At 41.0% G+C, this 72,089-nt stretch overlaps 3 protein-coding genes and 1 pseudogene across 4 annotated transcripts; 2 read left to right on the top strand and 2 right to left on the bottom strand.

The window, feature by feature from the left end:
• Positions 1-28,064: 28,064 nt before the first annotated feature.
• Positions 28,065-33,622, top strand: LOC308256125 (gastrokine-3-like; the record flags this gene model as incomplete). The annotated part of the gene is given in 7 exon segments (XM_080684122.1): positions 28,065-28,082; positions 28,085-28,099; positions 29,363-29,416; positions 29,598-29,732; positions 31,301-31,408; positions 32,390-32,531; positions 33,528-33,622. Coding segments are annotated over 7 exon segments (567 nt in total).
• An 853-nt stretch (positions 33,623-34,475) lies between these two features.
• Positions 34,476-40,840, bottom strand: GKN2 (gastrokine 2; the record flags this gene model as incomplete). Its single annotated transcript, XM_080684954.1, has 6 exons — positions 34,476-34,558; positions 35,839-35,995; positions 36,640-36,750; positions 38,542-38,679; positions 39,111-39,232; positions 40,825-40,840. The coding sequence occupies 6 exons, from the start codon at positions 40,838-40,840 to the stop codon at positions 34,476-34,478; spliced, it is 627 nt and encodes a 208-aa protein (XP_080541080.1).
• A 7,290-nt stretch (positions 40,841-48,130) lies between these two features.
• LOC308256682 (small ribosomal subunit protein eS6-like) lies at positions 48,131-55,198 on the bottom strand (annotated as a pseudogene). The gene is made up of 2 exons: positions 54,462-55,198; positions 48,131-48,191 (listed from the first exon to the last, which is right to left on the bottom strand). The product of its transcript is annotated as a small ribosomal subunit protein eS6-like (transcript).
• A 669-nt stretch (positions 55,199-55,867) lies between these two features.
• GKN1 (gastrokine 1) lies at positions 55,868-61,103 on the top strand (the record flags this gene model as incomplete). Its single annotated transcript, XM_080684953.1, has 6 exons — positions 55,868-55,879; positions 57,950-58,003; positions 58,090-58,224; positions 59,165-59,275; positions 60,202-60,349; positions 61,009-61,103. 6 exons carry the CDS (start codon positions 55,868-55,870, stop codon positions 61,101-61,103), a joined length of 555 nt encoding a protein of 184 aa, XP_080541079.1.
• Between the last annotated feature and the right edge of the window lie 10,986 nt (positions 61,104-72,089).

Genomic DNA, 72,089 nt, shown 5'->3' with positions numbered 1-72,089 from the left:
TACAGTTGTGTTTTTTTTAAATATATTTTTTATTTATTTCAGAGAGGAAGGGAGAGGGAGAGATAGAAACATCAATGATGAGAGAGAACCATTGATTGGCTGCCTCTTGCATGCCCCCAAGAACTGAACCATAACCACCTGATTCATAGGTCCATGCTCAACCACTGAGCCATGGACTGGGCATGTGTGTTTTTTTTTTTTTTTCTTATCTGGGTTGAGACAAGGACACTGCTTCTGCCCTTGGGTTCTAAACTTTGAACCTGCTTATGGCCAAAATAAAAGTGTTCCTCTGCCTGGTCCAGTCTGGCTCATCAGGAGACTACATTAGGTTTTGGAGAAAATCCTCATAGAAATAAAATTATTCTGCCTGGAGCGTCCCCCTGCTACATAAATGTTGCTCTCTGGAACTTGTGGTGGTGATATCAGGCAGCTCTTTGAGAAATCAAGAATCTTGAGCCCCAGCCAGAGGCAACTTATCATGGCTAATAATTCATCATTCACCACCACCACTAGAACAAATGTTTATTAAGCACCTACACTGTGTAATGCACAGTGGAACTAGGCTGCAAAGACAGGCACTGCTCTGGCAACTCCAACAGATATAACAATAACAATAAAAAGCTACCATTTATTCAGATCATACTTTGTGCCAGGTACCGAGCCCCATGATTTCTGGTTATTGTCTCATCTAATTCTCTTCCAAGCCCTATGACCTAGGTGCTATCATCATCTCCATTCCACAGATGAGGATGCTAGACAGAGAGCCAGGACGAAGATCCAAGATTGACAATTCCAAAGTCAGTCATTCACTTCAACACTATCGCACATTCCCAAGAGGAGTTGATTTGATGAAATAAGGGGGTGGCAGAGAGACCACAGCTGGGAGGAGAAGAAAAAGGAATACAAAAGGGAACACCTTTGTCTATAATGAAGGGAGAACGGAAAAGATGGGTGGAAATACAGCCATAGTTGAGGTGGTAGGAGAAGTTGAGGAATTTCATAACTAATAGCCTCAATTTCCTCTGGGAAGTAAAAGGCAAAATCATCTGATGTGTAAAATGAGAACAAGAATAAGGTAGAAGTAATAATAATAATGATAATCCTATCAAATAAAGAGGGAATATGCTAATTGACCCTCACACCATCACGAAGATGGCGGCGTCCACAGCCAATAAGGAGGGAATATGCTAATTGACTGTCCCACCCTCAAAGATGGTGGCACCCACAGCCAATAAGGAGGAAATACTAATTGATGGCCATGCCCTCAAAGATGGCAGCACCCACAGCCACAAGTTGGCGGTGCCCAGTCTCCTCAGCCCCGCCAGGGTGGCAGGCATGTGGCAAGGCTGGGCCCTCCCCCAGGTCCGCCTGCCTCCAAAGTCCCCCAGTCCCTTCAGCCCCCCAGCCACCCAGGGCCAGCCCGAGTCACAGGCAAGCCTTAGATGGCAGCTGCCCAGCCGCCCAGGGCCGCCCGAGGCTCAGGTAACCAGGGCTGGCCAAGGCTTGTGCTGCCAGCAGTGGCAGCAGCAGAGGTGTGATGGGGCGTTGCCTTCCCCTGATCACCAGGTCGCCTCCCGCCCCTGAGGGCTCCTGTAAGAGGGGGCAGGCCAGGCTGAGGGACCCCCCCCCCCCCCAGCCCACTTCCAGTGCATTCATGCACTGGGCCTCTAGTAATAATTATAACAGCAAATACTGAGTACTCTCTTTGAGTGACAATGCAGTACTTTATTTACAGGAGTGATCCCTTTTAATTCTCACAATTCCATAAGGTAGGCACTATTTTGCACTTTAGGAAACTGGGGTTCAAAAAAGTGAAATAATATGCCTATTGTAGATTATGTAATAAGTAGTAGAACTAAAATTTAAACCCAGGAATTCTAACTCCAGAGCCCAAGCAGCTGAGAGAAGTGAGATGACTGGTCAGGAACATATTTAAAAATAACTTTTCACTTAAAATATAAAAAATTGGAAAATTGGTGGTCTTAGAGGTGGTTTGTATTTTTAGTTTAGCACACTTGAACTGAAAAGGGAACAGCAAAATCAACATGTCAGGGAAATAGCTGAAAATGCTGAAACTGAAGTTCAGGAGAGAAATTATGTGTAGTGTTGTTGTTGTTTTTAAACAACCATGTTTTGTTGACTTCTTTAAAGAGAGAAGAAGGGAGGAGAGAGAGAGAGAGAGAAATATTGATGTGAGAAAGATCAGTGGCTGCCTCCTGCACAACCCCTATGGAGGATCAAGCCCACAAGGCAGCATGTGCCCTGACTGGGAATCAAACCTGTGACCTTACTGTGCACAGGATAATGCTCAACCAACTGATCCATCCTGGCCAGGGCATGCGTAGCGTTTTAATAGCAACAATATATTATTTAGGTATGATACATTCTAGGTTCCAAAATTTTGACTTAGTGAGCGATACAACTCAATCCATATGTCCCAGCACCAATAAATGTCACTAAAACATATCATTTTCCCTCCATAAAGTTTGGCAAAATATAACAAATTTTAGGCAACCTCTAGAGAACCCTAACCAGTCAATACAAGTAGGACTAAAGCCATTTCCATAATTATTAAAGTGAATTCTACTTGGAATTTCAGCAATATTGAAGTAATATTGCAAACTTCAGTCGTAAAGTCAGCTGGGTCCACAGAACCACAGGGCTGATGACAAATACTGAGGGCTGCTCTGAGACACTACATGAACTAAGCATCTGGTAAAGAAAATGAATAGATGGTACCAGAAGCAGTCGCCTTACCACAGGACGAGGTCCTCAGTAGAAATAGTGAGTTCAGCAGTGAGAAGAGGAGGGAGACAGCTGTGAAGGAGGCTGCCAAGGACCAGAGGGAGAGGGCCTTGCAGAAATAGGGGGTTTCCCAGGGAGAAGATAAAGAACAGCTTCTGCTTTATTTCCTTTGCTACTTTGCTATTCTTTTCTTGGTACAAAACCAGTGAGAGGTCAGTTTTTTCCAGAGAAAGAAGTTCTTCTTTTGTTGCTGAATTTCTGCTATTAAAGGTGTCAGGTTCCAGTGTCACTCACTCAAGTGTTTTACTAAATTAATGAATGTCCCAAGTAACTTGATAAAAGTCCGTAACACCATCTTTACCTTTTTTGTTTTGTTTTTGTTTTTTACCAGCATGGCCAATGTTTCTCAGACTTTTTCTACCCATTCCTTCCCACAACCCTCAATCGACTCTTTCCCATCACCCTCAGCCAAGCCCACACACTCTCTTGCTCTGTGCACACGTGGCTCGTTTGTTTCCATGCTCTGCAGAAGGAAACTTCTGCAGGGACCTCACCCCACAGGGCTTTCAGCAAGCAGTCAACGTTAGGGGATTGTCCTTTACAGTATCTACGATGTGCATTACCCTGCAGCAAAGTGATGCTCCCACCTCAGCTGTGAATTAAATCTGTAGATAAACTTCTATTCTTTTGATTCCTGTGAAATTAAAATACGTTGCATACTTTATTTTCACTTTCACGGCTTGAGAATAGAACTCAAACACATAGCCCAGAATCAGACACAGTCCATCCTAGGGTTTCCTGTGGCTCAGAGTGTGACCTGTGGTCAGGGAGCCTTGCTACTTGCTTTGATTAGGCAGTTTTCTTAACCCCCCAAAGGCCTTACTTTTACCATCTACAAAGCAGGGATAACGGTGCTTGATGTAATGAGGCTTTGTTCTAATAATTGTTACCATGTAATGAGGCTTTGTTCTCATATTCATTACCATGGATTTAGAGATCTATTTAGCTCCAGACTTTAAAACTATTTATTCTTCCTTTTAGGTAAAGTCTTCACATAAATCTTCAACATCAGTGACATCACTCAAGCTACTTTTCAAGTCATTTAGCACGGCTTCCAGATCTTATCATCCACTTCTAAGACGGCTACAATATCAGCATTTCCTAGAAAACTGATCCCAAGCACAGACATGCACTTGGAAAACATTAGCTGTTAGTTTTTCCAGTTGTCCTGAGGTGTATTTTTATGACCTGTCCAGGGTAAACACCTATTTTACTGCCTTTAGGGCCCCTTTTTCTTCTTCTATCATTCAGTGGTAGCTATTGGAAGCATACTTCCAAAAAAACTTACAAAATATGGGTTACATTTCTTTGCTTTTTTTTATTTTGTCAGTTCAAACAGACAGACCTCAGTAAATATTGAACTAAGGTTATTAGATTGATGTTTTCTCCAAGTAGTACTTCATTCGTCAACAGAAAGTAATTGAGACAGTAATTGTAGGATGAGACTTTGTAAGGCTTCCCATTTAAGGTGACCTCTTCTCTGAAGGAGAACTTTGGGGGAAATCCTTGCCTTTCACTTGGGCCTATACAACAGCTGGTCTCTGAAGGGCTCTGTGCTGAGACTCTGGGAGAGGCTTTCATTTGCCTACTGACAGTCCAACCTCTGACTGGGGGATGGGGCTGCCTACAGGCAGCACTGGGAAGACTGAGAAGTGCACGCTGGTCAACATGGAGATCTGTTATTGGGGTGAGGTATCAACCTGCAACTATGTGCTGGTATTTTATGAGCTATCACTTTACAAGGCCATAAATGAGGCCTTTCATCAATATATGACCATGGCTGTCTCCCTGGCTGCTTTTCTGGCAGAGTGATAAGATTCCACAGAGTATCTGTTTGAAATGTTATACATTCATTCATCATCAGAATTTCAGTAGCTTTTTCAGAGCAGTTGACATTTAGACCTCTGAATGGCGAGTATTTCAGAATGGACCATGTATGGGGAAAACTGTGGATAATGACAGCCATTCCAGAGAAGGCAGAAAGGAGGATCTCAGATTGGAAACTAATTTTAGTTATCCTGCACATGCTCACCCTGTCACACTCCTCTGTATCTCTCCTCTCACCGAACGGTTTGCTCATGTGGCAGGCAGTGCCTGATAGCATTTATGGCCATCTTCTTGATGCTCTTCCCAGAATGCTTTGGAAGAATTTAGCATTGCCCTTTGGTACCAATGACTTATGAGAACGACTTGTATCATTCCATTGCCCAAAAAGCATCAATGAATGTCAAGGATTCTGAAATAGCTGTGTAAGCAGTTGCCAGCACACAGTTTGCAAAAGAAAAGCCTTATAGAGTGGTGGATTGCAATGACAGAATTTTGGGAAAGCGAATTCATCACAAGATGGAGTCAAGTGGTTCACACATTGGTGTTTTATCAGTTGTTGATTGTTGTTAGCAAACTCAGAGGTATCCTACCAGACAGATTACTTCTGCCCAAAGACTACCTGAATCATAGATGCAATAGAATTCTGCTGGAATGTATTAGGAGAGGACCCATTCATAGTTTGTATATCTCTTCTATTGATTGTTCCTATCACTATTAATTTTTATGAGTATATATCATATCTCTTAACTTATTTATGGTTGCATTACTGGGAGTGTTTGAGGCTCCGTTGGAAGAGAAGAGCTTAATGTGAAAATGAAGTTTTTTTTGGCCAACAGGTTGAAGATTTCTGATAGTCATCAGATTACCGACTAAAGGAGAATTGTGTGAAGCCTCCATTTTTCAGAACCTCTGAAAATAAAATCAGATGGATATGGGACTCATTGGGACACATTTTACATCTTGAGGGGAGTTGTTCTGTAGCTTTCAGAATATAAAAGAAGGATATGGAAAGAATTTCATACTTTAGCTTTCTTATTAACAGTGATCATGTTCTCTGCCTTCTAAATTTATTAAGCAAACATTATATCCTAGACACTTGGATAAAAACTTCTCCATAGTTTCTCCTTTCTCTCCAATTCCTTTAATGTTTTATTTAATATAGTTTTATTTAAGAGCATGGTCTTTTTGTGTCATGCAGACCTTTCTGGGGATCATACAGTAAGACCACTTATTGACCATATGAACTTGAACTGATTACTGAATCTTTCTGATACTTTTTCTCATCTATAAAATGGAGATCAACGTACTATCTTCTTCATGGGGTTGTTGTGAGACTAAAATGAGATAATGCCTATAAAATTTTAAATCCAATTCAGGTAAACTTTAAGCATTCATTGTCATTATTTAGTGCAAATTTTTCTCTTTCTATTAGATTGAGCTATTTGAAATTGCTCATTGTATTCTACATTGTATATAAAAAATGTAGACTATTAGTAACTTCATATGGTTCAACTTAATGTATGCTGTGTTTTCTAGATGGGCTTATGTTGGTTGCTATCGGAGTTAAGGAGACTGACTTCCTTAATAGTGTAAATAAGGAAAAAAACATGGTATTCAAAAACTGGGGTTGCAGGCATACAAATTATAAGTTTACTTAAGTCAGGATTATGCTTTCTTATATAACTGAGCACTTAATTAGGGGCTCTCTACATAGGAGATGATTAATAAATATTGGAGAAATGAATTTATATATATGAAATATCTGAACTTTAGGAAATGAGCAACTAGCTACTTTTTAAAAAATCACCCTATTTCCCTGAGTTGTAAAATCCCTTTTCTGATACCTAAGATCAAGTTGACACAATCATTTCAAAAACATAAATAGCAAATATGTATGACTTGAGTTGACCTGGTTGAATTTGAGAACTAGATCTATGCTCTAGAAACCATTTCACTTCAAGCCAGTGATTCTTGATGAAAAATAAGACTGTGCAAACCATAGCATGGAAATGGGTATTAAGTTAAAGGTGGGGGTTTCAGGCATATCTCTGCCCCTCTCCAAACAATAAAAAGAGATCCCAGATGCAAGAAACTACAAGTTACAAAGCTCTTTCTCCAGGATAAGAGCACCATGAAAAGTCAAAGGAAGCTTGGGATCTTCAGATCTCACCTTACATGCTAAGCAGCATTACTGCTGGGTCTAAACCACCTCTAATAACAGATGCAACTTTGGTCCCTGGTTTCAGTCCAGAGGATCCACTTAAGTGATGGTAGTTTTGATGCATGATCATTCAGGGGACATCCACTGAAAAGCAGATTTAATACATATAAAAGTGTATTTAAAACATAAACCAGCGGGCATTTGCAAATCTATAGAGACAAAAGTTGATTAGTGGTTGCAAAGGAATGGTGTGGGGGACTCAGGGGTGATGGCTAAGGAATGTGAATTTTCTTTTTGTGGTGTTGAAAAAGTTCTAAAATTGTGGTGACAATTGCACAACTCTGTGAATATACTAGAACAGTGATCGGCAAACTCATTAGTCAACAGAGCCAAATATCAACAGTATAACGATTGAAATTTCTTTTGAGAGCCAAATTTTTTAAACTTAAACTTCTTCTAACGCCACTTCTTCAAAATAGACTCCCCCAGGCCGTGGTATTTTGTGGAAGAGCCACACTCAAGGGGCCAAAGAGCCGCATGTGGCTTTCAAGCCACAGTTTGCCGACCACGGTACTAGAAGTAATTGAATTACACACCTTAAGTGTGAGTTATAAATATGTAAATTATATCTCATTTAAACTTTTATAAATAATAAAAGGAAAAAAGAGAGAAGAAATCCTATATAATAAAAGGCTAATATGCAAATTGTCCCCTTGACCAGGAGTTCGACCAGGAGTTCAACCAGGGGACAGGACCAGCCAACCACCCGCAGCCCCTCCCCACTGGCTGGCCTGGCTGGATCAGCCCCAATCAGGGCGGGCCAGCTGGACCCCACCCATGCATGAATTCATGCACTGGGCCTCTAGTGTAGTTTATAAACCTTTAATCCTACTGTGAAGATATATAGCCTCTGTAAGTATTTTGGGGAATAAGCGTTCTGGACTTTTCTCCATTATATGAGAGCTGTAATCTACCTTTTTATTTTTTATTAAAATTTTTTTTAATGTTTTTATTGCTTTCAGAGAGAGGAAAGGAGAGGGAGAGAGAGAAACATCAACGATGAGAGAATTATTGATCAGCTGCCTCCTGCATACCCCTTACTGGGGATCGAGCCTGCAACCCCCTGGCATGTGCCCTGACTAGGAATCAAATCCATGATCTCCTGGTTCATGGGTCAATGCTCAACCACTGAGCCACACCGGTTGGGCATCTACCTTTTTAAATTTAACAGTGTAACTTGAATATCTTTTTATGCCAAGGTACATTTATATAATCTTTATTAAATGGCTACATAAAACTCCATTTGCATATATCTACATTTGTTTAGCCAATCTCTTATTAACTATTTATATTGTTTCCTCTTCTTTTTACTATTTAAATACTTCTTTGTACCTAAAAAAAAAAAATTAATAGGGGGAATCTTTGATAAGCAGACTGGGATTTGAACACAGTCAGTGGTACAAGCAGAGGAGTTGACTTTTTCCTTGCACTAAAATGAAGGCTTGCACTGTATAAATCTGTCTCTATCATACATAAGCACCTACTGCATGCCAGGCACTGTGCTTTGTACTGGGGATTCTACAAATGACACTAATTAATAGTCCTTAGTTCAGGCCAGAATTACCACTTCAGAGGAAATACTCCTAATTCTTTTTAGGAAATAATTCATGATAATTGTACATCATATACCAGACAGTGGTTTGTTTTCTAAGGTACTATCACAACCTAACCCACAGTTAGTGCCTGCAGATCCTCTGTTGAAGCCCTCCATCATTATTCTACAGATATGAAACTTAGGCCTGAAGATGTTTAAAAGACTTTTCCCAGATGACGTAGTCTCTAAAAGAACTGGGATTTGAACACAGCTCTCTATGAATCCAGAGCATTCCCATCACTTTACATTAACATTCCACAGCTAATCCCTTCTCCACCTGCCCTGGAACTGCCCAGCTCTAAAGCTCTTCACCCCATCAACTGGTGCTGTGAGAGTAGGAACAAAATTCTCTTTTTTTCCACTGCTAATTATAGTTAGGGATTAGGAGAATGCTATCTGCTAACAGAATTAACACTAAGAAGTGGATGCCAGTAGGTTTCATCCTCCAGGAAATATGTGTGTTTGAAAAGAAGGAAAGTCCCCAATCATACTTGGTGCCTATTTGTAGCTGTTGGCCTTTTCCGCAGCACTTTCATATTGGAGCTGCCGAAGCGTGTGGTGTTTATTGTACAGATGGAGAATGTGAGGCTCAGGAGTCCACCTTCCTTTCTCTGGGGGAGGGTGACACCCAGGTCTTCCCTCACTTAATCCAGGGCTCTTTCCACTAACAGATAATCCTAATGAATGGGTGAGATGCCTGCCAGGGGGTTAAACAATGTAGGAATTCCTCCTTCATTCCCTTCTTAATCACCTAGCTCTTCTGAAAATGTGCCTCCTCCCTGGCCACTCTAAACTGAAAAATCTGGGATCCTTAGAGGGCAAACTAAGATGATGGACCATTTCCTGGTCTCCAGAGGGAGGGTGCTCTTTACAAAGTTCATGAATGAGCACAAGAGGCACCGCTAACTTTAATTCATTTAAAACCCAGTTTTCGGAGAGGCAAGGTTACAAGATTAAAGGGAAACAGGATAGATTTTCTGTTTCTTTAAAAAATTAGGCCCAGGGAGGCAAGACCTCCTAGCCCTCTCTACATTCTTCCCTGCGACCCCGCTGTCCCCACTTGCTGCCCACATGAGGTTCATGCCCTTTTCATCAGGACGCATCCGCCCTGACACGTCCTGGGCTCTGCTTCTCCTTCCAGCCTTTCAGCAGAAAGGACTGGACACACATTCCTTTAGAGGCTGCAGCTGCTGCTGCCTCCAGTGTCCGGCCAAGTGCCTGCGCAGTGCAGTCCACGAGAGTCGGGGAACGGGTTATCACAGATCAAATTCCTGCGGCAGTCACTTCCTCCCCTTATCAGGGAATCGGGGCTTTTTATGAGGGCCTGGGTGGGGTGGATGTAAGTCCCTGCAGGGCACCAGCTGTCCTAATAAGCATGACTCCTCTCCCGGCAATGCGATCTGGAGTGAGCTCTCAGCTGTGCGAACAGAGGATGCTTCCAAAGAGGGGACCTGCCGCCTGGGGCGATTGGGTCCTGCACTCACTCACCCACAAGGCCTGGCACCAAGGGTGGGGGTGGAGGGGCAGTGGAGGGATAAGGACACATATGTAATACCTTAATCAATAAAGAAAAAATAGATATAAAATTAAATTAAATTAAATGCCTCTTTAAAACAAAAGAGGGGATGGGGGCTGGCACCATGGAGATGATGAGTAAGGCCTGCTCCTGGCCCCCAAGGTGAGTGGGAGACGATATTTAAATGCACAGGGAGCTGTGGAATCCTTTGCTGTCTGACTATAAGGACCTAGGGAGAGGATCAGGTTTTACTAACAAGACATACTCAGCGGTTAAGAATCTGTCTGGGATTCTCCTAAAATGGATTGTGCAGCCAAGATTAGAACCAAAATTGACTCCCAGCTTAGCACATTCTCCCCCAACCTCCAACCCATCCCACCCCCAGTCTGAAGGACAAACCACAAAGAGACTTTCAAAGGGCCTTTATGCACATTAATTTTGTCATTTCTGGGCTAGGTCATCACAGCTTGTCGAGGCTGTCTTTGAACAAAGATTTTTCTACTTGGGAACACCTTTTGGTGTAAAACTTCCAGGATATTATTTCCAGATTTATTCCCTTCAAATCTAAGCCAGTTCAAATACTTGCCATTAAGAACATTCAAATAATACAGTGCTATGGTGGAGATTTCCTCTGCTTTATCTTGCAAAATAATAATAATAATAATAATAATAATAATAATAAAAAATAGTGCTCTTTCTGGTGGTTTTTTTTTTCCTTTTCTTCCTGAAAAATTTAATACAATTTCTCCCTAAGTCCATTAGGTGAACACAACAGAGTAGGCGTCCATGCCAGGGAGATGGGTGAGAGTGGGAAGCGTGGCAGGCTAATGCAGGAAGTTAGGGTCTGAGTGGGGTAAGAAGGGTGTCCACGTGGCAGAGGTGTGCTGCTGGCTATGGGGCATTGGTCCCTTGCAGGATGATTGATGACATGAGTAAATATATTAAGGATAATGGGAGCCAGATTCCTGGCTGTAAGAGAAGGGAGTTATAAATATGGAAAGTGAGAAACTAAAATAAACCCTGTGCTGTTAAATATAAATTGTAGCTATCAGTGTGAACTATAGTTTTTTATAGATACAGATATTGATATGAATGATAAATTAATGATATGAATGATAAATTGATAAATTATCAATATGTAGATATAAAATGTGACACATACACATCTATATCTATGTCTCAATCCAGTTCTAAATATGTATGAATGTATGTATGCATATACATCCATGTACTCCCTAGCTCTGACCACTGAGAAGGCCTGAGACACAGATACTACAACAGCAGTGAGCACATCTAGAGACCGGATCCTGCTTTCTGAATACCATTCTCCAGGAAAAGGAGCCATTGCTCCTTGAAGAAATGGCTCATTCCAGGATTGGAGCAGGGAGATTACAGGAGAGCCTGGCACATCTGTTCTGCTCAATAAGACACTAGGGAAGCGCTTAAGGCATGATGGGCACTCACAGGAAACAGTGGGAAGCACACCCTCTGACCAAACTGAGGACAATTTGTGCATCAAATAAATAATGATATTAATGGTTACAACCCACTGAATAAAATAGGAAACCTAGAGTCCATATGACACATGTAAATAAATAAGTAAATAAATAGTAAGTAAATAAATAAATAAATTGAATACTCAATGAGAAATGGAATATTTACATATTTCCAAAGCCTCTCTCAACCAAATCCTTATTGATTATAAAAGGGAAAAAGGTAACTACAATGAAAAGCTTGGCAGAGCCACCTTAACCAAGTGCTCAAAGTGAGCATCATCAGGAACAGGACAAAGCTAAGTCACGCACCGTCCCATGCGATGCAATGGGAAGGACATGGCATTGCCTCAGTGATTCTCCTGCCCACGATGTATAAGCAGAATCTAACCATAGGAGACACAAAATAAACGTAAATGGAGGGACATATTACAAAATAACTGGCCTGTAGCCTTCAAACATGTCAAGGTCATTAAAGTGAAGGAAAGACTGCAGAATGTTCCAAACTGCAGGGAATTAAAGAGACATGACAACCACACGCAACGGGTGATTCTGAACTGGGTTCTTTTTCTATATAGATCCTTAACAGTTGGCAAAACACGATTGGGGGCGTAAGGATTAGATGATAGCGATGTTCATTTCCTGATCTTGTTAGTTGTATTGTGACTATGGAGAAGAATGTTCTGGTTTGTAGGAAATACAACTAAGAATTTGATGATAATGTGCATCAGAATGGCAATTAACACTCAAATGGGTCAGAAAAATAAAGTGGTTTGCTCTTTAATTGCAACTTTTGTAATTGTGTCAAAGTCAAAACAAAGGATAAATAAATAACATGGAACTGGTGCTCATCTGTTGACAAAATGTAGGAAGCATTCTGCTCTGTCTGTTCTTTCTCACACTGGCAAATGAGCCCATCAAGACGGGATGCTAATTTATTTCATCAAAAGCCCCTAAGTGGTGAGCATTCCAGCATTTACCTTTTTAACAAAGGCATGAGAGGTGAGGACATTCAGTTGACCAGTACACTATTTAATTTTTAAAATTAGACATTTCCACCAAATCAAACTACTTTTTGTTTCAATGCAGTGAGCAAACTGGAATAGACCTGTTGGTCTGGATAAAATGATCAGCATGGCTGCGGGGTATAGCTGTAGCTGGCCTTCTGAGGATCTTTTTTCTCTGTGGTAGCTGACATTGAAAATCTGTGGTGTGTGTGTGTGTGTGTGTGTGTGTGCGCTCACACACACACGTGTACACTTGTGCACACTTAGGGCAGTGATAGAAGGAGAAAGAGTGGGAGAGACCCCGCACCATCAAACTCTTGGTAATGCCTCCCAGCTCTAACACTCTCAAATCTTTTTGGGGATGTGTAGGGTCTGCATTACCACATGTAAGATACTGAGTAGCCCTCAGACTCAATTTTCAAGTTTTATGATACAGTATTATAATTTTATAATACTAACTTTTACAGTACAACTGCATAGAATGAGTAGTAGAATCAATTATGGATCAAATATCAAGCAAGTTATAAAAATTATTCATTTCTTCATCCTTAAATTAATAAATAATAAGATTGACTTTACATGGTGTGAGAATTAAATGAGAATGAAATGCAAGAGGTTAGCATGGGGTTGGACCTACAGGAAATATTCAGTGAATCATCATTGTTATTATTATTATTTGGTTTGAAAGGAGGCACAGAAGCAATAGCTGTATGGCCTGCAATAAGTCACATAACTTCTCTAGTTCTCATTTTTCAACATGGAGCACTTTTTAATATCCCATTGAAAGCCATTGTCCTCTCCTGATGGAGCAGGCTAAACCAAACGCTTTAGTAGTTTGGGGTGGCCTAGTAGCAAGGACTGGTCCAGTTCCATCATCGGCCTTCCTGGGTTAGTTCCTCAGAGGGAAGGAAGAGTTAGAGCAGAGTGAGGCAAATGGCTCAAATGTATTTTCTAAGTGAGTGGACCTGGTCAAAGAGGTGTGGACCAGAGGTGCAGCCCATGACCTCCTCAATCAGATATTGAGTCCCTATTTTGGGTCACTGAAGCAGTTTGCTTAGGAACGGTGTGGGAAGATGGATAAAGGATAACTTCTGAGTTTTGATACACCCCCAACAGCAGTCCTCTGATCCCCTCCTTTCCATCTGCTGTCAGAGCAGTAACACCTTCCTTACACCATCTTTGGCTTGTCAGGCTGTGCCAGAGAGTCCTTCTGGATGGCTCACAGCTCCCCTCAGGAATCCTTGGGGGATGTCACTGATGCTATATGATAAGATAGAGAAATGGAGTTGGACCACATAGATGTTGTGCTTTGGAATCTTAAGGGGCAAATAAATAACACCCTTGTTTCCAAGTTCAGATGTGAATGTTAATAACAGACAGGAGCAGACATATGGATATCAACATTATCATCTTTATCACTAATAAAAGCTTGGTTGGTTTAGGTGTTTTCTCACATGGGCTTTTTAATATTTTACCAACCACCTTGTTGGCACCACCTTCCCCACAAGGCCTGCCCCTGGGACCTTACCTCACTGCCACTTGCAGAAGATGCCAACACTCTGCACACTCACAGACCCTGATGGAAGACTGGAAGAAATGAGCTCCCTATGCCACCTCCCGCTCCCACATCACCAAACAGGTAAGATACGTATCTTCTAAGAGGAAGGGAGGAGGATGGAGAAAAGCTGGAATTATTTCTACCATATTGTTTTCTTCCCGAAGAATGGAAGACACTCCTTCCCCTTCATGGAGACACAAGGAGCAGGGGTGTAGTGCTTCCCCCTGCAGGTCATGCTTCAGTAATGAGCCTCAAAACCTTCAATAACAAAAAATATATTTCTTGCTGATAACATGTGCATTACATGTTGGCTGCAGATTTACTTCGTGTCATCTTCCTGGGACTAAGGGGGACAGAGTCGCTTCTATTTGCAACATCTCTGTTGCTTTTGACAGGAGGAAAGGGAATATCGTGGAACAAATGCTGATTCCTTAAACTTCTACCCAGAAGTGACACATCCCACTTTTGTTCACATTTATTGGCCAAAACAAGACACATGGGCAAATCTGATATCAATGAGGAGGGGGGGTCAAATGCTTCCCTCCCTCCAAAGGAAGGGCAGTCAATATTTGGAAAAGTCATACAGTTCCCTATACTTCCTTGCACTGAGAAAAGGGGAGATATGGCTGGCGAGCACACGAAGATGATGTAAATAAATTGTGTGATAAATGGAACAGTTATAGGGTAAGAGGGAAACAGCTGGTCTACTGTGAATGTATATCTGCTATCTTATGAACTGGTCCACTTGGCAATTAGGCTGTGGTCATGGGCAGTAAATAAGTAATTGTGAATGGCCTTGAACAGCACTTTCCAAAACAATATACTAACTAGGGACAAAGGTTGGCTATCAGCTAACTTAAATAAAGAGAAGGGCAGAGGAATAGCACACTAATGTAGGGAGGAAAAAATAATTTTACTTCTACCTTTTTTAGTTCTTCAGGCTAGTCTAATAATCAAATTGACACGAGACTGATTAACAGGAGAACATAACCAAATTATTACATGTGTACACACGGGATACCATAAGAATATGGGAACTGATGACGAATCAGGCAGTTGAAAGTTATATGTCATCTTGAGCTACGGAGAAAGGGGGATAATGGTTTGTACTTCAAAGGGGAGGAAGATAATTCACATGGACCTGGAAAAGCAAACTTTTGGTAAATAAACATTTGCTGGGTCATCCTTAACAATGGGACAGAGAAAGGACTTTGATCAAACAGGCCTTGCTGGGTTCCTCCCTGTCTATCACACCGAGTTCATATTAAACTATAGTTATCTAAGATGATAATGCCCTTCTTAGAGCAGATCTTCTATCTAAATCCTTTTGGGCAGTTAGGGGAAGGTCAAAGGTTTTTCTCTGGTCTTCTGTTTCTTAAAAATAATCAGCTTAAAATAATCAATATCCCAAAAGCTATATTTTTGGGTGGCAAATCGCTCACCCTCACAAACAAGAAGGCATTGCAATGGGGGATTTATGCAAGGAGATAAAGTGGGCCTTCTTCCTAAGGGGATCATTGAATGTTGGGGGGATATGATGTGAAGACATATCAGGAGCTTGGATATGGGCAAGGCATGGCATCAGTTGTCCAGAGGCCTAAAGTGTCCTTGACCCTTGAGTCAAAACACAAATGGAGGTGCTCTGGCCATAGCTACCTATATTCATAGGTCACCATCAGTGACATGAATGGACAATAGTAGCTGTCAAGGGAGATGACCTGACCAAGGTGAAACATCTGGGTGTGGTCCTCCCCAACCTGTCCTAATCCTCCAGTGGCTGTCCTTCTTTGGGTCCAGACCACCCCCCAGTTCATTCAACAAATTATTCAGCACCTGCTGTTGCCAGGCCACAGGGTAAATTGGAGCCCAAAAGAGAGAAAGTAGAAGACCTTTCAATTCTCTTTATTTTATTCTACTTGCTTAGGGTTCCACTTGCATTCACTTAGGTTATAGGACTAGAGTAGAGATAAGAAAAGAATCGAGTGAGGATGTTTGGCTTTCATAACTGTCTCTTAAATAAGGTCTTTTTTTTTTTTTTTTTTAAGGATGTGGTCTCACAATGCAGCTGAAGAAATGTTTACTATGTGGTTAAATCTTTTAAAAATCTAATACAGTTTCTGATTCTGTTCATCAAATTGGCTAAGGTTTCTGTGTTTTTCATGCCCCCACCCCTTGATGGGCTCTTAGATCTGACAGATGGTTTCCTTTTAGATACACAGGTCATGTCGACATGCTTCCTAAATGGTGGGAATGAACACCCCCAAACCCCCATTCTTGCAGCAATGAATCCAGGTTCTGTGAGTTTAGAGGGAAAGAACTCACAGAGGACAAAGAGGATCTGTGTGTGTGTGGTGGCTGAAGGAACATGTCCTTTTCCCCAGACCTGGATCCAAGGACGGGTGTGTGTGTGTGTGTGTGTGTGTGTGTGTGTGTGTGTGTGTGTGTGAGAGAGAGAGAGAGAGAGAGAGAGAGAGAGAATATCTGATCTATGCTTGCACAGAAACCTTCTCTCCTGGCCTCCTGCAGGCCTCTTTGAGTTACAGCCCCACCTTCCAAAAGAATTGCCTGCATTTACCTTATAAGGCAAAATTGAGCGTTCTCATTTCTCTTGTTAAGGCTATAGGAAGTAGAAGCAGCAGGTGCTGAGAGGCCTGGCCCAGGGTCACATTTCCACAGTGACTCAGCAAGTCTTCTTAGAAAACAGGCCCCCATGAGGGTGCATATTTTTCAGCAGCCTCTTGGTGATTGGCAATGGAGGGGTTGCCTGTTGCTCCTGCTGCTTGTTTCAACATGCTTGTCTGATCTACCCATTTTCTGGGGTCAATAGATTACATGTCCTGGTCTTTGGAGACACTTCAAGAGGCTCCTGTAGGTGACTCAGGAGGAACAAAGAGAGGTGATATGGGCAGGTCCATGGCAAGTTCAGGGAGAATGTGAGTGAGGCAGGCAGAGCCCAGGGTCAGAGCAGGTGCTCAGCAGCAGGAAGGTCCATTAGGGGGTTGTAGGAAGAGCAGAATCAGATGGCAGAGAAGCTTGGGGTAGAAAACAATTGGAGATCCAGGGAAGCAAATGTCCAGGGTCAGGGAGACCTGGAAGGCTGAGTTAAGACCAGGCCTGCAGGCATGAGAGACCCATGAGGCAGGAGGAAAGAATATTCTGGAGCTGGAGGAACTGAGGGCTGAGCTCAGGTACAAGACCATGACTGGGCCTGGGTGGAAAATAAAGCCCCATTCATAAGGAATGTGACAAAAAGCTCAGTAACCAGTACCAGGAAACAGTCAAAGCAGCACAGTCTCTGAGCTACCAGATCCCTGGCTCCAAGTTGCTGGAATTTGCATGGCCCAGAGCATAATTGATTCCAAAGCTAAGGCCATGGTTGAGAGTAGCTGTGGTCTTGTTGCTCAACAAGGTAGAAACTTATATCTCCTAAAAAGCCATAAGGTTCATGCCTGCCTAACTTTGGATAGCCCCTCACCTGCCTCCTGTTGCTTCTTCCCTCCCCAAACCCCACTAGGTAATCCAATAGAGATGATTATCTGAACCATGTCTCAGCTCCCTGTATCTCAGCATCTGGGCATCAACACACCCAAATGTTCCTGGAAGGTCCTGCCTGCTTTGGAAACCCCACAAGCTTCCTGTTCAACCCAAGTCATCTCATCCTTGTTTGTCCCCAGTTTCCTCATCTCTAACAAAAATTATTATCTTGGCAAAGGAGATGCATTGGAGGGGAAACCTGGGGTCATAGGTGCCAGCCAGAAGTGAGATGAAGATGATGCCGGGAGGAGAGAAAAGAGAGTGGTGAGATATGCCAAAAAGGAAAAATGCACAGGCTTGGCGGCCTAAATTAGTAAATGGAGCTGAGAAACCCATGGAAGATGATGCCAAAATTTTGAATTTAGGGATGATGTTCCTGCACACATTTTTCGGCTATTGCTTTCTATTTTAGTTTCTACTTATTTTGTATTCCTTTTGGGTAGTGTGGAGAAGGAAAATCTGGAATCTGCAATGGGATGTAGTGGAAAGGGCATCCGAGTTGGCATGGAAGGAGGACATGGGCTCTGCATCCTCCTGTAGTGGCCGCATAGCCCGGAGAAGTCCCCTCACTTTCTGGGCTTTATTTTTTCATCTATAAAACGGGGAATTTTTTCTTTGCCAATTCTGAGGGAAATAATGTAAATGAAAGGGTTGTCAGCTATACAAAATAAGTGCAAGGACTTAAGGGCAGATAATTGCAACCTCTTTCTGTCTGGCTCTTTCATTATTACTGAGCCTGTTTCACCTTCTTTGCTCCTACACCCACCTGGTGGCTGCTTTGTGAACGGCATGCTGCAGTTCAAGGATGGTAAGGAAAATAGGACTAATTTACAAATAAAAAATTATTTGTTATTTCTCCCTAAATTAATTAATACATTCAATGCATTTCCAATAAAAAAAACTCTTCATTGGATGATTCTAAACTTATATGGAAAACTGAATGGGCAAGAATAGCCCAGATAAATTTGAAAAATAAGAATATGGGGGGGAGGGGGGAGGGAGAGATGAGAGGAGCTGTTATTTTGACCTAGTAAAATGCCTATCACAAATCAAAATCCAAAAAATATTTGTAAATAAAGAAAAATAATAAAGAAGTAAAAATAAATATATTGTAAACCTATAGTTATAAAAACTGGTATTTTTCACAGAAGTAAGCAAATTGATCAATGTGACACAATAGAACAATCTAGAAGCATACCTGTAAATATAGAAATTTATCATACAATAAAGATATTATTTCAAGTTAATGGGGAAATAACTCAGTAAATGGGATTGGAACAGCTGGCTGTCCATTAAAACCTAAGTCACACATTCATAAAACTAAATCCTAAATGAACTATTGATCTAAACTTAGAAAATGAAACTACATAGTGTTAAAGAAAAACATTTTGGTGGTAGAAAAGGCTTTTAAATCATTTAAAAACACACAAAACTAAGCCTTAAATGTATGATAAAATTGATTACATCAAACTAAGAAAATTTTGTGCAATAAAAGACCATAAACAAAATTTTAAAAAGATAACTAAAAGTCTGAAAGAAGAGTATTGCAATGAAAGAATAATATGTAAGGAAACTATGATAAATTAATTTTTAAATGACTATTGAAAAGAAGTATAAAAGTAATTAATTCACAAAAGAAAATCAGTATAAAAGTAATTAATTCACAAAAGAAAATCAGGCGGTCTATAAATGTATGAAAAGATGTAAATAGCCACTAATTACAGACATTCAAAGTAAAAAAAAATATGTCATTTTAAGTAATCTGATTGACAAAAATTATAAACATTTTTTTTTACCTGTCACAGTCTGGGGAAGGCACACTCATTCTCTGTTGGTGAATAGAGGAATTATTCAATAAACTATGTTTCATCTATACTATGCAAAAGGACAAAAGTAGATCTCATAAAACCCAGACCCCCTTACAGGTAATACTTATTGCTGTGTATACTCATACACTTTGAGTGGAAGTGCAAATTAATACAATGCTTTGGAAAACAATTTGATATGTGGATCATAAATCACAATGTCCTTCAAATGTTTTGATTTTGATCCACTTCTGTGAGTTTATCTTATAGAAATAATACAAGAGGATAAAAAATGTTTTCACCCAAAGATGTTCATTGCAACATTAAGCATATAACTATAAAGTGATTCCTTGTTTATCCTGGATTCATCTAATTTACTCACCACCCCCCAACCTCTTTGAATGATTAATTAAAATATATGATTGTAAAAAAATTCTCAAGACACAAACTTATTTATAGAAACTATGTTCATAGATAAATTCCCAGTGAAAATATCAGGAGGGATTATGCAAGAATAATCATAGCTTTTGTGAGCATGTTAGGGTCAACTTTATTTTCCAGATGTTTAAAAAATATTTTTAAAAGGACAAAACTGTTTTGATGATGCTTGTCTGTCTGCCAATCTCTTTTTCTAGATTTGTAGTTTCTGCCTTAAAGAGCCTGGGCCAGAGATTCCACTCTATGCTCTGGCAGAGGATAGGTTTCTTCCAGGCCCCGGGGTATGATGGTGACTGGCCATAAGGCCATCCGGGAGCTCTTGGGCACTGCCCCTGTGTCCATGGCACAAGGAGCTGGAATGTCTACTGCCATGTGGATCTGGCATTCTTCATCATCAAGGCCTGTCTGCTGGCGGCTGAGGTCCTTGACAGTTGATTAATCTGCTGTGGGTTTAAAGCCCAAGTCTGTAATTGAATTATTCTGCTATCTAGATTGAGGATTAGCACCTCTATTGATTTGATGTAGAAAATGGCGCAGAAATCCCCCTTGACAAGCTCTCTCCTTATCGAGAAACCACTCTGATGTCACCCACTTAGCAATTCGCAGTAAATGCCTATATTAACTGAAATTAGGTAGGTCCCAATCTCCCCATTGTGTCCAACCCCAAGGGACAAGGCAGCAGTAACTCAAACCTGCCCCCCACCCCCACTCCAAGGACCTGGAATGAATCTGACTGGAAGCTCATAAAAACCAGACTCCTTTCATAACACTTATTACTATTACATGGAGATAACAAGTCTCCACATTTCAGTTTTATAGGCCTCTAGCTCATTCTCCAGCCAGAGTTAGAAAGGGCCTTTTAAAGACCCTCTGGTGCCCTCCCCTGGCATAGACAATAAAAAATAACCTCTGACCCAGCCTGCAAGGCCTCTCCCAGCCTGGCCCCAGGGCCTCTCCAGCAGAGCACTTGCATTTGACCCAACTTCTGCAGGGACACCTTCTCCCCTCCTCTAGAGTGACCAACCAGTCCTGGTTTGCCTGGCACTTTCCTTTTAACACTGAGGAAACCTCTCAGCAGTGTATTCAGGTTTAAACCTGATGGGAGTGGGCTCAAAGGAGTCAGGGAGGAGACAGTATGGACCTCTCTTTCAAAGAATTTTCCTCTAAATGTAAGGAAAGAAAAGGAGTAGCACATAGTATGGGAAATGCTGCCAATAGTTAAATTTCTTTTGGTTTATTTCTGTCATTACTATTGTTTTACTTCGTTTGAATGTAGTTTAAATAATAGCATGTATTTTTGCTTATGGGAGTAATTCAGAAGAGACGTGAAAATGGAAGACACAGGGAAGAGAAATTGATAAGAGATGGAGAAGTGCACGAATGGGAGGGAAGGAATGGGATCTAGAACCTAAGCAGAGGTGAACTTTAGTGATCCAATTTTTAGCAATAGGAGACAAATTAGAGTCTATACACATGGGGGCCGACATGGTGGTGGGAGCACATGAAAGTTCTTTTCAGATCACTTCCATATTCTCAATAAAATAAGGTGCAAGGTTTATTAGTCAGTGTTTAATGGGAAAACAAAAACACTTGGAAGCAGAGAGAAGTTTAATGCAAGGAACTGGGAGGGCTGAAGAAGTCGATGGAAAAGGGGGTGTTATCTGTAAGGGGACCACTGATTTTCTGGTGAAGTCACTACTAATACAGAGCAAGCCAATCTTGTCTCCTTTCAGTAGAAGCTACCAGAAATGCTGATGTGACTGCAGCATGCAGGCTGGAGCCTGTAGCTGATTGCAAGAGGCAATATTAGAATGTCTTCTCCCCTCCTCCTTCCTTCTAATCTTATGTCAGAATTTAACCAGAAAGAAGCTGGTATTAGGGTCCTAGAAATGAAGTTTTTAGACTTCCAGCCCCCTGCAATCCAGGAAAGATCTTGGGAGGCCAGGAATGGAGTTGAGAAGCACAAACCATACAAGATAATCATCTGAGAGTGAGGATGGGGAAGACATATTGGACATTTAGGGAGAGAGAAAAAGCCATGCCACCATTGTCTAAGAGAGTGAGAGTATGATTGAACTTGATGAATATGGTACAATTGCTTGTCAGTTTTAAGGAACATTAGAATAAGTGAACATGATTATAACGTTAGACCACTCAGTATGACCATGTGTTCTCCAGCTAGTGGGCAAAGATGTGGTTTAATCAAGAGAGTTCATTGAAGCAAGAGTGGAGCAAGGGAGTAGAGGTTGTATCTAAGGTAGTGATCAAAATAATTGCCCATAGAATTCAAGCTGGGTAAGGAAGGAAGTGAAGACCTGGGAGAGGAATAGATGACAAACATGTTTATGTATTAAGTTTATATCGAAACTCTTAGTTATGGAGGAGATATGGTTCGATTTCTGGTCAGGGCTCATGCCTGGGTTGTGGGCTCAATCCCCTGTATGAGGTGTGAAGGAGGCAGCTGATCAATGATTCTCTCTCATCATTGATGTTTCTCCCTTTCCTTCCTTTCTGAAATCAATAAAATATATATATTTAAAAAAAAGATAAGGTACACTGGATCCTGGATGCAATTTCATTATCTGGAATGAACTTCAGGAAGAAGTGGGAGCCATCAAGCAATTGCAAGTTGGGTGGAAATAATGATAAGTAACTCATGATAGATGCAAGATGCAGCAAGATAAGGTTTACTTGAAGATTGTACCTGCTTAGGAAATGCAGGCTCAGGGGTGCCTGCTTTGGAGAAAATATTTGGATCTGGGATCAGGGAGGACAAAAGAAAAGGCAGAGAGAACATGCAGGAAAACAGCCAGAAAGGGAAGAGATAACAGGAGCAGCATGGGGCTGGGCAGTCAGGCCTTAGAAGCCCACATCTGGGTTTCAGGATGTATGGTGAGATGAGGGCAGTAAAGGGGGCTGGGAGGAGAAAATCCAAAAGGCAGAGAAAGAAGGGAGTGGGTATGGACCTTGAGAACAGCCTTAGGAAACAAATGAAGAGACTCCTAATTGAACAAAGGCGTGTGTCAAACAAGTGACACCTGGACCAAGTCCAACCTCACTGTGTATCAGAGTTGGAAAAGGACAACTAATTAAAAACAATCAAACCAAACAAAACAAGAATATCAGGAGGAGAGTTGCTTTCTGGCGGAAATTGTGTGATTGATTATTGACTTACATTTTTTATTTTCTTAGAGATTAGGGAAGAAATACAAGAATAGAGGGGCCTGAGCAAAACTTTGTGAATTAAAAAAGAACACCTCAGCTGTGATGCTCACTGTGTTCTGCAAAATTGGAAAGGTTAGTAAAATATCAATACCATTACAGGGATGAATATAAAAGTCTAAATTCCAAGATGAAACTAGAAAATGTAAAATAAGGATGAGGAAGTTTCTCGTTTGCAGCAGGTGGCAGGTACATTACAGAAAAAAATCAAAGGGTGTTTAGCAAACACCAAGCAAGGGATCCGGGCAAAGAAGTCCTGCTCTTGCCAGAAGTTCCAGGATGCAAGATAAAAGGCAAACAACTTTGCAGACTCCTGGCTTTTGTTTTCCGTTTTCTTCCCCCCGCCCCCTGCCCAATAATCCAGGGACAAAAATATTAATGCCTCTCTGCTAATCTCATAATTGCACTATAATTGGAGTTTATGGAGAGGTCCATTTTCCTTGTATTGCATACTACTAGAGGCCTGATGCATGAAATCCATGCAAGGGGCTCGGCCCCTGCCACTGCAGTGGCTGCCTCGGCCCCCACCACCAAGGCAGCCACCTCTACTGAGTCGGGGCGGCTTCGTCCGGAAGGTCATCCAGAAGGACGTCCAGAAGGACGTCCGGTCTAATTAGCACATTATGCTTTTATTATTATAGATACTTGACTCTATGACTTGACATTAAATAAATTGAGGGGAGTGATTAACAGGGGCATTTATATGCATATATGCATAACCCATGCACACAGATAATAGGGTGATGAAGGCCTGGGAGGGGCAGGTACAGGGTGGAATGGATCAATGAGAAGGAAAAAACAAAAACAAAAAAGGGGACATCTGTAATACCTTCAATAATAAAGATAATTTTTTAAAAAATTCAACAGACACTGCTAAGTACCCCAGAAGAGAGATGGGGGTGGGAATAATACACCATCAATGCAGTCTATTCGTTCATTCGTTCATTCATTTAACAAATGTATTTTTTGAGTACCTACTCTGTGTCAGGTACTGTTCTGAATATTATATATTAGAGCAACAGCAGAGAGTAAAACAATCTCTAATGTTATGGAAATTATAGTCTAGGGACATAAATGTGCAATTTAATAGCCTGATCAGACAACTATATAAATAAATACAGCACAATGAAGAATGTAAGTAGGAAAAAAGAAGTAGGGTAAGGAGTCTGCAGGCATGAACCGGGACTGGAGTTATGAAAGCATGGGATGTAAATGGGGAACATTGGGTAGCCAGATGTGGTTAGCATCTTGGCATAAGTTGGAAAGAACAGAAAAACAGGGGTTCAAATCCTGGAAGTCCTCGGAAGACTTTTGAGAATTGAAGTAGCAAGACTGTAAGAGTCTGTGGAATAGACTGAAAATAGAAGAGAGAATATAGGGCCAAAGGGAGGTGTTTTCCAAACTTTGTTTTGGCCAAAGCTCATTCCTTAATGAGACTCCATGGTTTGAATACATTGATTATTCCTTTGTGCACATGGCTGTTGGCCTTTGCAGAACTAAATACAGAGTTGAATATATGGCTGATTAGTTTATTTAACTTACATATCAATATTTTAACAAGCATTCAAACATCATTATAATAATCATTTCCTTTAATAATAGACTCATTTACGTGAGTAAGATAATCTAAACATTTTGTTATTACTCACCAGAGACCCCAATGAATTCAAAGCATGACCCCAGAGCCTAGTCCTACAGGGAGAATGTTTGGGGTTGGGGGGAAGTTAAATGACTATCCTCCGACATCCACACCCCCTCACACCAGATGCTCATGAGTGGGGAATTAGAAGTGAGAGAGTTTGTACACCTCATGGCTTTCTGATTTCTTGAGGCCTGATTTTCTGACTCCATTCTCCATTTTGTTTGCATTCCTATTTAAGTGCCCCTTCTTTTTTGGACATGTCCATGATTAGAAACACATTTGGGGCCATCTCTGGTTCTGCCTCTATGACATAACTGCCTTTATTTTTGTTCCCTGTACTCCTCAAACCTGGACTTAGGGATAGGAGGAGTGGTGCTTGGCTATCTGTGACTTTAATGATTCCGGGCACCTGTTTGCCTAGGGAGAAACTCCAAGAAAATTAGCTGCTCCGCCTGGTAAACTGAAAAGCAAATTATAGACCTTTTGTTCCTCAAGACCCTTGCTCTGTTAATCTACAGCTTAAAGCTAATGAGCCCCAAAAGCAGCCCATTGTTGGGGAAAATGGGTATAATTGAAACCTTTGAAATCCACAGACCAGGATTCAAATTTAAACTCTGCCCTGATAGAAGTGGTTACTGCAGAGCTGGGATTGGGTCTCGGTTAATGAGAGTTAGTCCACAGATTGCCTGTCCTCATCTATAAACTCGGTTAACAATTGCTGCTCCTCCTAACTCACAGTTGGTAATAAGAAGCAAATGAAGTCATAACAATGATGGTGATAAAGTGTCTTACTTAATATATACAATTGCATTTCCCTTTGATATCCTGCAACTCACAATCCTTCCTGTTTTCTCTCCTGGTGATTTCTGCATCATTTTCATTAGAGCATCCACACTGGATTTTAAGATCCCTTCTGGATGCTAATTTAATTGCTCTATAGCATTTCTCACAAAACAGATGGTTTAACTTTTAGTTCTTCCACATTTCCACAACCTCCTTGGATATAGCACTTATTGTTTCATTAGTCCCTGAAAGTTGTTCTTTTATTTTTAACTTTATTGAGGAATAATTGACAAGTATACTAGTAACTATATATATTTACGAAAAGTGTGATAAGTTGATATACATAAGCATTGTAGAATGATTGCCAAAATCAAGGTAATTAGCCATCCATCACCTCACATAGTTAACACAGGTAACTTTTTTTTGTGTGTGTATCAACTCTCAGCAACTTTCAAATATACAATATTGTATTATTAATTATAAGCACCATTCTGTACACTAGATCCTCCAAACTTATTCTTACAATTGAAAATCTGTACCTTTGGACATACAGTACCCCATATTTCCTTTCTGCAGCTTCTGGAAACCACCATTCTATTCTCTGGTTCTATGAAATTGGCTTTTTTTAAAAAAGATTCCACATATAAGTCATACCAAATAATATTTGTCTCCATCTGGCTTATTTCACTTAATATAATGCCCTCCTGATTCATCCATATTGTTGCAACTGGCAGGATTTCTTTCTTCTTTATGGCTGAATAATATTTCTCTGTTTGTGTACATGTGTGTACATATGCACATATAATCACATTTTCTTATTGATTTATAAGTCAATGACTCTTAGATTGTTTCCATATCTTAACTATTGTGAATAATGCTGCAATAAACTTAGGTCTGCAGATATCTCTTCAACATACTGATTTTAATTTACTTGTATGTATCCCCAGGTGTAGGTTTGCTGGGTCATATGTTAGTTCAACTTTTAATTTTCTGACTAATCACCATACTAGTTTCCATAGTGGCTCCACCAATTTACATTTTCATCAACATTGTATCAGGGTTCCCTTTTCTCCACATCCTAATCAATATTTGTTATCTCTTGTCTTTTTTATAATAGTCATCTTAATAGATGTGAGATGATATCTTATTGTGGTCTTATTTCCCTGATGATTAAAGATGTTGAGCACCTTTTCATATACCTATTGGCCATTTATATGTTTTCTTTGAAAAAAGTTCTATTCAGGTCCTTGGCCCATTGTTTAACTGAATTATTTGCTTTATTACTATTGAGTTGCATGAGTTATTTATATATCATCAAATATTTTCTGCCATTCTGTAGGGCACCTTTCTAATTTATTGATGATGTCAAGTCCTTGAACTGAATAGCCAAAGCAATCCTGAGAAAGAACAAGGCTGGAGACATCTCACATCCTGATTTTAAACTATATTACAAAGCTATAGTAAGCAAAACAGTATAAATGGTGTTGGGAAAATTGGATATCTACATGCAAAATAATGAAAGGCATTCCTTTAAACTATTTTACTTATTCAATCACTAACTGTTGGATATGTGCTCTGTGTATTTTTTTTCAACCTCAGACAGTAATGGAGATAATGGTATGATATTTGAGCCTTGGGTCACCTGATAGTCCCCAAAGCCCATCTACTTCAGTTTCCCATTGCTGATTTACATTTAACATTATAAGGTCTGAGATGTCTGTCTTTCCCCTTTGATCACTTTTGTGACTAAGCTCACCCATAAATTCATTTTCTCCCAGAAAAAAATGATCTGTTTGGTTCTGGCCTTCTGGACTTTGACCCAGGTAGTTGGGTCACTACCAATCAAGAGCTTGAGAAAAAATAAGATCATATATGAAAAGGCCTAAATTGATGCTTGACTCAACATAGAAAGGAGTTCCCATGGTCTTAGGAGTTCAAGGGCTAGTCAAATGGTCCTTTATGGAAAAAAGGAGCCCTTAAATGAAAGCTGGCAGGAGAGAGAAAAGCCATACAGTGAAAACAAAATATCAGAATGTCAAGAAAGTCAACTAGAGGCGGATGTTTGAAGAGGTAAAATGAGGCCAGCCTCGTGGGTGGGCAGAGGGCATTGAAAGACCAACCTTGTGATTTTGGGTTTGGATGAAGAGTTAACCAAATTGTTTTTCAATCTAATCTTATAGTTTCAATCTGCCTCTTTTGGCTTCATAAGATATTTCTCAACCCGCCACTGTTTGTATAGAACTTGTCTGTAATTGAGAAGTTGAAAGGCTAAATTCACTAATGCTGTATCAGGACCATTCTGCAGAATCTAATTTTTGCAATTCTTACCTTAGTTGTTAAGGTCATGGGCATGCCAGCCCACAAAGAGTTGTTCATATGCCATGTTTGCCTTGGAACCAGTAGAGGTAGCACAGTAAAAAGAAAATATTTAGAAGTAGTTTAAGAAAAGTGATAACTGTGATTACATAAATTTGCCTTATTTCCCCACTGCATGACATCCGGATTATGGTTAACTACCCAAAGTCCTTTATTATGGCAATAATTGAAAAGTTCAGAACTATATAAACCAGACTTAGAAAATAAACGGGACATAGAAAATTCTATTATGCATACAGTTGCATGGGGTCTGCAAGAGAGGCAATATGAAACACTTTGTAAGTATATTTTCTGATTTCAAATGCAGATGATTGTGTTTTCAGAATCAAAATTGCCAGGGGGCACTTCTTTTTTCCCTCCTAGGGACTCTTTAAATTAAACCCAAATAGAATTTCTAATCATTAATTTGACACATAACCTCTCTGTTGGCAAACCTCTCTGTTTTGGAACATCCACCTGAATGATGGGTATTTCCCAAGAGAACTGATAACTGATTTCTTAAAAGAATCTTCGGGGGTTGAGTAGATATTCATAGTTTAGGGTTCTCTCTTCCTAGATTGATTGTATTTAAAAATTGCCAGTGAAGGAAAGTTTCACATGTATTTGATATATGGCCCCAACTCTCAGAATAGTTTAATAAAATATTACTGCTATCTGCATCTCAAGTATCTCCTTGATTGGTCCCATTGTATTATGATTATTGTTCATAGAGGAGCTGTTTTCTTTTCCTTTGAAGATGAACCTCACTTTTACGGTGTCATGGCATGTGGCATACTGCATAGGGTATTGTGAGGATGGGGAAGGAGGTTGTTGATTTTTGTTTGTTTAAGTGCACTTAAGCTGAGTGACCCTTCAGTAGAGAAAGGTTCACTGTCACACACACTTATCCTGGCTTGTTTCTGCCCTACTAATTCTCTTTCGCTTACTCTCTGATGCCTGGAATTCCCTCAACAGGTAAGGCAAACCATGCCAAGAGAAAATGAGTCACTGAAAAGATCTCAAGAACTAATAACATTTGAGTAAAATCTATTTCCAAATGAGGTGTAAATAAGTGGTGCCTGGTCCTTTCTTCTCAGGCAAGGTGGAAGAAAAAGGAAAGGAAAGAGGAGGACAGCAGATGCCTGAGGGGGCAGGGAGGAGTCCCCAGTGGTTGGGCGGAGAGAGGAATGTATAGAAAGGGAAGACTGAGAACCTGAATTATCACTTATTTTATGATTTAGGTTAATGTGGTCCTGTCCTATGTGCAGGTAAAGTGGTTGGTAAGATGCCTAATAATTCAGCCCAGTCATTTGGCAGTAGATATAGAGCAAAACAAAATAGGTTCTTGAGCAAACGATAAAGCTTTGCCTTCTGAGTAGCCAGCACATCCTGTATCAACCACACCAAACAGTCCTCTGGTGCACATTGGGGCCCCAGGGATACACGAATCTGTGAAAATAATTTTAAGAAGGCTCCAACTTTGGGGGCCCTTTGAGTTCCAGGCTCTAGACTCGCCTGAGACTAAGGTAACCAGGGTGCATTAATATTTGTTTCTATTTCAGATTGTGTCTTCCATCCTAGTGATTTTCCTCCTAACTTCATCCTTGGCCCTGACGGTGAGTGAGAGTAGAGGGACCCAATCTGTGTAGTCTTCCTTAAGCAGAAGTTTTTCATAAGTGATAATCTAGGGTGACTTTTCTCAAATGTCTTATGAGTGTCCCTGTAAACCTGCAAGATATGGGCAAAGCAGAAACTCTGGACTTTCAACTCTTTCCCTTGTTGCTTGGTTTTCTCCAGACCATCAGTAACAGCCATCCTCTGGATGGGTCTGTGGGGACCCAGAGCATCCATGTCAGTGCCATCCGAGGTATGGTCAGCATCCGAGACAACAATGTTTTGAGTGAATGGGATGGACTCATGGACTACAAGAATGTAAGATGTGGAACACATTCATCACAATCCAAACTTTAGCCTTAGCTTTGCCCGAGAGAAGAGGACACTGTCTACATTTGCCTTCTCTAGGTTTAGGCTCTCAATGGTATTACCTGTCTCTAGGTCAGGGACTAGAAGCCTTCCTCCAGTTGTGTGACTTTCTCCTGATCCAGCAACTGTAGGAGGAACTTCTGTAGCCTGTAGGGATCCCATGCTTGTTTGCTTCCTGTGAGCTGTTGACTTCACAGGGCTCCTGGAAGTCTCTGAAAACAGAGAGCCATTTACAGGACGCCTATTTCTTATAAGTGGTATGTACTATAAAAGTTCTTTTGTCTTGATCTCAGATTTTAATCAGTTTACTTACAAAGAAGAATGATTTACTTTCGCTTTTAGAAATCTTGCCTTAACCTGCCTGCCTGTGTCCTTAGATAGTTAAGATGTGGCAGAAAGATGTAGGATTAGGGAGCGACTGCCTATGGCCTTGGCCTGGCTCTCTGATAGAAAAGCTCTATAACTACAGGAACATCACTCAGCCTTTCTGTGCCTGGGTCTTCTCATTTGCATCAATAGCTGCCTTCTATACCTGAAAGGACTCTGGGAAGTAAGAACCCACAGTCCTCTCTCTAGCCCAGAAGACCCTCCGACATCCAGCCACTGCTGGTTAGAAGCCCCTCTGTCTGTCTTCACATTGGACATCTCAGGACAGACACCTCAAATGCAGGCTTTCTCTCTGCTCCCACTTGTATCTACTACCATGCTCTCTTTCCTGAATACATTCTCCCTCACTCTTCACCTAAACCGCCCTGACTTCCTCAAGGAGACATCTCCTGAACCCTCCTAAAGCGAATGCAGGTTAGTGATTTCCAACTCTGTGTTAACCCTTAGAAACTTTTTTTCAAACAATATATTCCATAGAAATCCATTATATAGAACAGAGGAGTCAGAACTGCTCTGGCTAGAGGAGGGAAATGCAGGTGAAGTATTCTTAGGCTCAGTCAAACACAGCCAGGGACCCACTTCTCTGATCCAAAGCTGAGAGAAGCCAAATGACAGGCTCAGGGCCACATGGAGGGGCAGTTGGTGGCAGACACAGGCCTAGAATCCGAGTCTAGAGGGTATAACCCAAAGATTCTAATCAGCCCGTACATTCAGAGAACATTCTGTAATGCACAGGATGCTTTCACGTAGTATCTCGTCTCATCGTCTCATCGTCATGACAACCTGTGGTGGAAGGCCTGAGGACCGAAAGCCAGATCAGAACCTTAAAGTCAGCTTTGTTACTGGCCTCTCTCCAGTCCCACCAGTCTATCAGTAGTGTGTAGAGTGTCCTGGAAGATTCCTTCCTGTGCCTGCAGCAGGGACAGTGCCACATGGCACTCAGAAGCAGCAGGGATCTGTGGGCATTGCCAGTCCTGCTGCTGGCTCTACACTCTGGTGCCCAGGGGTACTCTCTCTGGGGTGCTCTACATCACAGTCTAAAGAACAGCTATTTGCCAGCTCTGATGGAGAGTAGGATCCCACTAATACTGTGACTGATGAATGACATGGTTCTGCTGTGTTGCTTTAAGGATCTCTTGGTGGCTAAGATATATAGCAAGATGGCTTGTGTCTTGGCCAAGATGGACCAAGCTGTCTTCCCAACTTTGGATGATATTATCAAGGCCCTGGACCCCCAGGTAAGTGAGACAGGTCCCTGTAGTCCTCTCCTAAGATGGTATATTCCAATTCTTCATCCCAAGCTCCTGGGACAATGGTATACACACAGAGAAAACTTGGTTCATACTTGTGCTTAAAGTCCATGAAATCCTACCATTATGCAAAGGACCCCAAGTCCAGTCTATGGCCCACTTAAGTCAAATCATAACCTGATCAATAAAAATTCCATGCAATGGCATAATTTTGATGTATTCCAAAGGGATGTGAGCTACATGTTAGTGAATATAAACTGTTGACTATAAGTATTAGAGTAAATGAATAGAGTGCTCACATCTCCGTGCCTTCTCTCCTTCCCTGCACCACCCCCCGCCTATTACATACATACATATCATCTTTAGATGAAATAAACCAGGTCTGCTGAAACTATCTTCCCCTCAGCCTCTTAAATGACAAAGGCAGTCAAATAAATTAAAAATCAGCAGGAAGTCATTGGCAAATCATTGAAACATGCTGCCATTTGCTTTAGTAACCTGCCCAGATCATTTAAGCAACATTAATGCCCATGGCAGGAGAGTCACTGAACTTGGGAAAAAATGCACTTTGGGTCACATAGAAAGAGAGGTAGAAAGTTTTAACTCCTCTGGTTTATAGCAAGTAAAACATAATATACAAATAACATATAATTTTAAAACTATTCTATATTATCACAGCTGAGAAAAGCAATGGAGGCTGGAAAGTTGTGGAATTAGGAAGAGTTAAAGGAATACAAACCCAGTAACAAAGACACACAGGCTCACTCACAGATTTTTCTGGAGTAATATCATCACCTTGTGGCTAGAGAAGATATTGCAGCTAAAGACAAAACAAGGGCAAGTTTGAGTTTACAGCTATTTCTGTAAAATGAATCACCCAAGTGTGCTGAAATACGTTCCTTGTCTCTTCTTCCTTGCTGCACCGTCTCCATATGCTGTCTCACCACTTTCAAATACCACCTCTTCCAGGGTTTAAAGCATTATCCATCCACTCGCGGCCTGACCTACACTGTTTTACCCAACCGGGTCAAGAACTTAGCACAGTACGGAATGCCCATCAAGGACATGTGCCGAGAGGTCCCTACCTACTTTGCCCAGCAGCGAAAAGAAGGTGTGTTAGGAACTTAACTAGAAACCAAAGACCTTTGGTGAGACAAAAGGTGCAATACAATTTTTAGGTCATTGACCAATTCTAATGACAATTTTTGGGTCTATTCCATTTCTTTGCTACTGGGTATAAAAACAAAAGGTGCAATACAATTTTTAGGTCATTGACCAATTCTAATGACAAGTTTTGGGTCTATTCCATTTCTTTGCCACTGGGTATAAAAATAATGTGGCCTGGGATATATTTCCCTGGTGGCAGAGATGGTCTGTTGTCATCAGGACTGAGAACAGGAAGCAGAGTGAACTTAGCTTTCCCAGATGGTTAAGGGCCGCCATCTCATCAGTGGGATTTGACAGTTGGTAGATACCCTCATTTGACCCAAAGCTTCATCAACTCCTGCCCAAGTCACCCAGTGGCTGGCGTCCCACCATTACAGGTCCATTGCTTTGGGGTGCTCAGTCCCCCTCTTTCTCGGGCTTCCGAGAGGTTGGAATGCAGGACCTTAGTAATTGTAGACCGCACTGGGGAAGGAGCATCTCAGAGGCTGGCACCCCTGCTGGGGATATGGTGGGGATCAGTGGTGGTCAGCTTGAAAAGCTACCAGGTAATATCTCAAAACTACCTACTACTCCAGATATAGTCAGTAATCTTTTCCCATTAGGCTACTGCCAGTCACTTACATCTTAGTATAAATTAACCCAATGAACAAGGCTTTTTCATAACAAGAGGATCCAGCAGGAAAACAGGGAGAATTTGAGGGGCTGGGGATTGGGAGTATGATTAAAGGTCAGTAGAATAGAAATGGGGGGGGGGGATGCAGGGCCAATTTTGAAGCACAGGAGAGAGCTCCCATTTTAGTCCCATTTTAATCTCTTACTAGTAGAGCTCTCCTGAACATCACATCCGATTTAGGTGCAGGATGTAAGATATCCACTCTACTTTGGGGTCTGAAAGTGATTGAGTAACTATTTTGTAAAATGCTTCTCTTTCTTCTTAAAGGTACTGCACTGTCAGTGGACCCTGATTCATGTTTTGAAGTCCAACTTCTGTACTTTATGGGGATCTCCATCTGCGGGGAGATCCCTGGGCTCTGACCCTCCAGGTCCACCATGTGGAGAATGGACCCGCCTACACGGGACTACTGGCCTGAAACCAGCACTTAGGGGCTCAGCACTCCCATCTGCTAATAAAAAGCTCCTTGTTTCTACCTTCTACCTTTTGACCCAAGATCCAGCTTTGTAACCTGGAAAATTGGGTACTGTTTCTCCTTCTGGGTTAGAACAATAAAGTTTCTTGCCTCACTCCTCCTGCAGATGATGGTCTAGCCCTCTCTGCCTGCACTGTCCTCTCTCGAGTTACTGGCATTCCCCTCCACATGCATTCCACAAAATTGCAGCCTGTATGGTCTGAAAGAGGAGGGGCCTCTCCTAGAATGTCTCAACTCTAAAGGCCTCTCTTAGGGTGTCCCTTAAATAATACCTTGATAAATAAATAACAAGTCAAGTTTTTGCTAAAGGTACCCCAAATCCATGCCCCTTCATTAGATGGAGGTCACTGCCACCTGAGCCCCTGCTTCCCCCGGGCTGCCCTAGGGTGTTGGACAGACAAAGGGGCAGCTGGTCAGTGAACAGATGTAAAGATGGAGACTTGCACCCACGAACAAGCCTGTACGTGACCCAGCCATATTATTTGGAAATTTTCACACTTTGTGTACTTGACTTGAAATTCTAGCAATTTCTCTCCTCTATATATTGACATAAACATCAGTTGACACCCCTTTGCTATTTACAAAAAAAAGCAAACACTCAGATAGCTGTAAATGTGGTATTTATGTTTTACTACTGAATCTCAAAATTAGTTGGGGTTTTTGGAAAGAATTTAATTTGTCTTCTGAGGTGAAACCAAAGGGCGTGTTTCTTTGAAAAGATGCAACCAGTGGGCTGATGCTTAAACATTGATGCCTCCACAGATGGAAATCCCAAAGATGCCCAGGAGCCCAGCCTTTACGCAGCCATGAGCACCGGCATCATCTGAAAAGGGGGAACATTTTTTAAGAAAGATGATTAAGAAATGCATTATCAGAATGCAGCAAATCAAAGCCTTTCGTTAATGTCTTGACGAGAGGTTGTACATGTAATTTCATGTTACCCAAGATTTTAGCTATACATGTACGGCAAAGGATAATAGACTGACAATTCCTGGGAAAGATGTCTGTCTCCTTTCAATTGATGCTATGCATTAATGGCATGCTATGTGTCTTTACTTACAAATGCTAATGACCTTACAAAAAGGAAAATGTCTTAACTAAATTTTTATTCCTGGGTAGTAGAAATGTATTGAATGCTAATTCTTTTTGTCTTTATCTACCTCCCACAACTCTGGGGAATTTGTGTTGTTGTGTGCAACATCTGCGGCCCAGCCTCTTTGGCTCTGGCCTCTCTTCCGTATTTAGAAACTATGTATAAAAATATCAGTAAAGCCGAAACCGGTTTGGCTCAGTGGATAGAGCATCAGCCTGTGGACTGAAAGGTCCCAGGTTTGATTCCGGTCAAGGGCATGTACCTTGGTTGCGGGCACATCCCCAGTGGGAGGTGTGCAGGAGGCAGCTGATCGATGTTTCTCTCTCATCGATGTTTCTATATCCCTCTCCCTTCCTCTCTGTAAAATATCAATAAAATATATAAAAAAAAATATCAGTAAAGCCCAGCTGACCCATGAACTAAGAGGTCACCAGTTCAATTCCTGGTAAGGGCACATGCCTCAGGTTTTCCTTGACATCCAGGAATCTTTTTTTATTCAATTCTCTGTATTAACTGGTCAACTTCTCTGCCAGATTATATGTTCCTTGGGGGCAAAGTTTTACCCATTTCTGTATCTCACCTAACATTTAGCACAATATCCACATGTGGTCAGTATTTAATTCCCAAAGCAAACCAGATTGAGTCATGTTTTATATTTGTATTTCACACAACACCTAGTAGAGTGTTGGCACATTAGAGGTTTCAGATAATACTAAAGGCCCGGTGCACAAAATTCATGCACAGGGGTTGTTCCTCAGGCCAGCCTGCACCTTCTCCAATCCAGGATCCCTCAGGGGATGTCCAACTGCCCTCCCCTGCTGGCCTGATCGCCCCCTAACTGCCCCCCCCCTGCCAGCCTGATCACCCCTAACCGCCTCTGCCTCGGCCCCCACCAAGGTGGCTTTGTCTGGAAGGACGTCCAGCAGATGTCTGGAAGATGTCCAGTCTAATTAGCATATTACCCTTTTATTAGTATAGATTGGGTGAAGAAATGATTTATTCATACTCACGTGGTTTTTCAACCACTTCTGCCTTGTACAAGGGGAGGTGTTTGCAGAGCTTCTCAATGGGTGACCCGAAAAAGAACCATTTCATGTCTGTAATCAAAGACTGCAGCGGGTTGTACTTGACCCAGGTGTATTCGTAGGAGGACATGGTCTTCAGAGCCTAGATCAGTATAATAGAGTGGAATTGGGTAAAAATATGTTGACATAATCTGGTATACCTCATTCTCAATTGTTACTTTTTTTTCTTTCAGGTTATTAAATAGAAGGTGGTCAGGAATCTCAAGACATCTTCTCTTCCTGACCACTTAGTCTTCAGAGAATACTCATTATTACCGATATTATTTTGCTGGTGATGACAATGAAACCCAGAGAGGGTGATTCCTATGCCCAAAGTGGCACAAATGGGAGGGAGAATTAAATCCCAGAGGTCTAACTTCATGAATTTTTTTTTTATTCTCACTATACTATATTGTTTCTTTGCATGTTGTATCATTGAATATTATAACTTCACTCCTTTTCTTTGCCATTCACTGTTTCTTAGATCCCTGCTCTGAAAAGAGAAGCTGTTCAGTCCTTTCTACAGAAACACTGGGATTTACTACAAGTTCTTGTATTGAGGGCTCTATGCTAGAAATCAATCTAAGAGATGTACTCCTGTATCAAAAGCAATAAATGTGAAAATACTCTAATAAGTGGATAGTAATAAGATATAAAATGGTGATCCCTTACCCTCTTCATTTCTCCATAGTCACCAGTTTTTCCTGGCTCAAGAACATGGAATATTTAGGGCCACTCCAGAATTACCTTCCTCTCGTAGATGTACCGTTTGAGTTGGTCCAGAGCAGGGATGGCATCATGGTTCATCTTCATGATGTAGCAGGCTCTTTTGGAGAGGATCCTGGATGCGATGTAACCCTGAGGCAGCAAGAGCACAGTTACTGCCCCTCCCAATTCCCTGGATTCTGAACTTGATGAGAATGACGTGTGGACCTTGAGAAAGCCTTGAGCATGCACAGTGAGTGCACATGACTGGTTTTTAATCTGCATTAAACCCTATCCATTTAACTTCTTTGACATAGTATTTTTATTTCTTCACTTGTCATCTCTGTCTCTGAAAAGTGGGCCACATGATTTGTTATGGAATGAGGGTCTACAGTTTGCAATGTGAAAGATTGAGAAGCAGCAGCTCTGTCTCTATTGATTTTGTGCAGCCTCTCCTCGATTTGGAGTACATACAATATTTTTTAGAACTGAGCTTTCCAATATGTTAGTTATTAGGCACATGTAGCTCTTTAAATTTAAATTCAATACAATTGAAAATGTACTTCCTCTGTCACACTTTTACCCAGGCACGGAGATGTGCACTGTGGGTATAGGTAGATTGTTGTCTTCAAGGGCTCCATAGCCACAAGGGCCAGCTGCTTCCCTTTTGGGAAATGCAGATGTAGGTCATTTCCACCATTGCAGAAAGTTCCATTGGACAGTGCTGGTCTAGAAACTCTCCTTAACACACCCACGCCCACCATCACCCCCCATACATACTTGCTTCATCTATTCTTCCCTTCTCTACCACCTTCTCTCCACCTTTTCTCCACCTCTAACCCAAGCTGGCTGGGTAGGGATGGGTTGGAAGAAGTTGGAATTGGAAGGGCAATGGAGGGTGAGGAACTTGGAGCCAGAAGGAACCTAAGGGCATCTAATCTTCATCTAAAGTGGTACTCTTCAGAGTTCCAGATAGTTAGACAGCCTAGAAGACTGTATATAACATAAACCCTTCTGCTTCCTATTTTTTGATTCTCACACATTTTCAGTTCCTAAAATTCAAAAATAGACTGAGACCAATGGTGATGATCATGGAAGAAGCTTAAATCCTCACCACTTCATTTTTTAAAAGGCACTTTTGGCATTTTCTTGAAATCTGCTTAAAAACAATTTCATTAGAACTTCCTTTTAAACAATGTTTTTCAAAGACTCTATACTTTCAAATGTGTCCTGGAACTCCCAATACCAATGGGGAGGAAACATGTGAGGATGCTTGTACAAGACAAAAAGAAAAATGTATTTAGACATCTAGTGAGATGGATGACAACCTACCCATATCCACAGTGCATAACTCTGTGCCTGGGTAAAAACAAACTCGTAGTTACAGTGAACAACCAGAAAATAAGCAAATAATATATGGGTAAAGGACAGAATATGTTTTCTGAGCAGGTTTCTGAGATTTTTTGTTAATAACAGTAACTAAAACTTGGAAATAGTTTGGTGTTTTAATTAACATACAGAAGAAACATGCTTACAGAAAAAAAGCATGATTTATTGCATAGCCTACATGGATTTCTGGTCATTTGTGACTGTTTCATGATTGTTCTTTCTCTGAACAATTTTTTGTATGAGAAGCCCCAATTCATTCATTTATTTATTTGACAAATATTTTTTAGAGTCTGAGTGCTATGCATTGCTTTGGGCTTTATTCATTATTTCTGAGCCTTTAGCAAGACAGTATCATCATGCTTTCAATTTCCACCTGAAAAGGTCAAGTAAACGTGTATGTTTCCTGTCATGTTTTTTTTTCTCAGAAATGATTTTGTTTGTTTGTTCATTAATAGCTTGATTATTTAAAAGGAAAAGCAGAAGTAAGGACATTCTGATGGACTCGCAGAATAGATTATAGAATTCAAATAATATAAAAATTCATTTGCAGCTTACATGTTTATAGTCAAACACTGTGGTAGAGGAGCACGATCCGGCATGGATGTTAATGATGGCACTATTTTTTTCATTGTCAATTGTCACTGTCTCCTGAATATTGCCACCATTGTTGTTTGGGCTGATGATGTTATAAACCTACATAGACCACAAAGACAAAATGGTTTTTCTATAAGTCACATGCATTTGAAAGAATCCCTCCCTGCAAAATAGAGCCTTATTCTTCTATGAATAAGAAATTGAAGACTAAAACCTCTCCACTGGGATCCCAGACAAAAAGCACATGTTAAAATAAGAATGTAAAACTCTCATAGTGGACAATTGTAATGGAGAAGCAATGATATCACAGGAAAGATGAGATTGGCCACATTTTAAAGCAATGGTTTACATTTTTAAGGTATTGCCATTGGAAAAAAAATAATCAATCTCATTGTTTCCATTACTGGTTATTTCTGGGTTCTATCCCAAATAGGTCATATGGACTCTCTACTGTCCTTCAGATTATCTTATATCTTCCTTTTCCTCTCCCAACATCTCCAAACTAGAAAATCCGCAATGAATCAATTCACCTCATATCCATGAGACTGTGTTCCAAAGATGGCCAGCACCACCAGAAATAACACCTGAAAAACAGACCAGTCACTTTCATTCCCAATAAGGTAATCATTGAAGATAGAGACATGAGAGGACACTGGACAGGACAAGCATAAATATCTCAGAAAATATAACCTAAAGGCACTGGTGTGTGGTCATGGATGGTCAACAGTTCCAAGTATAAAACATACACACATTCATTTGGTTGACAGGTATTTATTGTGGGGTTTTTTTGTCACCCAGTTTCCAACATCAAAACCTTCTACATAGCATGTGTTCTTATGCCAGGAAGAACTTAGGGCAGGGGAGCAGTGAGAAATAACTGGTTTTACTATGGGAATGCCCTGGTGTGGTTCATTCTGGCTTTGGATTGCAAGAGGTCAATTTGTGTCCTCTGGTAAGAAGAAAGAAAGAAAGAAAGAAAGAAAGAAAGAAAGAAAGAAAGAAAGAAAGAAAGAAAGAAAGAAGGAAGGAAGGAAGGAAGGAAGGAAGGAAGGAAGGAAGGAAGGAAGGAAGGAAAGGGAGAGAGAGAGAGGAAGGAAGAAAGAAAAAAAGGAAGAAAAAAAGGAAGGAAGGAAGGGAGGAAGGAAGAGAGAGAGAGAGAGAGAGAGAGAGAGAGAGAGAGAGAGAGAGGAAGGAAGAAAGAACGAAAGAAAGAAAGAAAGAAGGAAGGAAGGAAAGAAAGAAAGGGAGAGAGAGAGAGGAAGGAAGAAAGAAAAAAAGGAAGAAAAAAGGAAGGAAGGAAGGGAGGAAGGAAGAGAGAGAGAGAGAGAGAGAGAGAGAGAGAGAGAGAGAGAGAGAGAGAGAGAGAAAGAAAGAAAGAAAGAAAGAAAGAAAGAAAGAAAGAAAGAAAGAAAGGGAAAGAAAGAAAGAAAGGGAAAGAAAGAAAGAAAGAAAGAAAGAAAGAAAGAAAGAAAGAAAGAAAGAAAGAAAGAAAGAAAGAAAGAAAGAAAGAAAAGAAAAAAGAAAAGGGGCCCTGGCCAGTTTGGCTCAGTGGATAGTTCCTGGACTGAAGGGTCTGGGGTTTGTTTCTGGTCAAAGGCATGTATCTCGGTTGCAGGCTCAGACTCCAGCTCAGGTTGGGGTACATGTGGGAGGCAACAAATCAATGTGTCTCTCTCACATGGATATTTCACTCTCTTTGTCTCTCCCCTTCCCTTTCACTCTCTCTAAAAATCAATGGAAAAATATCCTAGGGTGAGGATTAACAACAACAACAAAAAGGAAGTGGGAGGGTAAAACACATTGGATATGGATTCACAGGCAGTAAACACAATGGATTTTTTAAGGGAAAATATGAAAATAAGATGCTTGGGGACATGGCTAACTTTTGAGGCTGACATCAAGGAAAACCTTATTCTCCTACAATCTATGCCTTAGTGTTACCATCAGAGAAAGGTTAGGCCATAGGCCATCCAACTGACACTGAGGCAGTTCTGACACTTAGCTGTGTAAAAGTCTAATCCAATACTCTGATCCTGGTTTTGTGCTGTCTCTTCTGACATCACAGTGTACCACACTATCACTGAAAACTGCTGCTGGAGGGCATCTGCTAGAGGCCAGTATTTTTAAGAACTGTCAGTGGGACTTTTCTACTGCCCCTTCTATATTGCCAATAACATTTCTCTCCTGATGGCTGGGGGTGGAGTGTCTGACAAAGATCTGTATGCAGATATCCCACCTGCCAACCTGCATAGGGACACATCTTCTCTGACTCCAGGCTGGTTCTAGTAACCTCTGACACTCCTATGTATTCTATTAATGGGTCTAATACAGAGGCGTGAACAGGTGGGTGGAGGACTGACCAGCTTAGTGGTACGATTAGAGAGAGCTCAGGAAGTGCCCCCTGCCTCCAAATAACCACCCACTCAACACTGTAATCACTATACCACAGCTATAGGTCTGTGCTTCTGGTTAGGTCTCCTCTTGGAAAATCAAGAGGCTCCTGGGAGAGGTTAACTCTTTAAGCTGACAGTCTTTAACACCTAGTGGGGAGGTACTTAATCATTTTGCTTTCTCCCGTGGCTTCTAAATGAGAATAAATAGAGACTGGGGCAAGGAATTCTGATATCGATCAGACCATAGTCCACTGGCCATGGAGCACTGCAGTGAGGAACTATGGAGACTGGGGCTGGACTGAGATAGGTTGGAGGGGTAGAGGGGGTCATGACAGGGATGCTTTGCCAGGATTCTCCTGTAAGTGGGGTTTAAAACAGGTACATTTCTAGCCTAAATCCCAAGTTCACTGGCTTGGAAAAAATCACATTCCCCCACGTCTCAGTCTTCTCTTCTGTAGAACTGGGTAATACTACTCAGCTTAGAGTTGTTGAAGTAATTAGATGAAATTATTCATGTGATATGTTTAGCATAAGGCCTAGTATACACTTGGTAATAACTTCTGCTATTATTATTAATATTTTTTATGTTATTATTTTTAACTAGAGGCCCAGTGCATGACATTCATGCACTGGGGTGGGGGGGGGCGGGCGTCCCCTCAGCCCGGCCTGCACCCTCTCACAGTCCGGGACCACTTGGGGGATGTCCGGCTCCCACCACTGCCACTGCACTCGCCAGCCATGAGCCTGGCTTCTGGCTGAGCAGTGCTTCCCCCTGTGGGAGTGTACTGACCACCAGGGGGGCAGCTCCTGCATTGAGTGTCTGCCCCCTGGTGGTCAGTGTGCATCATAGCGACCAGTCATTCTGCCATTTGGTCAATTTGCATATTAGCCTTTTATTATTAGGATTACCACTTCTCTTTTAGATAGTAAATGAAGTTATCCTGAAATGCTTACATTCCCTCCAAAGCTCATAATAACAATTATTCTTAAAAATTCTCCACATTAAAATTCTCTAGGTATTTCCAAAACTTTTTCTTTGTATTTTCAGTAAACATTTCAAAATTTAGACAATAAACAAATAAATATTTGACTTAATATTCAACACTATTCCTAACAAAGACATCATTTACTCAATCACTTATAAAGCATGCAGTGCATATCTAAAGACCCTGAAATCTAAGGCATATTGGATATCAACATTCCCTGCAGGCAGCCACCACAAGAGTATAAAGAAGCATAAACAAATACTCACAAGGGTTTTCATTTTGTTGGAAGGGAAGAAGGTGCTGGAGCAAGTGAGGCTGCCTGGAGCAGCTCCTACCCTTTATATTGGTTTCAAGGTGTGGAAATCTCTTTCCAGACCGATCACTGTGGAAAAAGCTGTGTCATATCTGACACACCCCAGCAAACTCCTTTATCGAGATTGAGACCCAACCACATAACCTGATATCAATGAAGTTCATTAGTCAGTAGTGAAAATTCACCACTTGGTCACTCTGTAAATATTCCCTGCTTATCTGCTCTATGTTGCACTTGAGAGTTCAATTTCCACCCTTTAAAAACATTGCGAGATGTTTGTTTTACACAGACATCTTACTGACACAGAAGGGCATATTCTTAATATTGCCTCCCGCCGCCCCCCGCTGGTAAAGTCCTCCCTTAAGATCTGAGTTGGAGAGTCCATTCCCCACTCAGTGATTGTTCGACCCTACCCTGCTTCTTGAATTCCTCCACCCAAGGAATGGACATGAGACTAGAGGCAAAAACAGTGGCTGGGGGCCTCTTTTGAGAACAAACAACCTTATGACTTTATTTGTCTTCCCCTTTAGAGTTGGTATCAATTTTCAGAGATTCATGAAGAACAGGGCTCAGAGATTTCGCTGCCCAATTACCAGGGTTAACCAAATTTTTACATTAAGCCTTGGCCAAGACACTGTGGAAACTGTGATTTATATATCTCTAGTTATCTTGAGGAGCATTGAGAAATTCTCAGATTTAAAAAAAAAAAAAGAGAGAGAAAATAAAGTTTAATTTGTGTAATTTTTATAATGCCACAATCAGAAAAGGCTATCTAGTGTTAGGGTGGGATCATGAACTCAGAAGGTGGGGCAATACAAAAACAAACAAAAAATTGAAAATTTGTTAAATATTGAGAATCACTATAATAAGCAAAGGAACAGCACAGATGATGTCCTTGATCTACAACTAGAGTGACTTCCTAACTAGCAGGATTTTTTAATAGGGCTTTTTAAAAAGAGATATTTGGGCAATTTGGGGCTGACCTAGTTCACTGGAATTCTGCTACACTGGCTATTCAGTTGTGGTGGATGTAAAATGTGCTGCTTAAAATTTATTTTATTTTATTTTAGAGATAGAGAGGAAGAGAGGGAAACATGGACTTGTTGTTATACTTATTTATGCATTTATTGGTTGACTAGAGGCCTGGTGCACAAAATTCATGCACTCAGGGTATCCCTCAGCCCGGCCTGCCCCCTCTCGCAGTCCGGGAGCCCTCAAGGGATGTCTGACTGATGACTTAGTCCCGTAGGGAGCGGGCCTACACTGTCAGTAAGACATCCTTAGCACTGTCGTAGAGGCGGGAGAGGCTCCCGCCACTGCCACTGTGTTTGCCAGCCATGAGCCCAGCTCAGGGCTTCTTGGGAGCACACTGACCACCAGGGGGCAGCTCTTGCATTGAGCATCTGCTCCCTGTTGGTCAGTGTGCGTCATAGCGACCGGTCGGTCAGCCGTTCAGTCGATTTGCATATTAGTTTTTTATTATATAGGATTCTTGTATGTACCTTGATGCTCTAAACAACTGAGCTACCTGGCCTGGGTGCTGCTTTTATTTGTTTAGCTTTCTGAGATAGCAGTAGCAAGAAAGATTACAGTTTTGTAGTATATCCGTCACTCTTCTCCCAGGTCTGGCTCCAAAAGCCCCCCAAAGCAAGCCACACCTATACTAGTAGACATGAGAGCAGATAGAGGTATTACCGCCTACCCTTTACTTTGTCCTGTCCCCAGGAGTTCTGAGTCTATAGGCTTGATAATGATATAGTTAGCATTTATGAAACACTTGACATGTTCTAGCACTTTCTGAGCACTTTGTATATATTGATTCATTTGATCTCATAACAGCCCTCTAAGCTACCTTCTATCCATGTTCCATTTTACATATAGGAAAACTCAGGTGCAGGGAAGTTAAGTAACTCCTCAGCATTATGCTGCTTCCAGGGGCAGGAGGGAATTTGATCCCAATCTGACTTTACAGTCCACACTTGTAACTGCCAGTACTATACGCCTGTTAGTTGCTGGGTAAGTGTAACTTCTTGCCTTACTGAGATGGAGGAGTTAGTATGGAGGCTTCTGCTTCCATGTTTCCTTTTTTTTAATTTATTTAATTTAAGTCATTTTTCATTTTTCAATTATAGTTGACATACAATATTATATTAGTTTCAGGTGTACACCTTGATATTCAATAACTTACTAAGTGATTATCCAGTTAAACCTCGTAGCCATCTGACACCATAGATAGTTATTAAAATATTATCCATAATAATAAAAGTGTAATATGCTAATTAGACTGGATGACCTTCCGGACAAAGCCAGGGTTGTGAGGGAAGCCCAGGTCCCGGGTGCCGGAGGGAAGTCGGTGCCGGCAGCCAGGGGAAGGAAGGCCTACTCTTGCATGAATTTCATGCATCGGGCCTCTAGTTGACTATATTCCCTATGCTGCACTTTACATTTCCATGACTATTCTGTAACTACAAACTTGTACTTGTTAATCCCTTCACATTTTTCACCCATCCCTTCAACCCCCCTCCCAGAAAAGAATGTTTTTTGGCCACAAGATTGGTTTGAAAAAATCAGGCCTACCCACAACTTGATGGTGAAAACTTTTTTAAAAAAAATATCTTTATTGATTTCAGAGAGGAAAGGAGAGGGAGAAAGAGACAGAAACATCAGTGATGAGAGAAAATCATTGATCAGCCTCCTCCTGCATGGGATCAAGCCCATAACCTGGGCATGTGCTCTGACCAAAAATTGAACTGTGACCTCCAGGTCGATGCTCAACCACTGAGCCATGACAGCTGGGCAACAGTGAAAACTTTTAAATAGGGGGATTGGGACACTGAGTTTGTACGAGTGTAAGCTGCCTGGTCCCCACTGAGGGGATGAAATCGCTGACATGGAAGGGTCTCATGCTGGCTGTTCCCACACCTTGTATACTCTGACGCAGCAGGTGTGAGAAGGGGCACAGGCTTGTGGACTTTTAAAGCTCTATGTGGTTCTGATTGAAAGAGCTGTTTCAAATCCTGTTCAAACCGCTCGTGAGGAAACTAAGACTCAAACAGGTTAAAAAATGGGGGCAGGTATGGGGTGGAGAGGGTCAATAGGGGAAAAAAAGGACATAAAAATTTAAAGAAAAAAGCAAACAAACAAACAAAAAAAGGTTAAAAAATATGGCCAAGGTCATATGCATAGTTAGTGGCAAAGATAAAACTTTTTCTTGCTTTTCTATTGTTCAAAAAATAGAAAATCCATTGGTTTGTTGCCTTTCTATACATAAGTTTAAGCCAATTTGTGTCTTTCTCTCCAATACATCAGTTACCTTTTCTATTATAAGACCTAAATCTTCTACTTTTACAATCTCTCTCTCTTTCTCTATCCCTATTCTCTCCCTTTTCTTTCTATCTCACAAGTTACTTCTGCAACTCTTTTTTTTTTGCAGGGATTTACATTACATCATGTGCCGTAATATATCAGACTCAACATGTCTAAAGTAAAGATGTTGCATTCTTTTTCTCAAGCTGCTCCTTTTTTTGGACATTGTTATTTCTGTTGATAACTTCTCTGAGTCTACAGGCTCATTTTGAAGTTATCCTTGATTCTTCTGCCATTTTTCCTCTGTAATGACTTTCTAATTTGGGTCTTTCTCCAATACATCAGCCCATACTCCATTCCTTGTCATCACCACCACATACTGTCCCTGTCACAATGATTTTAATCAGAATAATTGGCACTAGCTATTGTAACAAACAACACTTACATCTCAACCACTTGACTAAATAAACTTTTATTTCTCACTCACATAAAGTCTAATACAGATGACTTCATGGTGGGTGGCTTTCCTCCAAGTGATGACTTATGGATTCCACCTTCTTCCTTAGGCAGCTTCCCCATCTTGTATCTGTAGCTTCATGGTATCCTGACATCATGGAACTGGCAGATGGGTGTTTAGATAAACAGTATGAGAAGACACATCTGCTTTCTGCTTTTAACTTCTTCAGACTGAAAATGACCACATCTGTTCATTATCCATTGATAAAGACAGTCACATTGCCATATCTAGATGTGAGGGAATTAAAGCTTAGCCCTATGCCAAGAAGACAAAGCCTGTCTGTGCCAAAAGACCAAAATTATACTTTCTGCTTCCAGGCTGTCCATTGTTTCATCCTCAACAAAAAAGCACCACTTTGCCTACATTGCTCTTGTGTTCAAAACTTTTTAAAATTCTCCATCAACTCTAGGACACAGTGGTTGACTCTTAGCTTGGCTTTTAACTCACTCTATAGTCTTCTTCCAAACTAATCTCCCCAACTGATATGAGAAAATATATCTAAATAAAGGAAAGAATATGTGATCACAGAGGTAGAAAAAGGGACATGTACTCAATTGCTATAAAAAGACACTCAAATTATTTGACTATTCTTTTTCTGTCCTTTCTCTTCATATCATAGACTCCCCACTTTTTATTATGTTATTTTCCTTTCACACTACCTTTATCCATTTTGTCTTTCTTCCTCCTCTCCTTCTTTCCTTCATTTCCCTCCTTCCTTCTGTTCTTAGTTGCTTCCTACCTTATGAAAATCATGGGAAGAATATTCTGAAAGCCTGTGTGGTGTTGCTCAGTGGTTGAGCATCAACCTATGAACCAGGAGATCATGGTTCAATTCCAGATCAGGGCACATGCCCAGGTTGTGGGCTCAATCCCCAGGAGGCAGCTGATCAATGATTATCTCTTATCATTGATATTTCTATCTATCTCTCTCCCTTCCTCTCTGAAATCAATAAAATATATTTTTAAAAAGAATATTCTGAAAGAGACAGAAGGATGAACTAGATCCAATGAATCTCTGCTCTCAGAGAGTTTGCTATCATAAAATACAATTTAACTATTAAGCTATCAAAATATAGTAAATGTTAAGTATCAGAGGAGAGGCACAAGTTGAATGTTAATGATAATCCAAAGTACACATTGTATTAGCCATATCTATTGATGACAAGTAAAAACATTTATATTCTTCATTGTTTTCTACATTATATAAATAATCACTTCTTTCCTTTAGTGACCCCAAATTCACATATTTTCAATTTACAAAAAGTTTTTACAAATCCACAGGAAGCTAATGAACAAATATAATTTTTAATGGGCAAAAAACATGATCAGAGGAAGAAGAAGCATTAATAAGAAATGGTGAAGAGCTGAAGTTCCAGAAACATCCTACCTGCATTTGGATTCCAACTTCTCTAATTTCTCATGTGGAAGGAAAGCATAGTAAAGTGCCCTCTCAAAGCATCATTGTGAACACTGATGGCTCACATACATAAAATACTTATAACTGCCACAGAATAAGCTCCCAATAAAGTTTGTCTAATATTAATATCATTTCATTATAGATAAAACATTTGAACCTCATAAATTATTAGAGAATTGCAAATTCAAAAAACATTATTAAATTAAATTTAAATGAAACTAACATATCTGGAAATTCCCTAATTATTTGGACATTTTTAAAAAACCACTTCTAGCTTTGTCTGGTGGCTTATTTGGTTGGAGCATCGTCCCTTACACCAAAAGGTTGTGGGTTCAACTCATGGTCAGGGCGCATGCCTAGGTTGCTTGTTTGATCCCTAGCTGGGATGAGTTCAGGAGACAATCAGTTGATGTTTCTCTCACATTGATGTGTTTGTTTGTGTGTTTCCCACTCCCCCTTCCCGCTCCCCTTCTCTCTAAAAATCAATGAAAACATATACTCAGGTGAGAATTAGAGAAAAAAAAGGAAACCCAAAAACAAATATCAAATTAAACCCAAAGCAAGCACAATGCAACAAATAACAAAGAGCAGAAATCAATGAAATTGGATAGAGAGGCATTACATCATGATAAAGGGGTCAATTCTCCAGGAGATATAATAATCCTTAATATACACGCACCTAACAACAGAGTATCAGAAAAACATGATGCAAAACTAACAGAACTGCAATGAGAAATAGAGACCTACTATTCTGGTTGGAGGCTTCACTATTTCTGTTCAGTAACTGATAGATCAAATAGGCATAAAATCAATATGAATATAGTTGAACTAAAGAATACCATCAATCAATTGGATCTAACAGACGTAGAATACTTCATTCAGAAACAGCAGAACATGGAACAAGCTCATGTGGAACATTCTCCAAGCTATGACCACATCCTGGGCCATAAAACACATCTTAATAACTTAAAATAATAGAAATAACAGAAATTACTCAGCCCACAATTGAATTAAATTACATATCAATAACAGAAAGATAACTGGAAAATCCCAAAATATTTGGAGACAAAATAATATACTTCTGCATAACATGTGGATCAAAGAAGTCTCAAAAGAAATGAAAAGGAAATATACTAAAAAGTTAACAGAATTATTTTTGCGTAGTAGAATAATGTCACTCATTTTTTGTTATCCTCGCCTGATGATAGTTATTGATTTTAGAGAGAAAGAGACAGACAGACACACACACACACACACACACACACACACACACAGAGAGAGAGAGAGAGAGAGAGAGAGAGAGAGAGAGAGAGAGAGAGAGAGGAGAGATCTCAATGTGAGAGAGAAATATTGGTTGGTTACTTCCCATATCTACCCTGACTAGGATGAAACCCCAAAACTTTCGGTGTATGGGACGACACTCCAACCAACTGAGCCACCTGGCAATCATTTTTTCTTGATAATTTTTCAAGCTTTCTACAAATTTCTATGAGCTGCTTTCCTGATCAGCTGACATAACATAAAGGACTTGGATAGATTGGCAAACATTTTGAACAGTGGCTAAAAGGAAGAGGGGAGAACATTACTACAGACAAGGAAAGCTGAATCCCACTGATACTATTGCAGGTGCAAGGAGGATATTTTTTAGTTTAAATTCTTTTCTTTTTTACCTCCCATTCGATAATAGAGAGGAAATTGTATAACCTCTTCTAGATTTGGAGGAAATGGCAAAAACTAGTAGAATCTATTTTGTACCTGTATTTCAGTGGAGCTCATCCTTGACTGAGCCCTAATCATGTGACAGTGACTATGTTAGACACAAGGAATATGAGTTCTGTAACAGAAGACTCATAGCATAATAGATATATAAGATGTCCATCACACATCATCTGTATATACCATCAACCTATTTTAAGGTGAATCATAAAATTTTAAACAATAAATGGTGTCTACATTTCTTAAATATACATATGTGTTTAGATATCTCCTTTTATGTGTGCCTTATATTCCTTTATGAAGAGACCAAATCAAATTTAAAGGTGTGTCAATTACCAAAAAGAAATCAAGTGATTGCTTTTCTAGAGAAACACCCATGGCCAACAACTAAAATATTAATTTACTGGGAGGAGCTCAAGGGTGTTGGACACACCACACAGCTATGAGAAAGAGAAAAGGGCCTCAGACATGCAAGGATACACCTAAGCACAAAGGCCAGGGAGAAAAGGAAGTTTCAAGTGGCTATTGGTGAGAATTAAATCCATATACTATCTCAAGCTCAGTGTGTAGCAAGTTGTAGTTTCTTGATAAGTGAAATAATTCTGACTCAATTTGTCTCTATTTATTTGTGATTAACTGAGATATTTCAGAACGATAAAGGTGAATCTGAGAGAGTTAAGAATGTTATAAGCTGGTCTCCTCACAGCCACTGAACCCCAAGTTCACACCACCTGGTCTCACCCTGTGACTCATCATGCAGGTGTATGTGTTAAACCTTGACGCTTCCTGCACCTGCACTCAGGCCCCACCTGTGCAGGTAGAGGTCTATTCAGGGAGATGGGGAGAGGCAGAAGGTGGCATCACTCATGAGCCACAGCTCCAAGCCCCAGTGCATGCGCCATTGAATGATCAGACTTGACTTACAAAACACAAATTCAAAAATAAAATTATTAAGAATTTCAAGATGAATTTCGAGACGGCGCCGGCAAAGCACTGAACTCAAGCATGGGTCTCTCTTCTGAGCACGAGCCCTGTGAAGACACTGGCCAAGTGTTCATGAAGCTAGCCTGTCTCAGATGTAGATTTCAGGACTCTGGAGTATGAGTACTGGCTGTTTTACATCTTTGACTCTTCTGCAGCACTTGTACTTAGCTGGGGCATCGCATTTGCTGGAGCCTGGTGGCTTGCTGCTAATTAAAAAATAAACCTGGAAGCTCAAAATCCCCTGAGGTCCCTCTGAGAATCCAATATTCTTCCCGGAATATTTTGTCCTTCCCAGGAGTGGCTGCCATGGTTGAAGAAATGCCCCTTAAGCATGAGTGCTTTTGCACCATCTTTTCTAACCTGCTTCACTATGAACACTAAACAAGGAATAAGTGCTCTTGTTTCTGAATGAGCTGTGAGATAATTATAAAGCAACATATTGTTATTACTTTGTGATTTTTGTTCCTCATATTTTCTCCACATCCTTTTCAGAATGGAAGTACTCAGCCAGGTTCAATTGTTTAGCATTCTGTTTATCTCTACTTTCATATATTTTATATAAATGAAATCATCACTCAGGAGACCTTCTTTTAGCAAGACTTTTCCAGTTTGGTTGCCTTGGGGTGGGGGAGGATCCAAAAAGTTTGGCAAATGCAATTGGGCAGATAGACAAGCAGCAACAGAAAGGCAGCATTGTCTATATTTTGGATGACAATGGTCCCGGAGGAAATAGAGAAAGGAGAGGGCTCTGCAATGCACAGGAAAGAGCTTGTTCCACTTGGCTGATATTTGATCATTTCTCTCCTATACAAAAACAACAATGTACTAGGCATGGATTTTATGAAATTAGAAGCTTTCTAGCAATAGTTATTAAAATGTTCATATACATGTTCCTATTGCTATTCTTTTGGACATCATTGATACAAGGACATCACTGCCATAAGCCCTGGGAGCTGTAGCCATAGGATGTGACTGTAATTGGAGTCTTAGCTACAGGCTAATAAACCAAGATGACTGGCTGAGACAAAAGTTTCCCCTGAGATGACAAAATGTGTTCATGCCTCACAATGACCCACCTGACTTGAGACCAACCCAAGGGTCTTCAAACTGATGCAGAGGATGCTCGGGAAAACAGTAATAAAGGCAAAGAGACTGAGACAGAATCTCTGCCTGAACAGGTTTCTACACTGAAGCAAATTAGAGTCCTGAATATCAGAAACAGCACAAGAATTAAAGGGAAGATGAGATTACTAAGGGCCTCATAGCTGACTGCAAAGCCAGCCCATTACCATGTCTACACAGGAGAGGGCATCTTGAATAAGGTTATTTAATAATGAAAAAGTGCCCTGCACAGAGATATTCCCTTCCACTCAGAGGAAAGTCTGAAAGCGCTAAAGGCCCTCCAGATCTACAGCATGAGCATATTATTCATGGGCTGTATTCCATTTGTTCCACACTAAGGGAGTTCCCACCCAGTTCAACATGACAGGGTGTGGGGAAAGTGAGGCCTTGGGTGTGTATGCTGGGAGATAAAATGACCATAGGGTTCTTGGCATGGCCCCACATTGAGCTCTTTGAGCAGGACAGGCTCTATTGACTCAGGAGCTGGTTTGCCCCACACTGACTGTGGGTCACTGGGACCACACCATCTCCTGGGACTCCCTTAATGCATCATTTTAGCCAATATCAGCACCTCTCCCGCTGGCTCCAAAACTCATAAATAAATATAGTTTATTTTTATTGTCTAGCTTAAGCATCTCTTTTAGGCAATTACAATTTTTTAAAAATATATTCTTATTGATTTCAGAGAGGAAGGGAGAGATAAAAAAAATCAATGATGAGAGAGAACCATCGATCGCATGCCTCCTACATACAACCCCAATGGGATCAGGAATTGAACTAGTGACCTCTTGCTTCCTGGGTCAAGGCTCAACCACTGAGCCACACCTAGCTGGGCTGCAATTACAATTTTTAAAACCGGGCCTATTGAGCATCATATATGTGCCAGCATATTCTAGGTTCTATGGAGGTGACAAAAACAAACATGGATATATTCTGCCTTTCTCCTATGGGACAAGAAGCATACAAAATATACTCTCAGTGTGAGAGCAAGCAAGGGACTTGCTCATGCTTCCTTAATACTTTTGGCCTTGGATGAGAGACAAGGGTTGAGGTAAGAGCTGACCATCCACCTTACCCCCACTCACCCTCACACACTCACAAACACACATTCATACATGTGGCACACAAAGAACAGAGGAAGAGGGTCTTCTGATTTTTGGAGCCACTGAAATAACAATATTGTACAGAAGGGATTTTTTTCTCTTTGACCCATGGAGAAAAAGACTTACTGAATGAAAAAAGCACAATAGAATCTAAGTCTCCTGGCTTCTAGTTCCAATCAGTAGTTCCCCAAATGGATTTTCAAATCCATGGTGCAACCTCAGAAGTAGCACATGTCCCCCAGGGATGTTAATGTGTGTTGGAAAAAATAAATTAATAAAAGGGAAAGGAAAAGCAACAGGGGTCTATGGAAACTTAAATTGAAGAGAATCTGGATGAAGCAGCGTGACATAGATTTCTCCCCTACAGATTTTTTATTACATTTGATATGTGAACTGCATTGTCGATCTCTAACAGAGGGATTATTGGATCCTGCACTCTATCTCTCTATTTGTCATGGACCATTCACAGGCTCACTGTAGAAAATGTCAACCTCAAGTCCTTGGTAATGTATGACAGGCACAAAGTGCTCTAGGTACTGCGCCCGTGTACTAAAACGACTACTCGTGGCTGAGTGGAAAGGCACCAGGCTAAACACTCTTTTTGACTTTGCAGCCATGTGACAGTTCCCAAAGCAGTTTCTCTTCACATGTCTGCCTCCCACCTCAGGCTAATTGATCTTTCGCAGCTAAAGAGTGAATTTGAAAGAAATTTGTGGACACATTTAAAACATAAATAAAATCTTATCACCCAAGCCAACATTTTGATAGAGCTATTGGTGGTGAATCAAGCTTTATAACCATGTAACCACATGCTGTGATTACAATCTCTCTATATAAAAGCCTAATATGCAAATTGTCCCCTTGGGAGTTTGAACGGGAGACTGGGTGTTCGATTGCTAGCTATGACGTGCGCTGACCACCAGGGGCAGTGCAGAACAAAGAAAGGCCCCGGCTGGCAGCTGAAAGGCCCCTATCAGCCCTGATGGCTGGCCAGGCCTAGGGACCCTACCCGTGCTCGAATTTTGTGCACTGGGCCTCTAGTGCACACATAGAAAGATAATCATGGGCTCAAGAAGGTATCCAAAGGGGAAATTTATAGATCAATGATTAATGAAATAAAGTTTTCCTCTTCAGCAATTTGATTTACCACCTTAAATTTGTAGGAAAGAACAGGAAAAAAACACAACTTAAATTCACCTCCTGAGCATTTACTTGTTTGCCAGTGACAATTTCTACTCTTTGTTTTTGATGAAAATATTTTTTATTATTTTAACATAAATTTTTGTCAAATAAATGATCTATAAGTCAATAAAGGGACAGAAATTTCTTTTATAGCTCCAGGAAAATTGAGAAGCTGTGGTATTGAGCTGGACCTTGAAAAATGAATAGCAGTTTACCAATTCAAGAAAGGCAAGAATAGATCTTGTAACCTAGAAACCCACACCTGAATCCTATATGTTCATGTTGACCAATGTCACCCCAATAAATTTAATTTTTTAAAAAGAAAGGCAAGGGGTTGGTACTCCAGAGTGAGAGAATGGCATAGAACATCCTGAGTATTCCAAGAATGATGGGAACTCTGATGTAGCTAGAATGTACTACAGGGTAGAGACTGACAGATACAGCTTGGAAGGCTTTGGGAACCTTATTATAAAAGACCCTGGAAGTCATTCCATTGAGTTTGAAGTTTATCTCATAAGCTGTCATGAAAGATGCTAAGCATGGAAGAGTCATGCACTGAAATATAAAAGATGGTGACGGAATGATCAATTACACAACTGTTGTAAGAGTCCAGGTGAGAGGAGCTATGGGCAAGGACAGAGTTGAGAGGCATTTCTTTCATTTCTGTTTCACTTTCTTTTTTAAAATTTGAATATATTGTTATTGATATGAGAGAGAGAGAGAAAGAAACATCGATGTGAAACATCAATTGATTGCCTCTCTTAAGTGTCCTGACCAGGGATCAAACCTGCAACATTTTGGTGCATGGGACAATGCTCCACCAATGAGCCACCTGGAGCCACCTGGAGCCACAGGGCTGTTCCTGGCATTTTTCTTCAGTCTCCTTCATTCTCTTGGCAGAAGTTCAGCATATTCTGTGGCCTCGTCCTTACTTTTCTTAGTATGTTGTTTCTCTAGAACGATACGCTCACGTTTGTGTTGCAGAATGTGTGGAGTAACGAAACACTGAAGCTTGCGTGCTTTGGGCTTAGGTGTCTTGCCCTCTTTGTTTAGGGGCTTTCTCACAACATATTGGTGGATGTCATCTTCTTTACAGAGACTGAAAAGTTTGCATATTCTGCTAGCTCTTTGGGGCCCCAGGTGACAAAGCACAGTAGTATCGGTGAGACCAGGAATATCTTTCCCCCTTTTTTACAATGACCAAGTTGAGAACACTGAGATTGGCATGCACAATGCAACCCTGAGAGATTTATGCTCTCTCCAGTCCTCCGTGGTCTATAACAGAGATACCCCTTACTCAGCAGCAGGAGGACACGGCCATGGGTCAAGACACCTGCTTCAAGGGGAAATCTTGTTTGTCATTCCCACTACTGATTCAAACCACATAACCCTTCCATTTTCCACCCAGTATGTTAGCAGCAACTTCTGTGTCCATACACTTCTCCTAAAAGGTACGAAGTTTGCACTCATCACCCACATCAGTGAGTTTCTGGCAGCTAGTGGCTGGGAAAGAGATGTTCAGCTTCACCCTGAAGCAGCCGTCTGCCTTGGAGGTGCCATGAAAAAGAGCAAGAAGCATTTCTAAGATGAAATGACAAGGTTGAGTAACTAAGGGGATGAGGTGGTCAGAAGAATAGGCTGAAGACAGCCCCCAGATTGTCCAACCAAATGCATGGTACTATCATGGAGAGAGCTCAGGACTGCAGAAAAGGGAGTAGGTTTGGTGGGGTTAGCTAATAGAACATGTTTAGCCTAAGCAAAACTATTATAATGGGTTCAGGTAAAGGGAAGGAGATGAAGTCATTCTCACATTCTTACAGGAATGAAGTCATTCGCACATTCATACATGCTCCCTGGAAGGCCCAATGTGTCCACAGTTTCTTATCTGTGATCTTGTTTGACTTTAGGGATTATTCCTTTTCTGAATCTGGAATATCAATATATAAAATACCCACACCCGTACTTCATAAGTTATCATAAATCATATTGAGTTTGTTATATCTTCAACTTCAACAAATGATGAGTCAGATGAACTCCATGTCAAAGTGCCTTGCTAACCAGGTAGATATTCCAAAGGCTTCTTGCTACACTGGATTATGGCACGGATATGGGAAATGAAGGAAGATAAGTCTTTGACTCCACCTGGTCACACCTACTTTGAGTAAAGCCAGTCAAGTACAAATATGAGAGAACTTCTTGTCTGATTCCATGCCTGTCTTCTTCACTCCATCGCTCTGGTGAAGTCAAGATGAAGTTCACAGTGAGTAGAATTTTTCTTTTGAATTTATTACTTTATAATAGGAGACTGTCCACATTTTGAGCTAAGAGCATCTGCTTCTTACAACAATCCTATATAATAAAAGGTTAATATGCAAATTGATTCTAATGGCAGAAAGACCGGGAACAACAGGTCACTATGACGTGCACTGACCACCAGGGGCAGATGCTCAACCCAGGAGCTGCTCCCTGGTGGTCCGTGCACTCCTACAGGGGGAGCTTCGCTCAGCCACAATCCAGGCTGATGGCTGCGAGTGCAGCGGTGGTGGTGGCGGGAGTCTCTCCTGCCTTCTTGGCAGCGCTATAGATGTCCGACTGAGGCTTAGGCCCTTGGAGCGGGCCTAAGCCAGCAGGTGGACATCCCCTGAGGGGTCCCGGACTGCTAGAGGGCACAGGCTGGGCTGAGGACCCCTCACCCCCATGAGTGCACGATTTTTCATGCATCAGGCCTCTAGTATCACCATACTGGAAAATTTTGTTTTAAAAATATTTGTCTTTTATTTTCACATAATTGTGATGTTTATAAGCGTCTCTATAAAGAAGGATTGTTATACTGGGATTAAACAGCTGTCTGAGAATCTTATACCATGCTATTTTTAATAAAATTACTTTCCAGATCTCCTGATTTAAGTCTGGGCAAAGAGCAAGCAGCCCCTAATCCCTTGAAAATGTCTGATCTTTCCCCTCTTTCTTAACTCCCTCTTTTACCAAAACTCCTAAGTATGTTCAGGCAAGATAAAAAGCATCTTATCAAAACAAATGAGGGAGAGACTTACTGGCACATTCTCTGCTGTCAAATGGATCTCCAAGTCAGAACAGCTTGCCCAGGACCCTGTCTAGAGTCATTTATTCCTGAAAACACCTGACGCATGAACTAGTACAGCATTTCACCTGTGGTTCCAGATAAAGGGCTAGGAGTACAGCAGGTGGACCACAAAATTCTGCCAGAACAACGGTGGTATCATGTGTGTTTTATAACAGCATGTATGAGGCTAGAATCAGATGAGTGCTTTCATGTTTCAACATACTAAATACTAAAATTTATTACAGCAGACTCTGCTTCATAATGGAGTATAAAATCATTATCTAGAAATAAGTCCCAGAAACCACAACATTTGTGTTTGCTTGTTTTTTAAAGAGGTCATATCTGGATCTTTCCTAGTTCTGCAATGAACAAGGGATAGAACCTTGGCCAATACAAACTTGGTCAAGTCACTTAAGTAACGTCTGAAGCTCTATTTCCTGATCTGTGAAAAGACTGCATTGTACTAGTCCTCTCTAAAATTTCTTTCATCTCTTAACACTTTTTTTTTTTTTGGAGGCTAATTTTTACTTTCTTCCTAAGCTATCAGGAGAAAAATTAAGCAAATAAAATATTACCAGTGCAGTTCCCAAACCATTTTGTCCCAGGTAAAGGAAATGAGAATAGGTACTCAGAATCAGGCACCCTGCATAAAACTCTGTGTTTTGACAAGCAGTATCATGGACCCAGTGACAAGTGACTAACCCAGGTACCCTGGGACAGTTCCTAACTTCCCTTATGCTAACCACACTTGACAGCCAGGCACTCCATCCTTTGCCTCTCAGCACCAGTATTCAACCTGTTTATTCATCTATTGCTTTTAAAAATTAAAAAGACTACTTCTGCTATTAGGAGGTCTAGGAAGGTAGGAAGGAAGGCATTCATATCAAATAGGGAAAGTAACAAATCATTTTCAGATGTGATTCTCAGAACTTATAACCATTTTCAGATCATACTGTTAATTTTCAATTTTATTTTTTAATATAGCAACACTTTACTATTTTTTTCACAAGACCTACATTAAAAATTGTAAAACTATATATCACAACATAATTACTGTAATTCACCTACAATTCTACATTATCATTAAGACTTTCTAGGGTTAAAAATATACAAGTCAAAGAAGAACAGAGAGCATACTCAACAGAGTAGTAAACTTAGTAAATATTTTCCACGAGCTTGGGTAGAGAAAGAAGGAAGAGGGCATTGTTTTGCCATGTGACCGGAGACCAATGTTATTTGTGATTTCAGATTTTCTTTGCTGGACTTCTTGGTGTCCTCCTGGCTCCTGCCCTTGCTGAATATGTAAGTCTCACCTTTAAAGTGTTACCAAAATGTATTTGCAAAAGAAAAGTGGTATGAAAGCATTATCAATTTCTCACACATTTCAGAATGTCAACAGTGGCGATAACAACAGTGATGGAAGTGGACAGCCGTCAGTGAGTGTCAACAATGAACAAAACGTGGCCAATATTGACAACAATGATGGATTGGACTCCTGGAATATGATCTTGGATTACAAAACTGTAGGTAGCCAACATGCTATTTCTATTCTTTACAAATACGAGGTTTCTTTTTTAACTAAAATAAAATAAAATAAATTGCCTGCTAACCATAAAAAGTAAATTCTAACTGCACATAAGCATAGTTATAGGTAAAAGTGCCTATTTTGCTCACCTAGTTTCACCCCCTAGATACAACTGCTGCTAATAAGTTTCCCACAATCAGTTAAATTTCAAACCAATGAACAGTAAGTAGAATCTACTATGCTCAAGGGGTTAGTAGGGCTCTAAGACAAATATGAGCATCCTTTTGCTTTGCGTGCACATACCCTCAATAATGATCAAAGGCCATGACAATATTACTGCTGCCAAAGTATAGCCTATCTGTTTTCAATTTCCTTCTAAAAAATAAAAATTGGCATTTCACTCATAATTCAAAAGGACCAAAGGAAATGCAAATGATAATATTAATTGGCAAGGGAAGCAAAAAACACTTGGCTCTGGTTAGAAAACCCAATTGTCCAATTATCAGCTCTGTATTTAACAAACTTTGTACTTTCAAAAAGCCAACTCCTTTCTGTTTTTGTTTTATCATCTGATAAATTAGAAAACTATTTCCTGTCTTACCTGCCTCCTTGAAATGTAAAGGTCAAAGGAGATTAAAATGTGATAGTATTTTAAAGCTTATTTCAGCAAAACAGACATATGTAATAACCCTTACCATGCTAGAACCTGAAGATGAAGCAACAAGTTAGACACTCAGGCTCTGCCCCCTCAAAGATTTAGTGGTTTATCCTTAGAAATGTTAGCGATAAATAGGATTGCAAAACAGGGCCAAATCCTGCACTCTTATCCCAGTTCATCATGATCTCAGAGTTCCATTTCCTTCTGCTGGCAAAACGATTTCTGACAAGATAAGCTGCCTGGAGAACATACTCCTCACTACCTACCACCTTCCTAACAGGGCTTTGCTGCAGTCCGAGTTTTTCGCAAGAAGTCATGCATTGTGCACAGAATGAACAAGGGTTTCGTGCCCTCTCTTCAAGCCTTTGATGCAATGGTCAAGGAAAAGAAGGTAAAAATAAAAGTCTTTTTTAGTTTTGTTCGGGGGAGGTCTTATGATCTCCAGAAAAATGAGACAGTCACAATCATTCCCTCTTGACCACAGTAGAGTGTAACACAAAAGGGGAAGTGGAATTGGTAAGTGCCTGAGGAGAAGCAGCTGCCACCAAGCTCAAAAGTTGTGGCTCGCACCTGCCCCTACAGAGGTTCTCAGAACATCTAACATTTACTGTTAGAGAAACAAAACTCTGCTCACACCCAGGAGAGCTTTCAGCACTTTTTCAAGGACATTTTTCTGTAATAATTGAGTTAAGGATATTAGATTTAGAAAAAAAAATAGAGGATACACAGTTAAGTTTGAATTTTAGATAAGCAACAGAAAATGTTTTAGGATAAGTATGCCCTATGCAATATTTGGGACATACTTATACTAAAAAATATGAGTTCTTGTTTATTTGAAATTCAAAATTAACTAGATGTCCTGTATTTTCTCTGGCAACCCCAGTTGAGATGGTTGGGAAGATGGAATCCATCATTTTTTAAAAATTTTTTCTTGAGTTTGTATTCCTGTAACTGATAAATGGGTACCTTTCATTGATAAGGTAGAGAAATAAATTAACTGCACTCTCAGAAGCTGGTATCATGTAGCTCAATCCAAGAAATAGAAGATGATCAAATGAGGCCCCAAGTTCAGAATAAATTTAGCCTCAGACTTCTGCTTATATGAGAAGCTGAGGTTTCACGCCAGCTAAATGCCTTGAGACACTTAGAAATTCTGAGACATGCACAGTAGCAATTGCTTCTTCTTCATTTTGATTATGGAAAAATTACAGTTAAGCAATACTGCCTGTTGGTCTTGTACACAACCCTCAATTCAACAACCACTGGGCTTAGCATTCATTCTCCCTCTTTCTTTTTCCCTGTCTTCTCTATACTCAGGTTCAGGGTGAAGGACCAGGTGGACCACCTCCCAAAGGCCTGATATACTCAATCAACTCTGACAAAGTCGACAACCTGGACAAGTATGGAAAACCCATCGTTGGCATGTGCAAGGGGGTTCCAACCTACATGGCTGAAGAAATTCATGGTGAGTAGCCACCCCACTGTGCACTCCAAATTAGTGCTGGTGGAATTGTCAAACTATTCTCAAGGTGTGTCCACAGAGAACACCAACTACTCAGAGATGTCAAAGCTAATACTTAGGTAGTGCTTGCTCCCTGCCATGCACTATTCTATGTGACTTAAGTATGTTAACTCATTTGTTCCTGGATTAGGAAACTGAGGCACAGAAATCACAAAACCCTTGCCTGGGTCAATTCTAATCATTTTGACTCTGGATTCTATGCTCTTAAGGATTTGGGAATACTGCTTTTTGAGGTGAATCTAGAGAGCACTCAAGGCATCTTCAAAGAAATACATGAGTTACTAAATGAAAGAACAATACCAAGAGAATCTATTGACTTTTTATAGCTGAAGCAGTCACTTCATTTCTGGGCATTCAAAGAATAACTTACACAAAAGCAAAGTATCCACCTAGGAACCTAACCTAATAGCAATTTTCCAGATCTTTTAATCAATTGATTGAATGTTGATAGCTAACTAGCTAGATCTTGAAATTGTTGAAGAGCTAGTTTGGAAATTGTGACATCCCCTTTTCCCCACCCTCTACCTACATCCCCACATTCCCAAACAAGTCCTAGAAAAGACATTGATATTGTGTTTTGTTTTTTCTTTTCTTTTTATCAGGAGCAAGCCTAGCCTTTTCCTTATCATTGTGCTTCAGTACTAAAATACCCCCGTATTCGACCCTTAACTTCTGTGGAACTTTATCGGGAAAGTAAAAAAAAAAGTTGCTGTGGGTTTAGTCATCAAAATATTTTATGCAGAAAAATATGAGTTCTAATGGATTTTAATTATGTCATTCTGAAATGTTTGGTTTCTTTAAGTTTCAATAAAACTATTTAGCACTGAATGTAGTTTAACCTAAAATTCCTTATGGTTTCCATTTGATCAAAAGTGTAATGTCATGGTAGCAAGTTGTCAAAATGCATTAGACCCAACTATTAGCCTAAATTCAGGAACTGTCCCTTATTAAGAACCCCTTCAGATGCTTCAGATACTACTACTAACCACAGCTCTGGGAATGGTTCCAAGATCATATGACTGCTCTGAAGATTGCTCTATAGTTGATGTGCACAGTAACATTTCAGATCAGCAAGGGTAGAAATTCACTCAAAGTCACATGAGCCAGAAAAGGGGGTTCATTGCCTGGATATTCAGAAATCTAAATAATCTGAGGATAAGAAAAGCAGCTTGTATCAAGGAGACTGGAGCCAGGAAGTATCCTGACACACAGACCCAATTCTCCTTCTCTCTCCCTGAAGCCATGTGTTCACTCTTCTCAGCCCCTCTCTAAGTTCTGCTTTCCTCCTCTTTCCATCTTGCAGATGGCTTTTTCATATTCATGACAGAAATGGCTGAACCAAAATGTTAGCTTCATCTCCCATGTCTACCTGTCTTTCCAGTATGAGAGGTGGTGTCTAATCCTTTTGAATCCTGATTCAAATTTTTCTGGACCCTGTTTGGTTCAACCATTCATAACCTCCACACTTTGATGGCCAGGGAAGTGAAGCCACATGTTCCCCATACAGCATTGGGGTGTCCAGTGAAAGAGAAAGATTTCAGAGAAAATAGAGACTCCAAATATTATGTATTTTCTGTTTGTTTTTTATTTAAGTCGTGTTTTATTTTTAAATTACAATTAATATATAATATTATATTAGTTTCAGGTGTACATCCCAGTAATTAGTACCATAACAAACTACAGTTTGTTTTTAAACATTAGCTCCCATACCTTTTCTTTAAATCTTGGATGCCATAAAAGTATATCTAATCATTCCCATGTCTTCAGATGGGATATCCCTGTATTCCCCTGTGCCGTGCCAGCACAGCCAAGGGTTCAGCAGGCCTGAGAGAGGGCCGGTGAAGGATGAAAAGACAAAGAGAATAAGCTGGGTCTAGGTGGATCTTCTGTGCGTGACTGAGACCACAGATCAGATCCAGACTGGAAGCTGATGCTTTATTTTATAGTCAGAGGTAAACAAGGTAATTTACAATGTCTTTGTAAGTTGCACTTGTTTTGGCAGCACCTGCTGCACCTCCCACAGCCCATTAGCTACCCAGGAAAGATCTAGGGAGCAGTCACAAGATCAAGCTTAATTATGCTAAGAGGGCTGTGCCCTCTAAGCTGGGACTTGTTTGCGGCTTTGCCAGAAGGTCAGTCCGAGGCTTAACCCTATAACCGCTCCCTACATTCCCCTACCTAACAAAGACTTGGATTTCCACCATTTGAAACACTGCCAATATTTACCATCCTAATTGGGAGAAAATGATAATTTTCTTTTGCCTGAGGCAATTTCATTGCTGTTCACAAGAAGTGTACTATCAGTGTAGTAGAACTTCCAAAATACTGTATCCTAAAGCCATGAGGTGTGGAACCCTGTCAAAGACCCATCAGAGATGGGTTTTACATACTGCCCTACTGTGAGTGACAAAGAAATCAAACTGAGACTCACAAGCTGGATACAATGTCATGTGGCTAACTTAGGGAACTGGTGAATCCCATGTTTCATGGAAAAATTGTCTAGTCACTATTTTAGGTAGGGGCAAGTGGTGTTCACCAGATTGATACAGGTTCAATCTCATTGCCAGTGCTGGGTCTGAGGTCACTCAGTAAATGTCCTAAGGTATACCAAGTCTAGCTGCCCCCTACAGGGTGCCCACAGATCTTTGTGTTGGTGTCTCAGAGAGTCAGCAGGGTGATGCCAGCAGTTTATCAGGCCCAAACAGACCAAGATTTGATTTTGTGAAGGGAGGGCTCTTCACTGGCCAGACATGTGGGGAGAAAATGGCCCCTGTCCTAGAGCCACACAACTCAGAATATCCCATATTCTGCTGGGACACCAAGTTCAGCAGGGTGGAGTCGTGAGAATAGAGCTAGTGGATCTCCTGTGAGGGAAAGGTGCCAATCAAGCTTGGGAGAAGATGAGAGGGAGTAGGCCCCACCTCAGAGCCACACAACTTAGCCTATCTTAGATTCTGCCCAGACCTCTGAGGGAGCACGCACTCTGCAGGGTGGGGCCACCAGGAGTCAGGAGAGTGGGACTGCCAGGAGCCTGGAGGATGGGGCTAGCAGATCTCCCTTGAGGGGGAGGCACCAATCAGATTCACTGGAAAGTGAGGGGGATGACCCCTACCCCAAAGCCACACAACTCAGCCATTGACACCCCTAAATCTTCCTGGACCTCTACTCCCTGGTCCAGGCAGCTGACTCCTCAGCAGGGCATGAGCTCCACAGGGTGGGACAACAGGGAGTCCAGAGGGTGTGGCTATTGCATTGCCCTAGGCTGATGCCATAGGAAGGGAATGCTCCACTCAAGAAAGATGACTTCTGTGGTATGGAAGAGAGGCTCAGCACAGGGTTCCTGGCAACTGTCCCTTCAGCTATCTCCCCAGAGCCACAAACCCCAGTCTCTGCTCACATGACTCTAGTCCACTTTGCCTTCCCTCCACCTGAACCCAGGGTGAGTGGCTGCAGAGCCCAGGGGAGTGACTATGAACAATATTTTCTGTGTTGGCCCTTTAATAGAGTGCTTGTCTCTAGCAGACTCTTGTCTCTCCCGGGTGGACAGAATGTTATGTGGGCACCTGTTCCCAGCTCTGGTGCTCTGGTGCTCTGGGCTGGGGAGACTGGTGTGGAGTTGAGACACCATGCTCCTCAGGGGGAAGGTGACACCAGAATAAAACTGAAGGAGATAAAGTAGTTAGCCATGCACATATTTCTGGGAGAAAAGCATTATGAGCAAAGGAAATAGCCTGTGCTCAGGCCTAAGACAGAAGTATGTCTAGCATATTAAAGTAGAATAAGGAGGTCAATGTGGTTGAAGCAGGAAAAACAAAACAGAGAGTAGAAGGAGATAAGGGAAAGGAGGTAAGGGGAACCAGATCATGCCATTGTTAGAACACTGGGTATGATTATGAATAAAATAGGGAGACATGGCAGGAATTTGAGCCAAAATAGGATATGCTCTTACTAAATAATAAAATACAGAAAAGTAAAATGTTGACAAATTTCTCTATATTAAAAATAAGAATATCTGTTTATCCCAAAACATCAAAATTAGAGTGATAAGCCACAAACTAGTAGAGATATCTATAACAAATAAACTGGATAAATAATTAGTATAAAAATTATATAAAGAATTCTTACAGCCCTAACCAGTTTGTCTCAGTGGATGGAGCATCGGCCTGTGGACTCAAGGGTCCAAAGTTCGATTCCGGTCAAGGGCATGTACCTTGGTTGCGGGCACATCCCCAGTAGGGGGTGTGCAGGAGGCAGCTGATTGATGTTTCTAACTCTCTCTCCCTCTCCCTTCCTCTCTGTAAAAAAATCAATAAAATATATTTTTTTAAAAAAGAATTCTTACATATCAACAAGAAAAAGATGAATAACTAATAAAAATTGACATAAATACATTACTAGCAGAAAAGAAACCCTGAATAGTAAATCTAGATGTGAAGAGATCTTAACTTCCTTAGTATAAGGAAAATGCAAATTAAACCATGAGAGATCACTTCATACCCATCTGATTGGCAATGAAAAAGTCTGATACCATGTGTTGGAGAAGATGTAGCATGACAAGAACAGCCAGGGCAAGCATGAAATGATACAACTGCTTTGAAAAATAATTCAACATTGTCTAATAAGCTAAAGATGTGACTATCCTATGTTCCAGCAATCCCACTCTTAAGTATGTATCCTAGAGAAATTTTTGCACACAGACATACAGAAACATGTACAAGAATGTTCATAGTGGCAGTGATTGGAACAGCAAAAACCTAGAAACAATTGAAATGTTTGCCAAAAGTAGAATAGATAAATAAACTGTGATGTGTTTATTTGTAGAATACTAAACATTACCAAAAAAAAACAAACACAAAAAACAAATTAGTCACAGCCACACACAACAACCATAGATGACTCTCTGAAAAATAATCTTGAGTCCAAAAAGCAAATTATAGAAGAAAATATACTGTATCTATATAAGTCCCACAAACAAACAGAACTAAACAACACATATTTTTTAGAAATACATGCATATCTGGTAAAACTTATAGCAAGCAAATAACACAAAAATTCACATGACTGTGTACCCCTGACAGGGAAAGAAAGGTTCATGGAGGGACAAATGGAAGACTTCCAAGATAGTGGTAATACTTTCTCTCTCTCTCAAACTAGACTGAGGGACGGGGAGTTCATGAATGTGTGTTGTATCATTAATCTCAAAGTTTATAGTTTACATATATTTTTTAAATAGTCTTTTGCATGTAATACTTCATTGTAATTTTTTAAAGTTACAAGTACAATAAGTAAGATACAATGAAGACAATAAGAGGGTAAACCTGTCTGGATGGAAAGAAACTGCTCTTTCATTCCAACATGAGGCTTCTCATCCGTTGCTCAACTTTGAGACTGGCAGTTCCAAACATTCAGCCTTTGACCCATGTCCCTAGAAGAGTCGGGTAAGTGAAAATGAGTTCATTCAGCGCCAGGATGCCGAGAGCTCTGTAGGGAGAAGCGGCTGCTGTTCCTGGCTGTGCCAGTGCCAAGCCCTGCTATCCACAAGACTCTAAATCACTGCCTGGAAGCCTGCTGGGCAGCTTCCCATTGACAGTTTTGTTTGGCCGTGTGAATAACCCGAGTAGCTCATACCAAATCATGGCTCCCCCTCGCACCTCAGCCCACCAAGGTCAGGAGCAGATGCAGGGAGTGCACAGAGCTGGCTGGCAGGGTCATCAGAAGTTTTAGTGATTTCATACCCCCAAGAGGCACCAGCGAGGAGCAGATAATATCCTGTTACAAGCATGATCTAAGAGAGAAGCATTAACAGAAATATTTTAGATAAGCCCTTGCCCATTGTTAGAGTCTTTTTCTGGTCTCCTCCCAATTGTACTTCTGGAAATAACTAAATAGTTTAAACCAAACCTCTAGCAGTTGAACTCTTCCAGAACATTCACTAATAAATTTTAACCCAAAGTCAATTTTTCCAAGATACTTTCATATGAATTGATACATATATCTATTTGCTGAGTTTTATACTTCCCAAATATTCGAAAGTTACAAGTAAACAATTAAGAATATCAGGAAGTACAACCAAATTCAAACATAAGAGAAAGTATGCCAAACATTACCTTTCAATCACTCCTACTCAGATATTCAAATTAGGCTGGGTCTGTTTTCTACTATTATTTTGATCTACAAGATTCAAATTAGAAAATATAAGTTACATCTTAGTTCCCTTAACTAGGAGCATCATCAATATCACATCCTATTTGCAACTCTGTATTTATGTCCTTCCTTCCTTCCTTCCTTCCTTCCTTCCTTCCTTCCTTCCTTCCTTCCTTCCTTCCTTCCTGTCTTCCTTCTTTTCTTCATTTAACAAGTATCATTGAGCACCTCCTATGTGACTGACTTTTCTGGGGACTGGAGATAAAGCAGAAAAAAAGCAATTAAAGTGTCTATCTTCATGAAGTTTACATTCCAGTAGTGGAGAAAAACAATAAATAAATAAATAAACAAATAAATAAACAAATAAATAAATAAACAAACAAACAACATAAATAATAATAGTAATTGCTAAGGAAGGAACAGAATAACATGAGGGAAGAAGAAGAACCATCAATGGGAGGTTGAGGTGGGGGAAGGGTTGTATTTTATATTAGACAGGAAGGTGTGTAATAAAGAATGTTGCTGGCCTCTGTTCCAGGTCCCTGGGAGGTAGTCTCAAAAACCTTGTCATTTCCCAAGTGATGGAAACTTTTTTGTTATTCATAGTGGTCCCCTCAGACCACACCTGATAGTTTATGCTAATAAGATGACTCCTGGTGGGCCCTTAGATAGTTTCAGTGAAGGAAAGGAGATGACTCCAAATGGGAGCTGGTCATGTCAGAAAGACCAACCATGTGATTAGAGGGTTTGGGCTTTGAGCCACATGATAACAGCCTGACCACAGGGGCAAGGAGGAGGCTGGAGATTTAGTCACATGACCAATGATTCAAACAATCTAGCCTATATAATGGCCGATGATTCAGTTAATCTTGCCTATGTAATGAAACCAAAATAAAAACTAGGAACATTGAAGCTTGGGTGAGCTTCCCTAGTTGGCAATACTCCACATTAAATGTGCCAGTCACAATCCTGACTCTACAGAGAGAGGACAAAGAAAACTTCACCAAAATAAGAAAGCAGTCAACTTAATGGGAGATAATATTTACAAACAACAGCTTCAACAAGGGGTCAAAACCCAAAATATAGAAAGCACTCATACAATTCAACACCAAACAAATAAACCAATTAAAAATTGGGCAGAGGACCTGAGCAGACACCTCTCCCAAAAGAATATACAAATGGCCAACAGATATATGAAAAATGTTCAACATTACTAGCTATTAGGGAACTGCAAATCAAAACTACAATGAGATTACCACCTCATACCTGTTAGAATGGGTATTATCAACAAGACAGGAAATAACAAGTGTTGGAGAGGTTGTGAAGTAAAGCGAACCCTCATTCACTGTTGGTGGGAATGTAAATTGGTACAGCCACTGTGGAAAATAGTAAGGTGGTTCTTCAAAAAATTAAGAATAGAGTTACCATATGACCCAGCAATCCCTCTTCTGGGTATCTACCCAAAAAACTTGAGAGTACTTATATGCAAAGATATATGCACCCTTAGGTTCATTGCAGCATTAGTCACAGTGACCAAAACATGGAGACAACCAAAATGTCCTTAGAGGATTGAATAAAGAAGATGTGGTACATATATACTATGGAATACTACTCAGCCAGAAGAAAGGATGAAATACTGCCATTTGTGACAATACGAATGGACCCTGAGAATATTATGCTAAGTGAAATAAGTCAGTCACAAAAAGCTAAGAACCATATGATTTCATTCATATGTGGGATATAAACTGAAACTCATAGATACAGACAACAGTATGGTAGTTACCAGAGTGAATGGGGGGGGGGGGACATAAAGGTAAAGGGAGCCAAATATATGGTGATGGAAGATGATTTGACTTTGGGAACTCTCTGTACTATCGTCACAACTTCTTTATAAATCTAAAATTATTTCAAGATAAACATGAGCCCAGTGCTTTTTCTCTCACACATTTATTCACATAATATCATTCATTAAGAGAGCAAGCATGAAATATAAAAGAGAGAGCTTTGATCTGCATAAATATCAAAAGCTAAGTCTTAAATGAATATCTCTGTTCTTGCTGTGAAGAGTATCAAATGTTAGAGCTTTGGGGTACAGAGTTCCAATCCTCCTCATTCACACACACGCACGCACGCACGCACGCACGCACGCACTCACAGAGTTAATCTCTATGAGACCAATGCCCTCCCAGGACCTTTTGAGTCTTTTAGTTAATCATACAAGGCAGTTACTACAGCAACAATTCTGTCTTTCATGCTTGAGCTCTATAGATGGGCCCTGCCTCTTCAGTTGTTTATCTCTTCAGTGGAAATTGATTAAGAAGCAGTGGAACTCAGCACAGCAACACCCGCTCCCAACCCACACACACCCCGAGATAAATATATCAACAATCTCTAAGAACTTCCTAGGGAAGCAATATAGGCAGAAGCCTTCCCACTTAGGTCACTAGAAATTAGTCTCCTTCAACTCCCCACCCCTTGAGGCAGTGTAGGAGCTTGGTCACACCTGCCTGTAGTACCAGTGGAGTAGACAGTGTGGAGTAGACAGTGTGAAGTAAGCACAGCTCAAATAAAAAACTGGCTCTCAGGAAAGTTAATTAACTGCTCAGGGCCCCAGGAAAAGAACATAAAGCTAGTAATGCCTACTGTATTAGTCAACTATTTCAGGCAACCACAAAATCTCAGTAGCATTTCTTTTTTACCATCTATGGTCAGCTAGCTGGGAATTGGATGACCTAGGCTGTGCTGGGCTTAACCTCTCTGCATTAAGTTAGAAATCTAGCTGGCTCTGGTCTATTCCATATTTCTCATTCTGGGTTCCAGGTGAAAGACACAACACCAACTTGGAAGAAACTTTTCTCATGGCAAGAACAAAAATGCCGTAAAGTATAGCCAACCACACAAGTATGTTGCAAACCCTCTTTGCACCACACCTATTGTCATCCTGTGGACCAAAGAAAGTCATATGTCCAAGCCAAAAGTCAAGTTACAGAAAGTAATCCCCTGTGTACTTGTCATGTGACAGGCACTGAAAAGTTATGTGCAAAAAGCATGGACCCAAGAAAGGGTGAAGAATTGGAACCAGAAAATCAATTTGTTACACTACTTAATAGGGTTTTTGAAAATATCTATGTATATAAAACCTTAATATGCAAATAGACCGAACGGCAGAACAACCAAACAACCGGTTGCTATGACATAAGCTGACCACCAGGGGGTGCATGTGGAACATGGTGGTCATTGGCAGCAGGCAGCAGAGCGTGGAATATGGCAGGCATCAGCCACGGCAGGTTGGTGGAGCAGGTGAGCAGGGCTCTAGACCAAGGTGGGGTGCTGGTCACTGTCATCGGGGCAAGCCTCTGGTGGTTACTGAAAATTCTTTGCTCCCACGTGCTGGGGTCCCTCGCACCTGCTGCCAGCACTGGCTCCACCCACACCTGCTGCCAGTGCTGGCCATTCTCACACCTGCTGCCGGTGCCTGGCGCCAGCCCCAATCACTCGGCGCTGTCGGCAGTTGTGAGTGGTGGCTGCTGGGCCGATTGCCCCTCAGGGCTTCTCCACCTCCCCCTGCTCCAATCACCCTGAGGAGCAATTGGGGCTGGCAGCTGTCTCTCACACCCATGACGGTAGTGGCCTCACTCATACCCGCTGCCAGTGCCCTATGCGGGTCCCAATCACTCGGAACCATCAGCAGGTGCGAGTGGCAGCTGCAGGCCTCCATCACCCCTGAGGGCTTCTCCACCTCCCCCTGCTCCTGAGGGGCGATTGGGGCAGCAGCTGTTGCTTACATCCACTGATGGTGCCGGCCCCAATCGCTTCGTGCCATCAGCAGGTGCAAGCAAGGCTGGCGCTGTCAAGCATGTGGGAGCAGCAGCAGCTGGATTGGGGCTGCAGGAAGACAGGGGACTGAGGTCTGCATTAGGAGGGACCAGGCAGGGGCATGGAGGATGGGCCAAGACCTGCCCCTGTGCCCACTGCAGCCTCTTGGCCCACAGTTCCTTTCAGGGTGCACGAATTCGTGCACTGGGCTCCTAGTTACATATAATAATGTATGCAAAGATGCTGATGCATAATAAGCATTAATAACCATTTGTTGCACTCCATTGCATACATACACTTCAGGCCCACCACTGTCATGCTCTGGCTGATGTCTATTCAGGCTGCAGTAGACTCTTAAAATATGGCCTCCATCAGTCCCTTACCTCACTACATAAGCATGCCTTTCCTGGAATCGAAAAGTAGAATCTAATTCTTGCCCCTGAAATATAAGCTGGCCTCAATTACTTCTCTTGACCAATAAAGAGACGGAGAAGTGACATTCAGATACTTTCAAGAGTCAGACATACAAAGACTTGCCTCCTCTGTCTGAGTCCCTTGGCATGCTCAATCTTGGACCACTCCTTTTGGAAACTGAGTCTCCAACCTGTTAGAACCCCAAACCACATGGGAAGGACACATATACATATTGCAATTAAAAACTCCACCTGAGCTCCCAGCCAATAGCCAACACCAACTGCCAGCCATGTGAGTGGCCATCTTGAATATCCAACCCAACTGATCCTTTGGATGACTGCAGCCCAACTGATATCTTGCTGCAACCACATGTGAGATTCCAATTGAGAAATGCCCATCTGAGCTCCTCTCAACCCACAGAACCATGAGCAATGATAATGAATTATTGTTTCAAGTCATTACATTCGGGGTTGGTTTATTGTGTAGTAGTATCCAGAATGCTAACCAATATTAATCTCTCTATGGCCCCTGGAGCCATGCAGGACCCCGGTGGACAGAGAATCTGCAACTCTCCAATTTTCCCTCTCATCCTCAGACTCATCCCAGCTCACTCTTGGTGCTGGTCCTGCCTTCCCTTTCCAGCTTTGTCAAAGCCCTTGATAAAGGTTTTAGCATTTGTTCAGCTCCCTCTCCAGATCATTTTACTTCAAAGATGGGGCAGGTGTCCATGGTGTGAGGATTAAATTGGAAGCAACTTGGGGAGATGTAGACAAGCACGTTTAAGTCCTCCCAGGACTTAAAAGGGGATGGCAGTTCTGAGTTCTGCACGCAAGTATATTTCCCCTCCTCCCCACTTCAGGAAGACTCAGCCTCAGATGGACTGAATTCACCTTTGGGCTACCGACTAGGAGATAATCTTTGCCTTTGACCCCAAACATACTTAATGTCATATTCAAGAGGCACTTGGAGAATCTGATTCTCTGGAACTCTGCACTGACCTCTGTTACTTTACAAGTTCCAAGGAACACAGGCCTGTGGGTAGGCATATGCAGCTGGACAGACTGCCAGACCATGCTGGCAGTATCTCAGCTCCCCCTTCTTCTGAGGTCTCACCCTTTAAGCATGCAGGGGGGGGGGTATCCACAGGAACCCACCACATTCGTAGAAACAAAACGCAGTTGCAACACTGTTATTCAAGTGGCTTCCCTGTTCTCTGGCTTTGTACCTCTGCTCTGCAGAAGTCATTTTACAGTAAAGAAACTAGCACCCCTGTGTTTGAATTCAAGGATCTTTAGCCTTTACACAAGTC

Source organism: Plecotus auritus, assembly GCF_963455305.1.
Source record: "Plecotus auritus genome assembly, chromosome: 8".
NCBI lineage: Eukaryota > Metazoa > Chordata > Mammalia > Chiroptera > Vespertilionidae > Plecotus > Plecotus auritus.
The sequence above is the reverse complement of the archived record's forward strand: the minus strand, read 5'-3'. Positions and strand labels throughout refer to the sequence as shown.